The sequence below is a fragment of the Sceloporus occidentalis genome, unplaced genomic scaffold (assembly GCF_023333645.1).
Source record: "Sceloporus occidentalis isolate IW3139 unplaced genomic scaffold, rSceOcc1.0.p SCAF_3, whole genome shotgun sequence".
Classification (NCBI taxonomy): domain Eukaryota; kingdom Metazoa; phylum Chordata; class Lepidosauria; order Squamata; family Phrynosomatidae; genus Sceloporus; species Sceloporus occidentalis.
In genome coordinates, this window is record NW_028316983.1 from 200,611,587 (window position 1) to 200,683,675 (window position 72,089).

Sequence of the window (72,089 nt, forward strand, 5' to 3'; positions counted from 1 at the left end):
GGCTACGCGGCCATGTTCTGGAACAATTTATTCCTGATGTTTTGCCTGCATCTGTGGCTAGTATTTTTGGAGGGCGAGGTTCTCCAGAATACAGCCACATAGCCCAGAAAACCCACAGAAAAATACAATGTGAAATTAGCCATTTGTTCTTAAGGCCTCTCCAGGACCTCCCTTGTTTCCATAGCTTTGCAATGGACATGCATACCACATTCTACACCAAGGGTGGCATGACTTTTTTCAGACTGGAGACCTAAATGGCTTGGGACCTTGATACTTGAGGGAACATCTCTCTCAAAGCCTGAAATCTGTTGGGTGCCCTCTCTGTATCCCAACAATGTGGTGAATACATTGTGTTATGACATGAAGGAGGGCCTTCACAGTGGTGAAACCCAAATTATGGAATGCTCTCATCTTGGAAGCCAGATTGGCAACAGTTATGGTTTTATTTAAGCATCAAGGAAAAATATGGCTGTTTCCAAAAGCCTTTGATTTAAAACTGTTTTAAACTTTTAAACCTGTTTTAACTTGCTATTATTATTAATAACCTTTATTTATAAAGCGCTGTAAATTTACACAGCACTGTACATACACAGTCTTTTTAATTAGACGGTTCCCTGCCCTCAGGCTTACAATCTAAAAAGACACCACACAAAAGGAGAAGGGAGTAGTGGTGGGGAAGGGGATGAGGTCCAGCAGTTCCTCTCTACCTCCAAGGCCTGGACCAAGGCAGTTGGACTGGAGGGAGGGCTTGGCTTCATAATGGATGGTTAATCTTCATCCAGGGAGGCAAGCGACAATTAAGCAAGGCAATTAATGCTAAAGTGTTTATGGTGCTTTTAGTCTTTTTAAATTATTTTTACTATTTAAAATGGTTTTAACCTGTTTGTATTGATGTTACCTATACACTGACTTGAGATCTTTTGAACAGGGTGGGATAGAAATATTTAGAATGGATGAATGGATGAATTAATGAATGAAGCGTCCAGGCTAATCTGCTGAAGGCCAGAGAACAGCTTGCATTTGAACAGCATCAGAAGAAATCTTTCCTTAAAAGTTATAGTTAATATTTTATTCTGGACTGATCTCTAACATGGAAATATATAATTCATTGCACTCTCTGAGGTTAGGTGAAGCAAAGTCTGAGGATACAAGAACATTTTTTTAAAAATAACTTACTTTTGACTTGCAATCTGAAGAGAAGAATGGCATTAAGATTACCACTTGTCAATCCTTTCCACATTGATACACAATTACCTATTGATGCTAATTCATGCTTTATAGGCCTGGCTTCAACCTTTGAACATATCACATGCAAAGGTCTAGTTCTGTCTGTGTCACTACTGTTAGGAAGTAATAGTCACTATAGTCACTGGGATAGTTTTTTCTATGAAATAGGCTGCATAGATAAGATTTGAAGTTATCTAACATTTTATAAGAGAAAGCAATTTGAATAGGTGTAGGGACTTTTTAAAAAACAACAACAATGCTGTACATTGAGTCACAATGCTTTTCAGTCTGAAATAACATTTCTATTAGAAGAATATTACAGTGATAAAAAGTTTCCAGTTCCAATCCCAATGTACATGAAGACAGGTAATTCAAGACAAATTAATTTCTGGAAATCCCTACAGTATAGTTCCCTGCAACAAAAAAATGAGGAAGATTCTTGAGGTATCTCAAAGATTAATGCTTTAATGCTCTTTGGCATACTACAATTTGTCTAAGTTGAAAACGGCTTCTGTGTAGATTGATCATACTATCACTATGATTACATAACTAAAAATGATTTTTTAGTTTTAGAGAAAGTGAGTGCTTAGGCATAAGAAATTAATCTGCAATGCAAACTTTTTCTGCTTGTAAAATGACTCCATTAGAAAGTGCTAGGCTCTCCTTTATTGCAGAATTTTAATCAGAGGTGAGATAGCCACCTCTCAGAAATGCTTCATCTGTGGATTCCTACACTGGCAGGAATTTGGAGTAGATGGCACTTGGGACCCATTCCAGCTCTATGAGCCTATGAGTCAAAGTGGAACCATTAATGTCTCCAAGCCTTAAAGCAGGAATGGGCAACTGTGGAAGGCTAAAGTAGGGCACTTTATGCTGAGCACGTCATGCTGAGCCAATGCCTCATATTACCTTTAGCATGGGGGGGGGGGGAGGATTTCTGCCACATTTTTAGGACTCTCTGTGGCATTTTAGGCCCAGAAGATATCTTAACAACAGGAAGTCATTTCTTAATTGCTTCTTATTTTATAAAAGGTCTCTCTTAGGTCTAAAATGGCCCTTGTGGAGCCAAACATGGGGAAAATGTTTCCCATTCCCCAAAGGGTATTTGGGGGGCATTAATTTTATTATTCTTGGGGGCCCCTGGATGGTACAAAATTGCCCTGGTCACTGCATGGGTTATGGACCCCTTCTTTAAAGTGTTGAAACAAGCTGTAGAGTATGTACAGTACAGTACAAACAAAATACAGAAAAGGAACCTACTTTGTGGATGCTATTCCCACAAAGATGCCTCTCTGTCACAATGATGTAGCCCCTTTTCATTGTTTTTCCCCAACAAGAAAAGTAAAAATGGCTGCTGTAAATCACCTGTCTCCTACTCCTGTTCACTGAGCCATAAGTCCACCATCGGCTCAGTGAAACTTGGAGCTTGGATGTTTCCTAGGGTGACTGAAGTCAGGCAATTTGTTATAAAAGAAACTGGTATCCAAACAAAACAGAAACAAAAGTGATTAGTATAATATTAGTACAGGGCTACGTTCAGCATTATTTAGTTCAGAAGAGAGAGAGATATATGAGCACACCTTCAATTAAAAGCTCAATTTGTATCTCTTCAAAATGAAATGATTATAGCATGTCCATTTTCCTTCATAACTGCAGAGGAGTTTTTAAATGACTAATTCTGGATGGCCAGCAAAAACATGAGCCTTATTTATGTGGTGTGCATTACTGAGTGTACATACAAATGCTTAATTGTCTGTCAACATATCCAATTGCATGCCAAACCAAGTGCTCATCGTTATATCTCTGTGAAGATGCATTTTCCTAAATATGACACCTCATGTATAAGAGGATTACCTGAATTTTTTGCTTTCCATCATAGGTTCCTTACACTTTTGCCTGGCAAGGATGCCATATAAAGAAATGCTAAAGACTATGTACTCTCACAAGTTTTAACATCGTTTGGGGTTCTGTCATTACTTTGGCAACTGGGGAAAGAAGAGATGATGAGTAGGAAGAATTGTCACATTTATTTTTCTTTATTCACATTCCATAAACCATCATGCACTTGTTCCTTCACTCACCTTTTATATAAGCAGTTGTTTAAAGCATTCACTTATCATGTGGGATTATTCTGCAGTAAATGTAGATGGCAGCCTAAATGGATCATTCTAATCATGGAAGAATTTCGGTTTGCAAGAGTAAATGGTTTAAAAGCAACAAACTGTTCTGATATGCCTGTAAAATCTGGTAATTATGAATACAAAGCCTTAGAAATGCATTTCACTTCAGATAATGGACAATGGTATTTGGCATGGGCTAGAAAGATTTTGAAAGCCAGAAGTATGTTTGCAATCACAAAGATTTCAACAGAAATCTTCACAGAAAACAGCTGAATTAGTATTTTTAAAATACATCAAACGTTTTAGCATCTATTCCACCCTGCTATATAGCCCTATATCACTTGAGAAGGTCACTTGATGAATGGGTAAGGAAGTGTTGTTTTCCCTTCCCAGCCATCTATTCTTTCATTGGGGGAGGGGAAATATATGACCAGTTGTTGTTGGAGTATATCTCTCATCAGGATTATCAATGGTAAGCATTGTCAATGGTAAGGGATCATGTGGACTGCTGTCCATCTGGAGGGCTACACATTCCTCATCCCTGGATTAGTCAATAATGGATTGTTGTGCTGGATATCACGTTTTTCTGCTGCAAAAGAATTAATCACCAGGTGCTGGCACAGTCTGATGTGATAAGCATTTGATTTTATGAACCTGGGATCACAAATGGATTGATGCGTCTATATTGAGGCTGTGGTTGTGTGCCTTCAAGTCATTTCCAACTTATGGTGATCCTAAAGTGAACCCATCACATGGTTTCCTTGGCAAGATTTATTTGCCTTTGTGTTTTTCTGAGGCCGAGTGTGACTTGCTCATGATCACCCAGAGTGTTTCTGTGACTGAGCAGGAATTCAAACCTTGATCTCCCAGTGCCCTAGTCCAATATTCAAATCATTATACCATGCTGAGGTGTACACTGGGGTAATTGTGTGGGATGCATTTTATGAGCAAAGGCAGAACTCAGACTCTATATAACCACAGTTTTGTTCACCTTAAATATGGTGATCACTTGTTCTAATGAGATGATTCACAAGGTCCTCCCTCTCCCACACCTGAATTCATGCATAATAAATCAGGTCAACACAACTGGCCAGGCAGCAGCTGCTGGGTTTGGAAATATCCTTTGTATTATAGGGAGGCTAGACTGGTCTCCTGCATACTGTCTTTCTGTAGGCACAAGTCTGTTTTTATTTCAACAAGTTATGGAAACTGAATGCTTTTAAAGAAAGGGTTTTTAATAGGGTGTTGTAATGGTTTTAACTGTATAAAAACCTTATTATTTTTAATTCTATATTTTGAATTCTTGTTCATATTTCCAATAGTTTAATGACACTTTAATGCCAATCTTTTAGTATATTTTAATCATTTCTATTCATTGTATCTTGTAAGTTGCCTTAAATCCTCTTCTTGTGGAAAAGATTATGAATAAAACTAATAAAGTTTTCTCCTCCTCCTGCTACTGCTTCTGTTCTAATTCTACATGCTAGAAATGATTCTTATTATAATGCACTAACCCAGTCAGCATTGTCAGAATATTTATTATAACATGCTGATAGATCACAAGGATTGTTCATCATATAGAGAGACTCTTTCTTGATTAAAATAAAGTGGGACATTCAGGCATCTAGGTGTGGCAGCTGGTGGCTTTGAGGTCAATGGAATGGTGAATCTGATCTTGGCCTTAGACTGAACTTTAGAGGATCTACTCCTAAATAAGTTCAGCACCTTTGATATCTTCTTTAAGGTTCAAACTAAAACCCAGATTGGATTCACTTCTCCACTGTCATGGCAGCCATTAGCTACACTGGAATTTCTGACTGAAATTATAATTACCAATTATAAATCATAAAATGCTAGCAGGCATTTAGAGCCCTAGAAATGTTATCTTATTTTCCATAACAAAGCATGAATTAACCAATAATACTATCCTTTATAGTAACATGATGATTGACGTGGAATTCAGGTTAAGACTAGTTATTAAAATATGTTAGATAGATAATACAGGAAAAAGCAGATTCATTTGGATGCCTGCTCTGACATGTTATGAGTAATCAGTAGCAAGAAGATCAGTGAAATGAAAAGAATATTAGATCAATAAGCTAATGTCTGGTGCAAATAAGGATGTTTGTGTTATCCAAGCAAATGTATATTAGTCTATTTTACTAACAGTCCTCTTCAGGTACACAGGGATTGTTTTAATGGTTGCTAACCTTAAAAGATTACATCACAGTTTGGTTAAAGAATTTCTGCTTAAATAGTAGACATACCCATTAAATGTTTGTCAAATGATTCTAAACATTTTATGTGCCATTTTAACAATACAAAATGCAACAGCACATTTTCTGTGATGTAGGCAGAATAATTAAATCTGTCTCACTAATTACTGATTAGTGACTAGATATTGAACAAAATAAATACATAATTCTGAAGCAACTTGAAGAATGAACATCTCAGCCTTCCAATTCTTCTGTTTTCCACTGTGGGAGAAGTCAAGATGGTAAGCAAAGGGTAGTGCTAGATTACTATGAATTCTACTGAAATCTACTTTAAATGAGTCAATCCCTAAGCTGGTAGGGCTTCAGTTGTGGAAGTGATAGAAAAACCACTGTCAAAGTCACACTGGTCACTCACACCATGTGCTTAGTTGCTGTATCATAGGGAGCCCTCTGCTGTTTCTATTTTAACAATTTCTGTAAGCAAACAAAAATAATGACCGCAGAAGAAATGCATCAATCTAGACAACGAGGACATTGAAATAGTTAAAGAATTCCCATACCTAGGATCAAACAGTGACCAGAATGGAGACTGCAGTCAAGAAACAAGACCAGGAATGGAAAGGGCAGCTATGAAAGAACTGGAAAAGATACTGAAGAGCAAAGACATACAACTGAGCACTAAAGTTAGAATCATTCAAGCAATTGTATTCCCAATTACCATGTACGGAGCTGGACAGTGGAGGAAGTAGACAGAAAGAAAATCAACTCATTTGAAATGTAGTGCTAGAGAAGAGTACTTAGGATATCATGGACAGCCAAGGAAACAAACAAATGAGTTCTTGAACAGATCAGACCAGGACTCTCCTTGAAAGCTAAGATGATCAAGTTGAGACCATTGTACTTTGGCCACATAATAAGAAGGCACAGATCACTAGAAAAAAACAATAATGCTAGGTAGAGGGTAGAAGAAAGTGGCAGATGTAGTATATGAGGATAGCTGAATGATATTCTGAATTTTTGTGCCGCAAGGACCCAGGAATTGTTTTAAGGTCTGTGTGTGGATTAACATTGGTCGGCGAGTTGTCATTAATTTTACCTACTTGCAACTACTTGTAGGGAACAGGGCAAATTAGTTTCCCCCATCCATTAGCACTGAAAAATCTTTAAATATGAAGACTCTTACAATCACAATGCCTACAAAAGGCCAAAACAGACAGCCCTTTTGCACAGTCCTCCAGGTGTCTTGGGATGCTGCATCCTCCCAAGCTGATTGGAAGCTGGTTGGAAGCTGCCCAGAAGCCGCTTGGAAGCCACCTGGCCATTTAGACGAGTGCAGCTTCATAATGCTCTGTGATATGGCATTTTCACGCCACATAAGGCTGGAGCATCATGAAGTTGGATTCTGGCTTTTTGCCATCGGAAAAAAGGAGTAGTTTTTTGCCACTCCTCTTTTGGGCAGCTGCAAAGCAGATTTGGCTTTGGAAGGGGTGGCTTCTAGCTTTCTATTTCACCCGTTAGACATGACTTCCATGTGTACAGTGTAGCTTACTCCTGGGTAAATGTGCACATGATAAATTGCAGGCAGTCTTTATTATTCCTGAGAGGACTCAATGACAACAGCTGTCTTAATATTTCTTAGTGTTTGATTGTTTTGTGCATCTGGTCAATTATTCCTTAGGAGGCTCAACTACATGGAAGTTTTGGTCAACCAGTTTTGCAAGATCATTTTGGTGGGACTCAGCTCCCCTCAACCTAATTCCAGAGTTAATGGTGTGCTGTGATCATAGATATATGCAAAAAGGTAGGCAAGGCCATTATTGGTGAAGGACAGAAGTGCACAATGTTTTGTATTTTAATCTGTTGCTCTTCTCTGCCTTGGGGAGAAGCACATAAGAAAGAACATCACCACAAGAAGGCAAAGGGATGCATTCAGAAACACCACTGCTATAAGAGATAACCTACTCATTCTCCCTGGATATCTGTCTACCAAGGCCCTACGAAGCTGGTGTTTCCTGGCATATTGAACCCTGAATGTATATGAAACACGTTCATAAAAGACATTACACAGAAAGGTTTTTGGTATTTGATATACAGTATAAGTATGACCTCTTGCTGTGTGGAGTACTCTTACCCAGGATTCAAGATTGCATTGTATACCCCCTTTCTGGTTTTCTTCTTTCTCCTCCAATGATGTCAGTACTTTGGTGCACTGAATATATGTCATCTCCATTTGCTGTTTTCTGGGGAGTTCATATGTTGGTTTGTTTTTATGTAAACTCCTGGAAAACTTGAGATTTCTGCTAGTTTGGTGTTACCTCCTTCTTCTATGTGGATAGGTTTTTTTTTTTTTTTTTTTGGCTACATAAAGATTATTACTCAGATTGCTCTTTGAATATATGACCACGAGGAATCAAACAAAACTATGTGCATATATGTCTTTAGAGTTTTCCCTTTGTTGTTGTTAACTGTCCTCGTGTTGATCTTGACCTATGGTGACTCTTTGGATGAGACGTCTCCTCCACTGTTCTGTTTATTTTCTGAAAAATCATATCTATGACCTCCTTAACAGAGTCCATCCATCTAGCCTGCAGCCTTCATCTCTTTCTACTGCCCTCCACCATTCCTAGCATTATTGGGTTTTTTTTGAGTGAGTTGTGCCTTCTCGTGATCTGTTTGAATTACGACAGCCTCAGTTTGTCATCTTGGCTTCCGGGGAGGTTTCTGGCTTGATCTGCTCTAGGACCCATTTGTTTATCCTTTTGGCTGTCCATGGAATCCTCAGCACTCTTCTCCAGCACATCTCAAATGAATTGATTTTCCTCCTATCTTCTTTCTTAACTGTCCAGCTCTCACTTCCATAAATGGTAACAGGGTATACAATGGCTTGCATAATTCTGACGTTTGTGCTCAGTTGTATATCTTTGCATTTTAGGATCTTTTCCATTTTTTACCTCCTCCCAATTCTTAATAGTCTTCTGATTTCCTGGCTGCAATCCTCATTCCTATCAATGTTTGAGAACTTTTTTACTATTTCTATTTCTTCATTTTCCCACAAGTGGTGAAAGATGTTTCCCAACGTATGATTTTCCTCATCTATGTAACTTGCATTTACCATTTGATTGGTCACTGGAAAGTAAACATGGGTTTCATTTGCAAGTCTCTTTGCTGAGGCATGCATGTTTGAGAAAATCCCGTTATAGGATGGAAAATGTGTAAATGATAGGACATGTCCATTTCCTTTACATCTAGTTTGACTCAGATTCTTGTTACATTTTCATTCACAGAGGAAATAGTGGGAAACACTTCTTAAGTTTTCCAACATGCCTCTGACTATATGCTGTGATTGCTGAAATATCTGGCTTCTGTATATAGAATGGAGACTGGTGACATTTTATTCTTTGCTCCAGGAATTAAAATATTTTTAGTTGACCCTGGATAAGAATAAAAGAAAATAAATAAATTAGGCATGGTTATGATGTATATATTTTAAAGGTTATAACATCTTCCTTATTTGGGGATTCAACTCTAAAGTGACCATATGGCTGAGCAGACAATTCTCTATGGACAATACTGATACAGAAGAATTACTATATCTATACAGAATTATGCAACCAGAACTATGTTTTGCTAGTTTTTGACAGCCCCATCTCTTCTGTAAAGTAATTGATGGTTGCAACAGTGACAGTCATCCAGTGAATGCCTAGATAAGATTTACATCCACATTGAAGAGATATATCCAATGTTTAAACACAGCAAAAATGTCAGCATAACTCACAGAGGTACATAAATGAGAAAAGTAATAAGAGGATATGGATGCCAACCAAGGAATATAGTCCCTGCCCCCAAAAAAGCAAATCTTGAAAAGCTTATGCAAGCTGAGAAGATTAATGTTGTCACTCATGCAAGGTAAGAAAATGCATGTTGGAATTGTTCTTCAGATGTATTGAACTCTTCTAATTCTGGCAAAGAGTGTAATTTGGATACAGTAAGCAAAAGAAACTGCATGTTGGGCTCAGGATCCCAGAACTTTATTGCGACAAAGCCATTACTGTCCAAGCACAGTATGTCAAGACATGGAGGAATGCAAATCAATGTATATTTTGAATATTGCAACAGAATTGATTTGAGCAGGTTGGTAATTTATTACAAGCCAATAGTGTCAATGAATTTAAGAAATATCTACTGGTGATTTTACAAATTGAATTTTTAATGTGTTTTTAAAATGGAATCCATAGTCTGGGGAAATTTACTGTTTAGTTGGTTCAAATGTAAATCGTACAAATGATAATAAAAATAATCTACTCATCAATGTGCATTAAAGCAAGGTTGACTGTTAGCACATTGATGGTTGTATTCTCTGTATTTGTAAATTAAACATTTGTAGTAAATATTGTAGTTATTTTGATTTTAGAAGTTTCATTGAGTTGGAAGAAATATAAATATTACTGATATAGTAACTGAAAAAGAAAAATAGAAAAAAGAAAGACTGTTGTTTGGTAGACTGAATCCCACTTTGAGAGAAAGGCAGGATTTTAAATAAATAAATAAATAAATAAATAAATAAATAAATAAATACGTATAGCACATATTTCACATTTGCACAAATATTCCATTGTAGAACTTCTTTTTATATAATGCAGTGATTGCTGATGGAGAAAAAGTACGTCAGAATATATTATGCAGTTAAGATGAACAATTTATTGTATATACAGTTAAGCAATTGCACTGTTTTAAAGAAATGAGTATGGTAACTAAAACAGATTTAGCATGAATAGTACAACATATACAAACTAGACTTTTGTTAACTTAAAAGAGCACAGAACTTGAAATAACAGACAGATCACATTATTACCCAGGACAGTAAAAAACTGTACAGTACAAGCAACACATTACAATAAATTATGATCAATGAGGCAGTCTTTGATTTGAGACAAAAGGGAGGGTATTAAAATCTCATAAATCCACCATATCGCTTCTCCATCTCTGGGACCTCTTTGGAGTAACTTTCTCCATCTTCATCTGAAGGAAGAAAAGAATCAGCAAAGCGTTTAAGAAATCCACCATATCGTTTCTGGTAGTCTAGCCACCACTCTGGCCTTCCTACTCTTCTCATGAAGCCACCATATCTCTTTTGCAGCTCTTTGGCTTCATCTTCTGATTCTGGACTACGCTTGATGCTTCTCATAAAGCCTCCATATCTTTTGATGATTTCACCATCGTTATCATTCAGGTCTCGATAATGCCCTATTTCAGCATTTTCCTCTGTTCCAAGAAGCTCCTTCAGCAGGTCAGAGGAATTTGCCAAGGCATCGTCATCTGAGTCCTTCTTCATAAGCCCTGCATATCTTTTAGCAAGGATTTCTCCTCCATTATGCTCCTCCTCTGGTTCTATATGGTAGAGCTCATCCATCTTCTTCATGAACCCACCATACCGTTTCATGAACCCGCCATATTTTTTGGCTAGCAAATGACTTTCATCCTGTTTTGTGTTGTCTCCTATGGCACCATTGCCTTCCTGGGAAAGATCCAGTTTAGTTAGTTGAAGGAGTTCTTTGCAGGTTTCCCAGGCTTTGGCAGAAGGCAGCTTTCCTTCACATTCTAGTGTACATGCCTGAAAAATATTGTGATTTACACATGTGTGTTAAAATATAAAGAAATAGATATTTGATATGCCTTCTTATTTATTAAACACCTAGGGAAATACATAAGCCTATGTTTCAGAATATATATTAACTGATGATACATTATGCCCCCCTATTAAATTTTGTGATAGGAAAGGGAAAATCATCATGGTCCATGTTAATATCATTTTAAAAAAGTGCCCCAAGTGGATTTGAAACAATGCTAGACAAATGCACAACTGTAATTATTTTAGTTGCAATTGGAGATGCATCACACCTTGCAAATATAGATATTTATTTCTTAAATATTACATGTGCTGTTAGGCATAGAGCTAGAGATAACACTATAATACGTAATGTTGCTTGAAAACACAAAGGAAAGTGCATCAAATCAAAGGAAAGTAAATGTTCATCCAACTCCCCACTGAAAAAAATGGCTTCTCCACCCGCTTCATCTAATGCAAATGGAATTCTGCTAAGTGCTATTTTGAATCCAGTCCAGTGAGTCAAATCCAAACTTAGTCATGCTTACACTTCAGACTTACGGAGCACACTAGTCAGGATTCATTTAAGTCTCATTGATCTGAATGCATTTGCTCTAAGCATGACTAAGTCAGAATCCAACCATCTTTATAGTGTTTCCAGGTAAGTAATTTGTGCAAACTGATATTCAAACTGATTCTGGAAATAAATCAGAATTCCTTTTGCATTCTTATTATATTCCTGTTTCTTCCATCTGTTTGGCAGCTGCCTACAACTCAGCTCCCACAGAAGGGCAGCTGGAATTTACTATAGAACATTTGCATCCCTGCACATCTCCCATGTCTGCAATTCAGAAATCTTGCATGATTACGTTTTATAGTTGTAAGTATAAATCATGTTCCATTTACAGTTAATCTCAGCAGAGATGTGAGTAAGGCTCAGAGCATCACAACATATTTCAAAGTATTGAAATACTTAGCATCAGACTCCAGACAAGCAGTAGTGTCACCAGGGTTGGTGTTATCTGGCATGGTAACCCATGGTGCCACCCCCCACATTGTCCTCCTTCCGTACCAGCCCATACAGAATCCTTGGTAATGTTTTTTTCTGCTAATGTTACTCATAAATCATAATTCCTACATATCACTGAATGTTCTGTATGGCAATAGGTGTGACTTAAACAACTAGCAAAATTTATAATTTAAATTACAAAATCTACAAATACTGTATATAATCATGTATAAGTCTAGAAATTTTAGTCAAAAAATTGACCCAAAAAACCTGAGTCGACTTATCCATAGGTTAATGAAAGTACTGTACTTTAACTCTTACTTTTAAAAAAGCAAGCATCGCCTATTAAAAGCAAGCATCACATTGACTTCCCCTCTACTTTCTCATCCATCCAACTTTTAGGGAGAGTTATGCCTGCTGGAATTTTGTATGTTCTTTGACATTGTTTTCCTTTTCTTCATCCTTTACATCCTTTGTTACATGCCCCTAAGTCATATTAAAATCCATTATTCTTATACACGAGGTTGTCTTATAGTCAAGTATATATGGTAATCTAAATGTATTTACATGAACATAGTTTCATCTGGTGAAAGTGAAGATTTGGTATGATGTGATTTTAAAAAAGAAAATTACACACACACACACACACACACACATATATATCCTGGAAACCTCTCATTTCTTCCCCCAATGAATCTCGCCCCACTCACACCATCTCTTCCATTGAGTTCCAGCATTTTAAAGGGATGAGGTGAACACCACATCCTGTTTCTGCCAAAAGGAAGATGTTTAGGGAGCAGTGTTACCTCCCCACCCTTATGGTGTCACCTAGTGTGGTCAGCACCTTCCTAGTGATGCCCCTGCAGACAAGCTCACAAAGATCATGCCTAATGTCTTTCCTTTGTGTTGGAGGGGATGTGGCAACAGAAGTACCTTAAAACACTTCTGGCTTGAGTGCCCTAAAGTTAACACATTTTGAACAAGGCCATGTTGCTAATTATTAATATAACCCACCAGAATGTTATTTGGTGCTGTGCCCTATTCCTCTTATCCATCTTCCAAAGTGAAAACACACATTTGCACAACAGGGAGCTAATGTCATTTTTGCTTTTGGTACCATGTATGGAGATAGTCCAACACCGGAAGATGCTCGACAATGTCTATACATTCTTGGCTGGACAGAGTCTGGTCAATTGCTCTGGCTGGGAGGCTTACTTATAATTTAAAATAACTCGAGGTATAAAGATAAAAGATAATTTTGAACATGTATATCTTTACTGTATATGCCAACAAAGAGACTTCTCCATAGGGGTTTCCACCTTCCTGGATGAGATTTTGGAGAAATACTTTTTGAATGGGAACATACAGTACTTTGTTGTTCAAATGTGAGAATGGATTATGCTAGTTACTGTTTTCTGGGTTGTTATGATATTATTTCAAGGAGGACAATGTGGTAAGTGGCCACTTGGGTGGGGTGATTTTACTTATTATAATAAAACAGCTGAGTGCGGAGTTAATATGCTATTCTGAATTTACAGTCTTTTAAAATTATACAAAAAACATAGAGGCGTTACAAACCGCCGCTTTGCAGTGGTCTCCCGGCGCTGCTGTTTGCTCCGCAAGGGAGCCGCCGCAGCCAAACCGCTGCGTCCGTTACAGAGTCCGTAACAGGAATAGGGGCATCTGGAAGAGACGCCCCTTTTTTAAACTGGGACGTCCTGAGGATGTCCCAAGTGGCGGTTTGTAACCCGCCATAGATTCTTCAGATTTTGAAACTGACTAGATGTTAGAATACTTAAGAAAGGTGATTATAGCAAGTATTATGGCCTGAATCCTATTAGTATTCCCAACTAAAGTAGACTCAGGCCTGTTACAGACAGGCCAAAATAAAGCTGCTTCGAGTCACTTTGGAGATATGGTATTTCAATGATGCATGAGTCCTAGGAGTCCAAAAGCCGCACCAAAGCTGCACTCCAGTCCTTAGGACTGGAGCATGGCTTTGGTGCGGCTTTTGGACTCTTAGGACTCATGCATCATTGAAATACCATACCTCCAAAGTGACTCGAAGCAGCTTTATTTTGGCCTGTCTGTAACAGGCCTCATTTAGTAAATAACTGAATGATGAATCAACATTTATGTAACTCCTATTGAATCAATGGGTTCACTGTAGTCAGGACTACCAACAGGATTCAGGTTTAAAACAGTAGAATATATGTTTAAACCAGTTTCATTCTGCTTGAATTGCCTGTTCCAACATCAAGCCAAATTTTAAGTTCCAGCATGTAATCTGTGAATACCTTAAAATGGAATGTAATATAGAACATAGTGTTTAATTTTTGGTGTTTAATTATATCTTGCTAATTTATAGATATTGTATTCTCAAATACTATTTAAATTGCTTGCTAACAAGTATTTTAAAAAGGTAATCTAGGTAGCATTGTAGAGTGGTTTGAGCTATGTATCTGGAGACCAGGATTTGAATCCCTACTTGCCGTGGAAACTCACTGAGTGACCTTTGGTAAATCACATTCTTTCAGCCTCAGAGGAAGGCAAAGTCAAACCCTCTCTGAACAAATCTTACCAAGAAAACTCTGTGATAGCTTCACATTAGGGTAGTCATACATTGAAAATGTATTCAAGGTACACAATAACAACAGTGTCTGAACAGACTCTTTTTATAGGTCTTTACCATTTCAATTCTTCGATTCTGTGATGTGATTTCATGTATTTTTACTCAAAGTTTGCTCCCAAGTAAGTCAATTTAGAGTACACTTTTTGCTTCATTTAGATATTAATGAAATTCCTTATCCTTCAGCTTACAACAAGATAACGTTAAATGGTGCTTTTACTGGCATGAGTACCTTCTAGGCTGTATCAAGAACACTATGGTGATGCTTTCCAGCCTGTCTTTTCAATATTAAAAAAAAATGCCAATTTTTGCCTTTGCTACATGCTTATTTTCCGTGTTGTCAGTTCTTTGTAGTGACTGTTGCAGTTTTGTCACATTAGTCATGGCTACATAATATCCTTCTAGAATGTATAGTTACAAATAAAATAATGAAGAATAATATTTATTTATTTAACTTATCTCGACCATTCTTCCAGTATGACTCCCAAGGTGGCTCACAATGTAAGTTATATAAATACAATTGAACTATAGGGATAATAAAATGCTCAAGTGAAATAAATGGAATGTTCTTGAAGCTATAAAGAAATAAAAACTACCAATTTTCCATTTGAAATTGTATATGGAAATGAAGAAAGATGGTACTTCTTTAAAAATATAGCCTTTTGCATTTACTGTATTATTTAGTTAAAAATATAAGTTTACAACATCACACTCTCTAGCAACTTCAGTCAAAAATTGGGATGGGCAGTTCCTGGCTCCTGCAATGTGAGTATAATAATTAATGATGCTTCCAGATGATGTATTTATGATGCACTTGCACTGCCACATTCATAGGATTTTATGGAGGCCAGGCAATGTATTGAATTTGCAGCCTTTCTGTGCTGTACCATTGCTTCTCCCTTCCTTTTTTCCGAGCACAAGATAAGTTAATAGTAAAATATATAAAAATGATTTTTGATTGTGATAATGATAGAAACCAGCCATCTGGAAGCACTCCAAATAGCTAATGATTTTTTCTCTCTCATGTTACACAAGGCGTGAAGGCTCAGTGCACAGGCAAAGGTGTGTTTCTCTGTGGCTGTCATTCAGATCGCTTGCTGAAATATCAGTTGGAAGCCTAAGTGATTATTTTACGGAACTCATGAATTTTTACATAGTCTATTTCGTTACTTTCCTTCTTTGAACAATAGAGCTTTCTTCCTCCCATAACATTTAGAAGGTACTTTAAAAACCAATCTCAGTTTGTGTCAGACCGGAATGGGGAGATCCGAGTCAAGTACTTATTCTGCCATCATTGTATGGCAATGTCCCTTCTCTCAATCTAATTTAATTTAAATCATGTACATCCCACTGAGGTATTTGGAAGAGTTGTGAGATACAGTGTAATAAACACCTATAAGGTGTATTCCATAAAAAATACCCCACTAAAGACAAAACCCAGCCTAGGGTTTTGACCTAGTATTATCTAGGGGGACTGCTGCATGAACAACAGAAATTTAATTGTCTTGTGTACACATGGTCCTGGGCCATACTGTTTTAAGCAACCAAACACCAATTTAGTTTAGCCCCTGCCAAAAGGATCAACACTTCCATATATATTTTTGATTAAACCATATAATCCAAATCACAGATTATCTCAGTCAGACAACAGAGGAAGTTCCAAATTGTTCAACGAAGCCATGTTCAAGAAGAAAGGATAACCCTGCTCAGAAGAACCAAAGACCAGATTCAAATGGGCATTATATAATGTTAAATATATTTAAACTAAAAAGGGACAATTGGTCCTTTAGCTGTGCTTGCTGAACCTTTCTGAATCATGATCACCTTCTCATTTCTCACTTCAGATGACTAAAAGGCCCTTGACTCCTCTTGCTGAATCCTCTTGCCCAGTCCTTTCATCACAGTAGAACCTTCATTAGATCAAAAATTCTCTACAAAACCCCTAAAAACATCTCTGTTCTACCACTATAATGGGTTGAATGTAACACAGAAGACAATAATGATCCATGAGAATGAGGTTTTCATTGTTCTTGCCAGTCATGGGCACAGGTGTCATGACACCCATAGCCTTTATGCAATTTAAGGTTGCAAATGTTCCATCATACCCAGTACAAAAAGAATTCTTAGCCCTTCTGCTTCGTTCCCTGTCTCCCAGTCACCTAAAGATTGCGTAACTTGTCAAGCAGGGTCTAGTATTTAAACAATGACAAAGGCAGGAGTTCTCCATGGTTCTGAATTAATTGGTCAGTCTATGGAAAAGTAGAGGGATATAGTGTTCTCTGAAACAATAGATTTTAGGAATATTTATATTTAGGAATCTGGATATTTATTAATCAATCTTAGAATTAGGCAATTTAAATATTAGGCAATATCAATAATATATATTCTATATAACTAAAATAAAGTTTTGCTAAAGGGTGAAAGGTGCATGCTTAAGCATACTTGAGGAAAATGATATGTCTCTAAGGACATATGTTTAAAATCACATGTACTTTGTATTGTTAAACCAGAATAATTACCTCTTCCACACTCAGTTTCACTGACACAAATTAGAACCAACATATTACACATCAAGATATGTAGGCAATGCCATTGGAATATTATTCAACCACTCTTTAAGGATAACTAAAATGGCTAATCAGCATTAGTGATCTACACAATTTTGAGATTTGTAATTGTCTTATCTCAGCAAAGCTTTTTATACTAATAGATGCTTTTGTATACCTTGGTTTTGTAAGAGTTGAAATTTCCATAAAACAAAAGAGTTGATTCTGCTTACCAGGGGGTTGATATCAGCATGGTATGCAAATTGGTGAGTACAAGATGCACAGTCCTTGCTACATTCTGCCCGAACAGTAAGGATGAGGCATGTGCTAAAAGCCAAGAGGAAGAAATGACATCGCAGAAGCAATGTCATGGTCTGGGATGGGGGAAAAAAAGGAAAACAAAGTACTGAGAGGTTAATCCAGGCACAGTCATTTGATTTCGTGTTCCAAAAAACATATTGTGGTACAAATTCATATACTAAAGAACATTAGTCTGAAAGAGCTCTAACTATATATACAGCGACTACAGTCCTTACATAAGTTTGAACAAATTTGTTTACAGTCAGGTCCCATTGATTACAATGGCACAGACCTCCAAGGAAGGGCAACGAGGGTCACAGCATTAAAATCTGTGTGACACTTGTTTATTAATCAGTCATAGAATTGGGCAATTTAAATATTAAATATCCAGTATCAATAATATATAGTCAATATAACTAAAATAAGATTTCTGATAAAAGGTGAAAAGTGCATGCTTAAGCATATTTGAGGAAAATGGTGTGTCTCTGAGGATATATGCTTAAAATCACATGTACTCTATTGTTAGACTACAAAGTTAGAATTGTTTTTTGTTGCTCTGAAACACCAGAACATTAGCATTCAGTTTTTTGTTCACTAGGGCTGTGGAATCTTGCATTCCTTCGCTGCCTGTTTATGTGAAATACAAGTGAAATGGGCTTACAGATTTTTAACTATTATTTATCAGCTGTATTTATATCTCACAGCTCTTCTATGAGAATAAGATGGTGCACATGGTTCTCTTCCTTCCCACTTTATCCTGCCCACAACTCTGTGAGATTGATCGGCTTGAGAGAGAGAGAGAGAGAGAGAGAGAGAGAGAGAGAGAGAGAGACTGATCTAAAGCCATGCAGATAATTTTACAGGTCAGCCACATCATTGCAACATTACACCACACTAATACTATGAGGTGCAATAAGGCTTTGTTACTGTTGCACTGTAAAGCTTGACATGATATGTCTGCCCAGCACCTTTCTGGCTCCCGAACAAGGAATCTGGGTAGTTGGACTTTGATGGAATTAAAGACCCTAAGACCACATTACAGATGCATAGACTCAATCATTGAAGCCATGGTGCAAAAGCTGAGCAGAGCTGTCAATGGCCTGGGCTCATGGATGTCTCTCACTCTTAGAGTTGAAGCCCAAGAGATATCAAATAACAACAAAACAGCAAATGAGAACCAATTTTCTCCAAAACTACTGTTTCCAAGATTCTTTTGAATAAATCCTGAGAAAATGACTGCTAGCAGATTTCTGTCTGCAGCTGAGTTGTAGCTGAAATGTCTTTGCTGGGCAAAGTGGTTGAGAGCTGGCTATTCAACATTCCCTATAGGACTGTTTGCAAAGTACTCATCTGTAGAGACCAGATAGGACAAGGACAAAAGTATATAAAAACAGCATTCACAAGAATGCAGAAAAGAAACCCACTGGAAATTCTGTGGGACAATCTTCACAGCTTTTAAAACAATAACCAAACAGATGTGGTAGCAACCCTATGACAAAGGTCAGTCTAAGAGAGAGGGACTGGTCTGAGGACATCCAGGGCCAGCTTCATTATTTTCTTTCTTATCCCTCAGGAAATGCTGCTAGGACTTTTTTCCCCTCACTGCTGGTGGAGGACTGCACTTGAATGGCACACAAAGGTTGCATTTACACTGCAGAAATAATCCGATTTGACCCCACTATAACTGCCATGGCTCAATGCTATGGAATTCAGAGAACTGTTGTTTGTTGTGGCACCAGAGCAGAGCACAACAAAGGACAATTCCCAGAATTCCATAGCATTGTGCCGTGGCGGTCATAGTGGGGTCAAACTGGACTATTTCTGCAGTGTGGATACAGCCAAAAACCACTGCCATCAAAGACTGGTTCTTTATTTAATTTTTAAATTTTTTTTATTAAGTTTTATCAAATAACAAACTTATAAACAACAGAAATAACAGGCCTTGGGAATGAACAAAATGAAGGATAACTTAAGAAGAAACCTGCCATACATTGTGTGTGTGTGTTAATATTCTCACCTTTTAGTAAAGAAGATAGGTGTGAAAAGAGTTACTACTCAAACATTTTTTTTTGCCAGGAAGACAGCTTTTTTTTTGTTGCTCCAATACTAGAATGATGCTTTTAAAAACACAGCAACAATATCTAGTCCCTACAGTGGATGGAGAGGTTTCTCTTTATGATCTGCCATCGTCTCCATTTCACTTCTCATTCATACACACTGGAAGATTTTTAAGAAACATCTTCTTTGCCCCATTAAGACTGGCTAGTTGATACCATGAAATTCATACAAGTTTTATTTATTTGTCTTTTTTTTTTTTTTTTTTTTGCTGCAAAAAGCCAAATGCAAGTAAAAGGGAAAGTCCCTGAGAAATGTAACTTTTATTTGACAAAAGGAACCCTGAAGAAAGACCCACCTCCATCCACTCCTCAAAGGCTGCTGCCACGTTGCAGAGAAGGCCAAATAGCTCACAAAACAATAAATCCTAGAATCCCATAGCATTGTGCCTTGACAGTTAAAGTGGTGGAAAACTGCATTAATTCTGCAGTGCAGATGCAGCCAGAGTCTTTCTCTAAGAGTTATATCTGTTTTCCACTTTCAAGTCTTCCTCTGGAGTTTCAGAGAAGAGCTCTGGTTCCAGAACAAACTGCCATTCCCAGAATTCCATGGCAATAAGCCCTGACAGTTAAAGTGGGGCCAAACTGGATTATTTCTGCAGTGCAGATGTACTTTTTGTAAAATATGAAACTAGGACTGAAGGAGGATGGAGTGGATGGAAGGAAGGATAATGGTATCCAAACTGAGATGCCTGACAGAGGACTTTGGAAGAACGGCTACCGGCTACCTTTACTCCCATCTGCACTGTACAAATGATGCAGTCTGACACCATTTTAAGTGTTGCCGCTCCATCATATGGAACCCTTCATTGCAAAGAGTGCTGGTGCCTCACAAAATGATAAACCCCTGGATCCTGTAGGATGGAGCCATTGGCAGTTCAAGTGGTGTCAAACTGATGCATTATTCCTACAATGTAGACATACCCTTGGGCTTCTGAGGAAGAATGCCTCTGCACTGCAGAAATAATGCAGTTTGATATGGCTTTAACTGCCCTAGCTGGATGCTGTGGGATCTTAGGATTCGTCCTTTGTTGTGGCACCAGCACAGATCAAAAACTACAGATCCCAGAACTACTCAGCATGGAGCCGAGGCAGTTAAAGCGAGGTCAAACAGCATGATTTAGCCAGTGGAAAAGAGACCTTAAAAAGGGACAAAGAGAAAGCTAGGAAGGTAAACCCAGGATACATCTGCACTGTAGAAATGATGTGGTGTGACACTGCATGAAGTACCATGGCTCCATCCTATGGAATCCTGGGATTTGCAGTTTGCTGGCTGCTCTGACCGAGAAGGCTTAATAGCTCACCAAACCCTAAGAATTCCACAGCATTGAGCCATGGCAGTTAAAGTGGGATCCAACCACATTAAAACTGCAGTGTGGATCAGAAAAGAGAAAAGGAAAAGACAGAAAAGAACATGGGAAAAATCAGTTTGGAAAGAAGAAAAGGGAACGTTGGGGAGATCCTCCTTTTCCCAGGACTGGTCCTCCATTTCAGCATTGCAAAAGAAGCAGGCATTTACCATCACAGTATTATTATTATTATTATTATTATTATTTATATTGGATCATGCCCCACGTTTGTGTTGCAAGCCCTACCCGTTTTGGGATGCCGTGAGTCCTCCTTGGCGGTGAGGAGGACATCTGATCCCTCTGGGAGAGAGAAGATCTGGGCAGCTAATGGAGGGCACTTACCTTTCTTCTCCTTCGGGAGTCAGCTTAAGGTGAAGAGCAGTCCAAGGGGAGCCTCCGCTGCGGAGGGCCTGATTAGCGCTTGCTGAGCGAGCGGATGCCGCTTGAAGAGCTCCTCTGGGAAGAGAGGAAGAGGAGAGGATGAGCACGGGGAACAGATAGGCGAAAGGCGACGCAGGCTGCAAAGGGATCTTGGAGCATCTGTGAGACGAACTGAAAAGAGTTCATCTCAAAGGTGTCTCCAAGATCCCTTTGCAGCCTGCGTCCCCCCAAACTTTTAGATCTTGAAATCCTACAAAGTGCAAAGGCTTCATCAAACTCACCGAAGATGGGAAGGCGCCTCGGAGTTGCTGCGTCGTCCTCCCAGTTCTCCCGCACAATCCGAACCCAGAGCAGGGGGGCAGAGGCAGACTTTATAAACTAGTCCAAAGCGAGGATCGCGGCGCCTTCCCCAATCGCGTCCAGCCTCCCGGTGACGCAGCCCCTGCGACATCCAGCAGGAGGAGGGTTTTTTTTTTTTTTGGGGGGGGGGGTTGGACTCATCTGCCTGTGGCCACGATAGGGTTGCTCCCCTGAGAGTGTGTGGGTCGATGTGCTACTCCTCCCTTCCTCCCTCCCTCCCTCCCTCCTCCCTCTCTCAGATCTGACATGTTGCCTTTCCAAGGAAGCACTCTTCCATCTTTGTCCTCCATTTCAGCCTTGGGTCCAGGAGGGATGTCCAAAGGTCCTCCCTTGTGAGCAGGGTTGGGCATTTCTAGCTTCCAGTCTGGATGTGGCAGAGAGCTGGGGCTGTTTAGTCTGGAGAAGAGAAAGTTCAGAGGCGATAGGATAGCCCTGTGTCAGTATTTGAAGGGATGTCATATTCAGGAGGGAGCTAACTTGTTTTCTGCTCCTCCAGAGATAGGACCTGGAGCAATGGACACAAGCTCCAGGAAAAGAGATTCTACCTCAACATTAGGAGGAACTTCCTGACAGTAAAAGCTCAGAGTGTGGTACAGTCTCCTTCCTTTGAGGTCTTTAAACAGAGACTGGATGGCCATCTGTTGGGGATACTTTGATTGAGAGTTCCTGCATGGCAGGGGGTTGGACTGGATGACCCTTAGGGTTTCTTCCAAATCCATAATTCTATGACTCTATGTCCCTACATTTTTTTGAACATCCTACCTTTTGCAGTGCTTGGTCCTCTTCTGGGGTGAAGACATCTGGCCAGCCTGCATTTTGTGTATGTGTGTGTGTCTTTCCATGTTCTCATATAATCATACAATCATAGACCTGGAAGAGACCCCCAGCGCCATCCAGTCCAACCCGCTGCCATGCAGGAACTCACAATCAAAGCATCCTGACAGGTGGCCATCAACCTTTGTTTAAAGACCTCCAAAGAAGGAGACTCAGAAGGAGTGTGTTCCACTGCCAAACAGCTCTTACTGCCAGGAGGTTCCTCCTAATGTTGAGGTGGGATTTCTTTCCCTGTAGCTTGCATCCATTGTTCTGTGTTCTGGTTTCTGGAGCAGCAGAAAACAAGCTTGCTCCATCCTCAATGTGACACCTCTTCAAATACTTAAACAGGGCTATCATATCACCCCTTAACTTCACTTTTCCAGGTTAAACATACCCAGCTTCCTACGTCTTTCCTCATAAGGTATGGTTTCCAGGCCCTTCACCATTTTGGTGGCCCTCCGTTGGATACACTCCAGTTTGCCAACATCCTTTTTGAATTGTGGTGAAGTTTCTGGAAAGAAGAGGATATCCCGCATGGCTACAATAGGAGGGTGCGGGGAATGTGGACCATACCAGGTGACCCCCTAAGAAAGGGTGACACCACTGCTCCCCAAACATCTGCCTAAGGGCAGAAAGGAGTCCAGGATGTACACCAGCATCCCTTAAAAATGCTGAAGGGATGGGGTGAGTGGAGCAAGGCTCAGCGGGAGGAGAAAGGAGAGGCCCTTAAAAATTTTTTTTTGGAATTTTTTTTAAATCATTAAATTTTCTTTACCAAATCCCATCTGATCCAATTTCCCCTTTAACCACATGAAACTATGCACCACACATGTAAATCCAATCTGGCTGTCCATGTGACACTATAATTTCAATATGTAGCCATGTTTGGAATTTACTGTATATACTCATATGTAAGTCTGGAAATTTAGGTTAAAAAATTGATCCAAAAAACCCGAGTCGATTTATCCAGGGGTCAATGCAAGTACTGTATTTTAAGTCATATATGTATGTCAGTATGTACTTACAAAATCCCAGCAGGCATAACTATTTGTGCTCCTACTAAAGGCTGGATGAATGAGAGAATAGAAAGGGGTCAGTGCTTTCAGGGCAGATTAAACTCTGGTGAACATGGTGAAAGGCAAGAGTTTAATCTGCCCTGGAAGCACTGACCCCCTTCTGTTCTCTCTCATCCACCCAGCCTTTAGTAGGAGCACAAATAGTTATGCCTGCTGGGGTTTTGTAAATTCTTCGGCATTGTTTTCCTTTACATCCTTCATTACATGTCCCTAAGTTTTACCTTTGACTTATCCATGGGTCATATCAAAATCCATAATTATGGCCCCAAAACCTGCCCTCGATTTATATATGAGGTTGACTTATAGTTGAGTATATATGGTAAAGATATTTTAATTTTGCTAGCTGTATATGTCATGCCACCTTATTCAGCGATATACAGGAATTACGATTGGTGAGTAACATTAGTACCACCACCTCTCACAAACATTACTAAAGTGGGAGGAATAATCCAGGTTGACCCCACTTTAACCGCCATGGCTCAGTGCTATGGAATTCTGGGAACTGGGTTTGTTGTGGTACCAGAGTTCTCTGATAGAGAAGACTAAATGCACCCCCAAATTACTGTTTCTAGAATTCTATAGCACTGAGCCATGGAGGTTAATGTGGTGTCAAGTCAACCTGGATTAGTTCTGCAGTGTGGAGGCAGCCTAAAGATTGTATAGTGTGGGCTGGGGTGGCACCATGAGTTACCGCACTGGGTGATGCCCTAATGATGCCACTGAATAGATGTCAGAGAACAGATCATTTGTGACATGTAGCTTTGTGACATGTAGCTTGTATGTTGTGAACCGCTTTGATCTGGAGGAAAAGTGGTATACAAATAAAAAAAAATTATTATTATTATTATCATCTCCTTTCTGTACACTGTCATCCTGAACCCCAATCACTGGGAAGATGTTGAATTTGATAATGCCTTACATCCCAGCCTGTTTGGAAGGATGGGAAGCAAAACTTTATCTTATGCTTTCATAGGTTTGCCCAACAAGAAAGTCTCTGAATCACATAGACCTCTTCCCTTCCACATAAGCCCATACCCTAATGTGGGTTCAATCTCAAGGCACATAGATTATAAAATGGGCACTGGCTCTTGCCACCTGCATAAGGAGACACAGGTAGGTGAGGAGGGGTAGGCTACTGGAGGCTATTTATTTGCCTCTGGGACCTTTATGAACTGTTAATAATTAGGTGAACAAAAATTTAAAAATGTTAAGCCAAGGATGGCAATGACAAACCCTCTCTTGCCAAGAAAGCCCCATGACAGCATCCCCTTAGGGTTGCTATAAGTTGGAAATGACTTAAAGGCAGACAACACACAACAAAAGCAGAGCAAGAATTCCTGCAACTTGTTTAAAATGGGAATTTTGTCCCGTGTGGACAGGGTGATTTAATGTCATAACCACAAAGGAGAACAAGACACCACAAAATGTAGGGCATTCAAGAAAAAATGTAGCACATTACAAAATTTTAAAAAGCTAAAAACACTAATACAAATATAAATTCATGCTTCTCAAGATGGAAGACATTTTGAAATTCTTGCTGGACAGAAGGTTGAAATGTAGGAAATGTCCTGGAAAAGGAGGACATCTGGTCACTCTTCTCATGGAGGTTTCCAGGAGAGGTAATTTGCCCAGTTTTGGTTAGAAAAATAAAGAGCAGCTCAAGGAATCTGGACAAGTTAAGGGGTTCAGAACCTGGTTTGGGGAGCACTATGGCTCCAGGGCCACACTTTGTCCATCTTGGGCTTAAAATATCCACTTTTCGCCTGGATAGGTATTTCTCTTCCTGGAAGAGGAAAGATCTGAAAGGAGCCCTGCCACTACCGAGAGTTTCCAGAGTGAAAACTGGAGAGGGTTCCTTTACCTCTAGCAGCTGTGTAGAGGTTGGGATTTCAGCAGGTGTTGCTTGCCACACAACCAGCTTACACACAGCACAGAAGCCCTCTCCACTTTTAAGCTTGCCACTGTATTTCCTACATTGTGAAATAAAAAACATAAATACATTTTCATTTTTTAAAAAAAACGGATCAGAGGATTTTTGAGCTGCCAGAGCATTAATTCTACACACCTGATGCTCAGTACCAAGGGACTAGACCAAGGAAAGGCTGCTGCAATTCATGTTCTTTTCCTGTTTTGTTGTTTTAAAAACCTGTCTCACCTGGGCCTAAAATGGCCACAAAAATTATCTGTATTCTGCCCATTCCCCAGGACTAGACAGACACTTTTGCAGATCCCGGCTAGTCCAAACTGCAAAAATGAGACATGTGTAGGAGGCCTTAGCCTGCAATACATTTGCCTGTACTAGGTGGGGGCATGCAGTACTTTTGCCTGTAATTTTTATTTATTTTGGCAATATCCTTACCCCTATTTCTGGTTTAGCATCAAAACATGAAATAGACTGTGGATGAAAATGCTACCTGTACAAGTCCATGCATGCTTCTTGCATGGACTAGGCATCCATGGCTGTTTAGTTTCTTTCTTTGGAGTCTGAATGGCTTTCCATTCCCTGCAGGTATAACATAACCTGCTTCTGCCAAGGACACATATTATATCAGAACTGGGCTGAAGAACATGATGCCCTCAGATAATGGAGGGCATGTGGATGTTTTTGTGGTGATACCTGTGGGGTAGTATACTCTATCCAAGTGCCAGGGAGGTAGATGGCCAGTTTCCTATGTGAGTTGGCTGCAAATTATGAAATCTGTCAGGAAAAGCATGAAAGTTTCCAGCTGCAGGAACAAAAAAGAGGAGGCTTGACTTGGAGGCTTGTTGAACAGGAAAGCATCAGGATGGCTGTTAGCTCCCAGTGAAAAATCTGATGAGTTAATTAACAGTTAACAGTGTGCCAAGGTGCGGGAGGGTAGAAGAGATCTGTCTTGGTGTTCAGCTCCCTGTTTTCAACCAGCATCTTTCTCAGATTATCCCTTTTCAGTTTAATACACATTAACCAGATGGTTGTTCGTGATGAGCAGAGAACAGCAGTAAGTGAGTCGCACCAAGACAGAAGTGTTTGTTGGCAAGGAGTTGTTAATAAACAAATTTAACATGCATCATTTTTGTGCCATTCCAAAACAAGCTTTCTTGTTATTCATACAGACCCAGCAGCTTTGATTAAATCTCAGAAACAGCTACAGTCACTACTTTTTTAAAAAAAGGACTTTTTGATCAACAGAGAAATAAGCAAATCCTCAAATATCAATGGTTCAGAGGTATGAGGTGTGAACTGATTCCTGGACAGATTGAATATCGTTTCTTATTAGTCAGAGCACACACATAATATCTATATCTATATTTATCTATATCTATTTCTATGTATGTATGTATGTATTTATGCCATATATGTAAAAATGTAAGAACCAGAGACTGCCTTCAGTTTGAATGTTTCTGAGACGCACATAAACCCAGTGGTCAGACAGAAGCAGAATAACACTGGTTAGGAGAGTCTCTGTAATATTTCTAATCCACAATAAACATGATAACTATGGCAAGTGAACTTATTATTATTATTAACCTTTATTTATAAAGCGCTGTAAATTTACACAGCGCTGTATATACAATCCTTTTAATTGGACGGTTCCCTGCCCTCAGGCTTACAATCTAAAAAGACACGACAGAAAAGGAGAAGGGAAAGGTGGTGGGGAAGGGGCCTCTCTAGTAGGATAATACATAAAATACATAGCAATACAGGAAATGATTCAATAAAACAGACAACAAAAGAACAACAAAAAGCAAGTGACAATTATGCAATGCCTGGGAACACTTCTTTGAACAGGATGGTCTTCAGCTCCATTTTGAAGCTGGTTAAAGAAGAGATCGCTCTTGTTTGCGGGGGAAGAAGGTTCCAGGAGTGAGGGGCAGCGAGTGAAAAGGGGCGAATCCGAGATGGGGCAGAGGAAATCCTGGGCTGGGACAGCAGACCTTGACTACCAGAACGGAGGGCCCTAGTGGGAAGGTGAGAAGAAATAAGGACTGATAAGTAAGGAGGGGCCAGCCCATGGAGGGCTTTAAATGTGGACAGCAGGAGCTTATACTGAATACGAAAAGGTAGGGGGAGCCAGTGAAGGGATGCCAACACAGGAGAAATGTGGTCAGAGCGGTGGGCGGATGTGATAATGCATGCAGCTGAATGCTGGACAGAGATTAAAGGACAGAGGTGAGAAAGAGGAAGCCCAGCCAGGAGGACGTTACAGTAATCGAGTCGTGAGACCACTAGGGCATGGACCAGGATCTTGGCAGTAGAGGCAGAGAGATATGGTCGGATTTTGGCAATGTTGTATAAAAAGAATCTACAAGCCTTGGCTGTGGTCTGGATCTGAGGGGTACACGACAGAGAAGAATCAAAGATAAAAACAAGACTGCGGGCTTGCTGGACTGGTTGAATAGAAATGTTGTCCACAGAGACAGAAAAGGAGTGTTGAAGGGTGGGCTTAGGAGGAAAGACAAGAAGCTCCGTCTTGGACATGTTGAGCTTCAAACGCCGATGGCGCATCCACTGCGAGACAGCTGCGAGACAAGATGAAACTTGCTGTTCAAGCCTTGGAGAAAGGTCAGGGATGGAAAGATACAACTGGGTGTCATCGGCGTACAGATGGTAGAAAAAACCAAAAGAACTAATGAGTTTACCTAAGGACAGTGTGTAGAGAGAAAACAGAACACGTTTTAAAGCACACATTCTCATTGTTCTACAAGATTCTTCAAGTCCAAAATTCTAGCTTCCTCAATGATTTTATACACTGGGTGTCTATTTTAATAAGCAATCAAATGGATATATAAAAAACACGACCCCTTTTGTGTCTGTTGATGGACCTGTGCCTGAAAATGTGACTATGGGTCTAAAAAGGTATTTAGGAAGAGAGAAAATGATCAAATGCTTTTAAAGTATACTGATTTTGGAAATTTAACTTAGCATTTTAATACTGAGGTTTGGTCCTTTCCCTTCGTCCCCAGTGTTCCACTGAAATGTTTAGCCTTGCCTACTACTGGTTTTACATCCTCAAATCTAATTAGAATACTAGAACAAAGCTGTATTTATTTGTAGGGCCAGTTGATGTTCTCTGACTACTTCCATAGTGAATGGTCATTATGCGTACCTGGTATATGAACACTGAAGCGTTGTCTGAGGACTGCTCTGGTGGTCATGTGGCCATCATGACTGCAGTGAACGCTGTTACCTTCCCACTGAGAAGTGGTACCTATCTATCTACTTGCATTTGCATGCTTTTGAACTGCTAGGTTGGCAGAAGCTGGGGCTAGTGACAGGAGCTCACAGCATCATGCAGCACTCGGGCCTCAAACTGCTAACTTTCTGAACTTCTGATCATCAGAACTGGCGTCTTAACCACTAAGCCACTGCATCCCCTATAACATTACTATAACACACTATAACATTTCATGCATCTGAGTTTACATTATAACAAAAGTTTACATTATAACCAATTCATGAGTTTACACTATAACAAAAGTTTACATTATAACAAAGTCATGCCAGACACTGTGTAATTGCTATGCAGACCTTATATGAAAAGGGATATCCCCAAAGGACCCAAGTCACAGCTTCTGATGGCATTTATTCTTTATTAGAATTCATGTTCATGATACAATAGACAGATGGTTGATAAGCCCGCTCCAAACCTGAGGATAAAAGAAGTGAATGTCAAAGATACAGACATCTGTGCTGAAAACAAAAGAAAGAGAAGGAACAGGTTCACTGGGCCATTGTGTCATAGCCATAATTTAAGGAGGAAAAAGAGAAGGAAAGCAAGACTCTAGAAGACCCCATCCCAGCAAAGACCCAACACACTGCTAAAAATTAAAACATCTTAATAACAACTATGGAGAGCCCAATGTATTTGGTATGGTATGTATTTTCCTTAGAGGCAAAATCACATCATGTGTTATATTTCAGTAGGACATGTTGACAGTGTGCCCAGTTGAAGTATAGCAAGTTATATTCCTTTCCCCCAAGGGAAGGTATATATAACATAACACTGGGGATTTCATACCTGGTGTTTAACTGCCTTGCATCTTAGTGCTATTTTGAAGCTTTGCTCTCCTCATTTTGCCTTCTAGCTACAGTTTGAGGACACAAATGAAATGGAAAAGCCTGCAGTGTTTTGGTCTTAGCTGCCATGAGCGTTCTTTTGACTGCATATTATAAGTTGCTACCTGCCTTGTTTGCACCAGTCTACCCACAAGAGGGCACTCAACCCCTTACAGGAGATGTTAAGAACAAGCCTGTTCTTAAGGGCAAAGAGTGTTTATTCAGTCCAGTCCAGACAATGATTGGAAATGATATACTAGGGCTCAATGCTTGGGTCACTGCTCATAATATTTGGAAGCGTTAGTGCGTGAGTGTTCACATTTCAAGGAGACAAGCCATAGCTTAGTGGCAGAGAAGGTCTCCAATTCAGGTCAAAGATGGCAAGGTTCAGAAAGGCCCACACCTGAAACATTGGAGAACCACTGCTCTGAGATATTGGAGCATGTGAATAAGTGTTCTTGTGGGACTGGTATAGATGGAGCAATAAACGGCATCAAGCAGTGTCAAGTGTTCTGTAAAACAGGTATATGCACACATGGGCACACTCATATCTGTCTTCATATTGAGTTGAGAAAATGGCTTATACTAAGTCTGGATTTGTCTTCATCTAGTTCAGTGTTATATATTGTATATTCAGCAGTTATATGGTTTCTTTAATTTGCCCTCCCTATAGTTTCTGATCTGACTCCACCAGGTTTTGAACACTGTCAATTTTTCACTTACAAATTTACCAGCAGTGGACTGTGTAATCATATTCAAAAACACAATCCTTAAACTTATGTAAGTATGGAAAGATTGGTAGGATTCTGCAACAATACCCTTGTGACACCTATTTACCTGACTAACAAATCCAATGTCTAATTTATTATGAAGTCTTATGATTTTAAAAAAATATCCTTTTGTATGTACGTAAATGTTATCAATAAAATTGAATGAATGTAATATAAACTATGCAGAAAAGAGCATTTCATGAACTCCAGGTATCATTAAATGGGAGGAAACAGTCTCTATTTCTACTAGCCCAAACCACAACCATTAGTAAATCGTGCATCTTTTAAATAATGTTTCTTCTGTCTGTAAAGAAGTATGTTTTATTGCCATTTCACGCAGGCAATTACACAGAAAAATTAGTCTTGTACTTGCGTTTGCAAAATAATGATTGCTGGGGGAAAAAAGTGTTAACTAACACTCTAACCACTTCATGTATCTTTTCCTTGATAAAACAATGTTTGTCATTAAGATTAATTACACTGTGTGCTTAAAAGAATAGGTAGGCAATTAAATACAGTAAGCATATGGAGAAAAAAATGAACAATGCTTTAAGTTATCATGCCTTTTCAAGGCAAATGAAGTTATAGCTCATTATATTCTGCACTGATTGGGCCTTATCTGGAGTACTGTGTTCAGTTCTGGGCATTTCAGGAACAATATGACCTTGGGCAGGTCACACACTCTCAGCCTCCGAGGAGGGCAAAGGCAACCCTTCTCTGAACAAATTTTGCCAAGAGAACCACGTGATAGGTTTGACTTATGGTTGCCATAATTTGGAAATTACATGAAGGCACACAACAGCCATAGACAAGATGGAGCCAGTTCAGAGAAGGACAACAAGGATGATAAGAGATGGAGAACAAAACATGAAGAAAGGTTATGGGAGTTGGGCATGTTCAGCCTGATGAAGAGAAGACTGAGGAGACATGATTGTATTTTTTTAAACATCTAAGGGGCTGTCACAGAGAAATAGAGCAGATTTGTTCTCTGCTGCTACAGAGGGTAGGATCAGGTCTAATGGTTTTAAATTACAGGAGGGTGGATTTTGACTGTACGTTAGAAAAAAACCTTTTGATGATAAGAGCTGTTCAACAATGGAATCTATTACTGAGAGAAGTGTTAAGTGGTGGTAAGTTCTCTTTATCTTTGTCTGGACAGCTGCCTGCTGGGGATGCTGTAGCTGAATTTCCTGTATTGAACAGGGTGAATGGGTTTGGCCTTGGCCCATCTTTATGATTCCAGTCTAAATTTCTGTTCATCTTACAATTATATTAAACCCATACTCTTAGTATGGGCAGGGTAAAATAAAAATAAAACATCATTAAGCACATATTGAATTAGGTGCGATGGCAGGTCTAAATACCCAACTTGATCCAGTTATGTCCACGAAGTTTCTGAGTGCAGCAGCAGGCAAGATCTGATGGGTGAGGAGCTGTCGGTATGATCTATCATGAGCTCATTCTCCTATTGAGGTACCCTGCCCAACAATCACTAAGGTTTTGAATGTATACACCTGGAAATAGGGCAATAAAACACCTACTGCCCAACCGTTTCCCTTCCTGAACTGCTAGGAGGTGGTCTCAGATGGTGTTAATCCTCTTCTTACTTATTGTATTGGAAGATTTTAACATCTTGAGGCAACCTCACAATGGCTTCTATACAACCATAGACCTGCCTCAATATCAACCCTACACATGTAGCAGGCCACACTGCTGATTTGGTCAGGATGATGGTGATCTAGGAGGTAGAGGAGTTTGAAAGAATTCGATAGATGATTGAGTTCAGATTTGCTGGGACTTTGCTGAGAAAGAACTGATTTGCAGGAGTGGTGAGCCCATTAAAACTTTTGATTCAGGACTTAATCCACAATTTAAAAAGGATGTGGAGAAACTGGAGTGTGTCCAAAGGAGAGCGACTAACGTGGTGAAGGGTCTGGAAACCATGCCCTATGAGGAATGACTTAGGGAGCTGGGGATGTTCAGCCTGGAGAAGAGAAGGTTAAGAGGTGATATGATAGCCCTGTTTAAATATTTGAAGGCATGTCATATTGAGGATGGAGCAAGCTTGTTTTCTGCTGCTCCAGATACTAGGACCCAGAGCAATGGATGCAAGCTACAGCAAAAGAAATTCCACCTCAACATTAGGAGGAACTTCCTGACGGTAAGAGCTGTCCGACAGTGGAACACACTCCCTTGGAGTCCAGTGGAATCTCCCTCCTTGGAGGTCTTTAAACAGAGGCTGGATGGCCATCTGTCGGGGATGCTTTGATTTGCATTTCCTGCATGGCAGGGGGTTGGACTGGATGGCCCTTGTGGTCTCTTCCAACTCTTTGATTCTATGATTCTATGAGCATGCTGACCTGGCTCATATGAAGCTGGGGGGGGGGTACTCTTTCCCAGCTTTGTCCACCTGGGGGAGTAGGGATTTGGAGTTGCAGTGGTCTAATGAGGGCTCATCTGCCTAGATGCCCTGTCCCACAGTCTGCTGGATATGAGTGTGTCTACTTAAAGACTGGTGACCAGGACAGAATGGGGATCCTGTTGGTGTCTAAACCATCCCACTGCTCAACAGGTGGCCCTCCTTATCCACAGATTCTTTATACACAGATTCAAGCTTCCACAGTTTGAAAATATCCCAAAAAAGTATAAATTCCAAGTATCAAATCTTAATTTTCCCATTTTATATAAGGGACACCATTTTGATATTCCATTGTATTAATGAGACTTGAACATCCATGTATTTTGTTATTCACGGAGGGTCCTGGAACCAAGCCCCAGTGGATAACAAGGGCCCACTGCATTTATTTATTTATTTAACAGGTTTCTATCTACCATTATACCAAAAGGATTCAAGGTGGCTTACAATAATTTTAAAAGATAGAATTAAAACATTAATTATAAAAGTTAGAAAATAATTAAATAATACTAATATTAAAGCATGAATTAAAAACAGCACAGTTAAACCACTTTTATTTATTTATTTATATTTATTATTTATTGAAACCTTAAGACAGCAAACCACACTACCTAAATAAAATTCACCCACTAAAATCCTGCCTAAATAAAAATGTCTGGTGAAAAGAGAAGAAGGAGGGGCTGACCTGGAAGGGAGTCTGTGATCAGCCACGGAGTAGGCTCTCTCCTGAGTCCTCACTGGCTGTGCCTTCAAAGGTGGTGGGACTGAGACATAGCCCTCCCTTGCCAATCTTAGCACTCAGGCAGTTTTGTATAGGGAGATACGATCCTTCATATAGTCTGGATCCAAGCTGTTTAGAGTTTTAAAGGTCAAAACCAGCACCTTGAATTCTGCCCAGAAATGAGCTGGTAGCCAGTGCAGCTGTTTCAGCAGGGGAATCACATGATTCTTCAAGCCAGCCCCAGGCAATAACTTGGCCACAGCATTTTGGATCTGCTGAAGTTTCCAAACAATTTTCATGGGCAGCCCCACATAGAGTGCGTTACAGTAGTCCAAATGGGATGTAATCCATTTACATATGCTTGCTGTATTACACGGGTGAGAGAATGGATTAAATTAGAAAATAAAAGACTTTTACAACTTGAAGGTGTAGATATGAGATTAGGTTGGCACGCTTACAAATTTTACTGGAAAGTTTACTGGAAAGTTCCAGGATGGATTTCACCCCACGAAGCATATATTAAGTGATATGATGGGCCAAGAGAAATGGCCATTATACAGAAACATCTTACTTGAAGAAAATAATACACAGAGGTTGCAGGGAAGAATTTTTGAAGGAAAGAATTAGCTGTCAGTAATTTACTCATCAACAGTTATATGACAGAACAAAGTTGGCTCTAAAACTGGAAGGCGTAGAACCTAAGAACATGGAGCTGGATAAAATCCTGTTTTCAAATAATAATGACATGACAGTAAAATTGTATAACAGCACTTCAGTTTTAATGGTTAGAATATAGTTAGCACAGGTACATGTTAATTATTTCAAACCAGAACAGACTTAACCTTTAAAAATGAATGGTGGAGAATATACAAACAAACTAAAAGCTGTAATTTTGAAAAGGAACAGGATTAAAACCCATGTGATCTATGAAATGGATTATTTTGTATAATGCAGGAGCCAGATGATTAGCAGAAAATTAAGGATAAGAGTGTGGTTGCGGGGAAATGACCACAATTTGAAGTTCTGTTGATAAGCATTAGCAAAGGAATTACAGTGTCAGCTAGAATACTTACCTGTACAGAACTACCCAAAGTGAATTTCATGATCTGTTGGCTACAGCTATATCCAACACTATTGCTCCATTTCTTCCAGTTCCTTGATTCAGATCAAAGATTTTACAGCACCATACATAAAAAATGAAGGAGCAGATTGATTAATGGAATAAATAAATAAATAATATAAATAAGCCAAACAAACTGAAATTTTAAAAAAATAGCATCGGTAGTGATGAAAACTGAACAGCGAATATTATCATTTGGAAATCTTCAAATTAACAATCATACAAAACTAATAAAAATCAGGTCTTTATGGAAAGGTCTGTGTTGACTTGAGATATGTTATACTGATGAATAATTATTCATACAAAAGAATTAAATTATATTTGTCATTTAAAATTCATATTTACGAAATAGATGCATGTCTGTCAATCAATCAGTGTTATCCATCACTAGAAGCACTTTTCACTGTTGGCAAGCAGTACTGAGTCTTTACCCATATTATCTGGTTTTGGAATTGTGCAGCCCATGGGCCAGATATAGCCTGAGGGGAACCAGTGCAGCCCTTGGGATCCCCAAAGGCCCTGGCAGTCTCCCCCACCATTTCTTTTAAAAAAAGCAATTTTGATTGCTCCCCCAACATTTGGGGCCCCAGAGTATTTGTAGACATGGCACTATGCAGTGATGTGTTTCTACTATCTAAATCTGTGTCTGTCAAAGGAAGGGGGATGGAACAGCTCCCACAAACTAGGTTAGAAGCTCTGTGAAGGGTCGTAGCAGTGGAGAAGGAAGTCCCAATGTTATGCTAGTGCCAACTTGGATTTTGCTCACTGCTTCCATTTGTAGCCAGTCTGTATAGATGCAACTCCTACTGGGAGTGGATCACATTGCAGACTAAGTGATATCTATCAGACAACATGTTTTCAGAAAAGAAATTAAGGGCCCATACAGACAGGCCAAAATAAAGCTGCTTCAGGTTACTTTGGAGGTATGCTGTTTCAATGATGCATGCCTCCTAAGACACCAGAAGCTGCACCAAAGCCACGCTCCAGTCCTTAGGATAAATACCAAACTGGATGGCAGCTGTGGTTTATAATATAATAGAAGAAAGTACAGTGGGCCCTCCCCTTATGCGGGGGATCTGTTCTGGACCCCCCACGTAAGGGAAAATCCGTGTATGATCACGCCTCATAGGAAACAATCGAGCATGTGCGTGTGGCGGCGGTGCGGCACGCATGCCACAGGCACATGCACTATTGTTTATATTGTTGCGTGGCTTCAGCCTAAGCAGGAAGCCGCATATAGTGCACACGCATATGGCACAGGCGCACTGTATGTTCAGTTGAAATATAGCATGGAAAGCTAAATTATTGCATTACTGATAGCACAAGGCCTAGGGATAACTTTCCCGATTTCAATCTTTGAAAGAGAATGAGAGAAAAAAAGACAAAGGCTGGTCCAATGAACCAGTGGATCTTATGAAGGTATTGAGCTACAGTACCAGGTTTATGTTGATGTAGAAGTTGTTCTCTAATTTCAGCCATCAAATCTCATTCTTCTAAAGGACTCAGATCTTGAATAACTCAGTTAGAGTTAACCTGTTGTTGAATGGAACCAACCCCATTCTATTGGTTCAATGGATCACCTCTAGTTGGAATAGGCCTCAGTCAATTTCACAATTGATCCGGTGCTCCACTTAAATGCTGCCTGAGAATGATGTTGAATATACTCATGATGACATGGTACAGGAGTGTCATGCCCAACGTGGCTGAGGACTCAGAGGATGATGGGCTGAGCTAGAGTCCCAGTTTGAGATAGAGCCTCAAGCTGAGCCGGGTTCTAGCTCTGCCCTGCCAGCTCAAGCAGGGTCTATGGCCTCCAAGGAGGCTCAAGTAGTCTTGGTTTCCCAGGAGGCTCAGCAACCAAGCCTCCCAGCAGCAGAGCTTTCAGGCATGGAAGAGGATGAAGAGTACATACCTACCTTTAACCAGCAATTAGCTGAAAGGGTGTGCTTCCAGCGTTCAAGGAGGCTTTATGAAAAACGCTGAGCCATCAACAACAGCTGAGCTCCTGCAAGCTGGTAATATAAACAGGTACAGGACGCCAGGTCAGTTGTCAGAGATTATCTGGTAGAAGAATGGTTGTCTCTGGACTTTTCCACATGGGGACCTATGTGCGTCCATCCCCAAAATGGTTAAAGTGGTGGCATCCCAGAATAGCAAGCTCATTTGCTAATGGTTATCATACACAAGAGCACAACAAGGAGTTAAAGGCACATTACTTAGGATCAGATTGAATTTGGCTATCAAATGGGTGAGGAAACCCCCCATTGCTCTCTTAGAAATACTTTTTCTGCACATGCTCCAAATTGTCATTTCCACAAGTGCCCTCCCACATACCCTAAGAAGGGAAGGGAAACTGGGGAGGGGGGAACCTCTTTGCCCCCAAAGCCCCAGAAACTGTCAGAGGCAGGCAGAATAAGGCTTCCCTTTGAAAACTCCATAAAAACACAAACACATATACACATAAAAGAGAGAGAGGAAAAAAGGGGCTGGGTCTATAAGCCTGCCTGATTCCACAAAGGGCTGATACTCCCTGATTCCCTCCTTTTTCAGGGCATGTCCTCCATTTTTCTCCCCTGTCCAGGAGGACTTCCAAAATGTCCTCTTTCTTCCTTCTCCCAACAGCTGATTAGAACCTGCAAAGAGGAGGAAAAGCAGCCAGGTGAGGCTAAAGGAGCCTTGGTGGCACAGTGGTTAAATGCTTGTACTGCAGCCACTCACTCAAAACCACAAGGTTGTGAGTTCAAGACCAGCAAAAGGTCTCAAGCTTGACTCAGGCTTGCATCCTTCTGAGGTCGCTAAAATGAGTACCCAGATTGTTGGGGGCAAATTAGCTTACAGTTGTAAACCGCTTAGACACTGCTTAGGCGGTATGAAGCGGTAGATAAATGAAGCTTGTTTGTAAAGAGGGGAGTGTGTGTGTGTGTATCCCTTTAAGAAGAGAGCATTCTCCCTCTTTGGCACAGCAAGGCACCCTGGGAAATGAAGGTATCTGGAGACTTGCATTTTCGATGGCTGGCATTATGTGAAGGGAGTGAATTCACAAGCAAAATGGACATGTAAATCTGGTAGTTTTGCGAATTTGCTCATTTCTTGACTCACCTCACATTCTGCCTGGATTCTGTCCAGCTTGCATGCAGCATCATATGATAAGCAGCTGTGAAATTGTGCCTAATACTCTGGATAACCCTGCATTGGGGCCACTCTAAGCTTCCAATTTTCCTCTTGTGAAAAAGTCCTCTGACTCTTTCTTTGTCTTTTTGGCCTGAACCCTTGACACTCAGATTGCTTACTCATCTTGACTATCTGGAACCCTTGACTTTTGGACTGCTTTGTTAATCTGCCTCTTGGAATCCTAAACCTTGGACTGCTTGACTATTCTGTGGCTGGACTCTCAGTTTATACTATAGAACTTTGCTTTAATCCTATTTTGTTTGCAATGGACTTTGCTTTGCCTTAAAACTGCACCAGTCTCCATGAGCAGTTTCTCTTGTTTAGTGCAGCTATCAGCATTCTTGGCTGCTTTCCCGGACAAGGAGGCTGGTTTATTTTTTAACTTATAGGTTATATTTTGCTATGATGAACATCATTAGTCACTGCACCATATGACATTCTGACACTTCTTGTCCTGGCACTTATAACAAGATGAAGACGGGCTGTATCATAAGGATGAACTTACCACCAAATCCTCTTTATATAAAATTCTTTCATACTCATAAGAAAATACCAGGGGATTAATATTCTCAGGGTGACACTCAGGTAATAGAACATGAAAATAAATGATAACAGAAAAATCCCAAATTGTCACTGAAACTAGCTCTGGAAGAGTTAAAATAGATTACTTAATAATTGTGTGGTAAGTTTTATTGTGTTCATCAGCTTAGATATACTGGCTGTGAATCCGCAAGAAAGCAAAAGAAACTTTGCCACTGGCAACTGAAGGTCAGATGGTCCTTTTCAACACCTATGTAAGGACCAATTATTTCTTCTGGTTCAATGGAGTTTGAGAGAGTCTAACTCTTGGCAAGTGAGAAAACTTCATATTCTTATGATCTGCTGTAGCACAGCATGTACTCACCTATACAAAAAAAAAACAATGGCAATTACATTACTGAAATGAGATGAAGTGAGTCATTTGTGAGTTGGCAGCAGAGATAATTCTAGCTCTTCTTTCAAATTCCAAAGCCTGATATCCAGGAGGAAAAGTACAAAAGCAGCCTTACACAAACTAAGAAGCAGATTGCTCTGCTGTTTTAGTATGTCCTGGATTACAGTCAATCTGGTTGACTACAGGAATGATACAGTCAGAACACAGAAGAACTTCTAAAACCAGCTTGATAGGCAGGCAAGGAGGAATATTTTTCCTTTTGATTTGGATTTCTATGTAGGTATCTATATCAGGTATCAGGTATCTGCTTAATTTCCCTGAACCAGTTCAGATCTTGGTTTTTTATCCAACCAGAAGGATGGACAGTTCAGGGAAATTAGGCATAGATATTTATGCCTTATTAAAATTTGAACTAAATTTGGAATATCAAATGTGGATATGTAAATTCAATGTGACAATATGGATGTAAACAAAAATGGAATTTTATTTCAAATACTTCTTTTTATTGTGACGCTAAATATATATGCATATATATTATGCATTATGACATGTGGTTTATTCTGCATATGACTAATAATTACAGTGAAGATGGCAATAATACCAAAGACAATTTCAAAAAAGGATGAGTTCAGCAGACATTGAGATACTGGATCATGCCCACAGCAATGAGAATTACATTTTTCTTCTCTTTCTCTTCCTTCTTGAACCTACTGTTGGTGCAAATGGGAAATAGGGATTTTGTTGGAACCATGGCATGGGGGGAAAATGTTATCCCCCCCCCCCAGCATTGCATTTGCTTTGTGTTGATCCCCACCCCAGCCTTTAAAAATTCCAGACATGTTAAATGCATCCATAAATGCTTGGGTGTTAGGAAACATACTACTGTATTCTACATCTTATTTGGAAGTCAATTGAAAGGCTGGTAACACTGTTTCTGTTGCTGTGCTTGACCTTACCAAAGAGTATTGGCATGCTCCTGTAAAACCAGAATCCAAATATGCAGTATTTCAGACACCATCTGGTCTTTGTCCATTTATGGTTTGGGCTTTATATCAGTCTAGCAATTTTTCAAAGGTTAATGGGCTTAGTGAAGAAGAACTGTTAGGATTTTTGAACAGCTTGCCTAGATTATAAATTAGTATATAGTGCACTACACAAGTAACATACACTGGGCCAAATAATAATGTTTTTACTGATCCATTCAGTAAAGGAGAGCCTGAGGCACTGGCAAAATTCCAGATCTGTCATCCCTGTTGGATGACAGATCCTTGTTGGACATCCTGGCTGAAAGCATGTCCCTAAACCAATGCATATGGAGCAACATTTCCAGTTTAGGGAGGGGCATTTAGAATAGTTATCCGGAGAGATCTAGTGCCTCCATTATCTACAAATGTCAGGATCCCATAGAATATTGCTACTTCATTTCTGCAATTGGAGAATCATAGTATTATAACTGTGTAGTTTGAAAGGGCTCCTGGAATATGTTTGGGAGTGGGTTTAACAAAAGCCCAGTTTGAAATGATTAAGAAGGCCATCTAAATATGCCCCAAACCTTGAACTGCCCCTTTTGATTTCTCTCTCTGTATAGAATGATAAAGTTTTATACTGGATTTTTCAACAGTAACTTAATCTCTCCCAGAATTCTTTAAAAATGATGAGAATATTGATATTTTGTGTCAACACCTGATCTTACTTTGTCCTGATTTACTAAAGGATTCACTTCACATTTGTAATGTGTTGAGGGACAGTTTGTTACAATAACTTAATGGGAAGAATTACATGTTCTTTGCCAGGAAAGCCTTTCCATGGTTACACAAAACATGCTGTGATTGATGGAAATAGCCCTTTCACACAATAGAATGGGTCTTCAATTTAAAAAAGTCAAACATGCATGGCAGAGTTTGGCAGGCTCCAGTCCTCCCACTGTTTTGTTGAGCTTGAAATGTTACTTTAGCAAGAATACAACTACCAGAATCCCCCAGCCAGCATGGCCAATGGGGGATGGCTTGGGCATTCTGGGAATTGTAGTTTTCTCAACGTTCTAGGTGCAAATGTGTTTAATTGTATACCTGACATGTGCCTTGAATATGCAGTTATGGAAGACAGTTCTGTGACATGGTTTCCAGTGACACAGAACAGGGTCCATGCTATCAGTCAAGGACTACTGCTTCAGTGCTGTCTATTAGGTTCCCTGCAGTGCCTTCTGGTTCCGCCCTTGCCCCCACAACCTCTTTCCATGCAGGCTTCTCACCAGTGGTTAATATAGGCACGTTACAGATGGCCCAGAAGGGGCAGTCTCACGCCGCTGCTGGTTGCTGCATCCGGGAACCGCAACATCCAAACCGCGTGGTTCCCAGACGCAGCAAAGAAGGAGTGCAAAAATCGCGCTCCTTCCTGGTCCCCGGAAGAGATGCTGTGAGGCGATAGTCGCACACTCGCGGCGTCATTTCTGCTGCGCGATGTGCGGACGCAGAGTGTCCACTACGTCAAAATGGCGGCGCCCATCTGTATGCGGCGCCGCCATTTTGACGTAGTCATTACGCGTGAGGGGCAAGGCACGTTGGGACGTGCGTAATGACAGCGCGATGGCGGCACCTCATGGGCCCATCTGTAACGCGCCATAGTGAGTAGCAGCTACAAACTATATGCCATTTAATGTTCTCCATAATGTCAGGGCAATGTAGCATTGCTTTGGACCAAGGTGGCAATTGAAATAAGTGAATAGTAAGGAATTCGGCTGAAGAGAGCAGGCAGTCAGGATGTTCGATCCATAGGAATACCAGATAGGATTCTGGTATTCATACTGGCTGATTCTGGTCTTGATGTGAAGGGTTGTACATATACTTGTAAGAGGTACAAGACAGACATGATTTTAAATTCATGGAGGATGGAAGCCCATGGGAAGGGGGTGGTGGAGTCTGCTGTTTTCTATCACAGGTGTACAGTGGCCCTTGGTATCTGGTAAGGTTTGGTTCTAGGACCCCATGTGGATACCAAAATCTGTGGATGCTAAAGTCCCATTATATACAATGGCATAGTAAAATGGTGACCCTTATATAAAATGGCAAAATCAAGGTTTGCTTTTTTGTATTTAAAAAAAAAATTCAAACTGTGGATGGTTGAATCTGTGGAAGCAAAATCCATGGATATGGAGGCCGACTGTACTCATTTTACATATGGAAAAGCTGACCTTGGATTTGAAAAGGGCTGTTCTCTTACTATCAAGTCAGATACAGAAAATTTAAAATGCTACCATACCTATTCATCTATAAGTCTAAAAATATATGCCCCAAAATTGACCCAAAATCCCAAGTAGACTTATTTATGGGTCAGTATGATAATGTGATAGCAGCTCTTTCAGATTTCCCCATGTGATGGAAGATAGTTTCTTTTTCTCTTGAGCCAAGCAGAAAGAGTCTTGAGTGATTAATTGCTGTTAGACAAACAAACAGAGAACCAAGATTGTTTTTCTCTTGCACCAAACAGAAAGAGTCCTGAATGATTAAATGCTTTTAAATAAACAAACAGAGACCCTCCAGTCTGCACTGGCTGGCTGAAACCACAGTTGAAACAAACAGCCTCAGTTAGAGACTCTCTTGCTGTATGCACACATACACACACTGAAGGAGCCTCCAAGTTTTACCCTCGATTTATCCATGGCTCATGGAAAAATCCATAATTTTGGCCCCAAAACCTGCCCTCGACCTATAGTCAAGTATATACGGTATATGTGTTGCCATTTTAAAAAGCTCATAAAACATTTAAATTAATGCAACAAACAAAGAGTCAAATGTTTGTATTACTCATTTATGCCTTTATTGCAGCCTGATGACTTTACTATAACTCACAGACCAGGAAAATGACTATATTTTGGCTGGCCTCCTTTCTCAGTTCCAGAAGGCATTCCTGATGATATTTTAGTGAAAAATGAATGCATTGTTTTGACAGAATTCTGAAATGTACTTGCTAAAAATGATAGCATTTGCAATTTGTATGCCCTTATTTTGTGGTTTTCATATTGTATAATATAATGTGTTTAATGGATGTTATGCCTATTACATACTGGCACTTACTCTGGAAGGGTAGTTTATCTATTAAAGAGAGGGTTGAATTACATAGCACAGTAAAGTTAGCCCAATAATTCTTTGGGAGAGGAGCTTGTTAAAGTTCTGTCTATCTGGCAGTGTGTAGCTAGTGTGGTGTAGTACAGTGTGCCTGCGTTATACGCGGGCGCGCTATATGCGGCTTTGAGTATAAGAGCTCAAGCTGCGGGAAGCTCATGGGGTGCAAGGAGCCACGCATCCCATTCGAATGAATGGGGCACGCACCCATGGTGCGTGTGTACTGCTGTGCCGCCACACGCACAAGCCCCATTCATTTGAATGGGGCTCAAGCATAGGCGAAATTTGCCTTACGTGGGGTGTGTGTCTGGAATGGATTCCCCACGCAAGGCGAGGCTCAACTGTAGTTTGGTGTTGGACTATAACTCCGGAGACCTGGGTGAGATTTCCAGGTTGGCCATGATACCCACCAGGTGACCTTGGGTGAGTCACATTCAATCTCACAGGAAGGCAGTGGCAAACTTCCTCTGAACAAATCTTTCCAAGAAAACCCCACTATAGGTTAGCCTTGGGGTTGCCATAAGTCAGAAATGTCTTGAAGACAGAGAACCACAACCCTATCTGGCACAGTTACTCCATTGCAAGACTCTTTGTATATCTGCAAACTGTGATTTCCCCTGAGTTTATTTATGTCTGCCTATTGTATGTAATATTCCCCTTGTGCAATTTGATGGTTTACAGATATCTCCATCTTATAATGGGAATTCACTGTTATTAGTATAGGAGAGACAGGAATGACAACAGCATAAATTGTGGAAATAAAAAGGCAACAAATATATCACTGAGGTTTATATTTTATTAGATCTATGTACCTAGGCCTTTTGCTACTGTCTCGGTCATTTGTTCCTTTAAGGATGGTACATCCTCTTTGTCTTAGGAGGAGGGGCAGGTGGTGGTGGGGCTTGTGGGCTCCTGAAGGGGAAGTGTGTCCAGTTTTTGGTTTAAGAATGGAGACTTTTAAGCTTATTACATAGCCCCTTGGAATGCTCCCGGTGCTGAACGAAAGGGGGCGGGATGGGAACAGAATGAGAGCTAGCACCCATTTTATGGCATGCCGGAACACTGTCGATGCCACCAGAGGCTCCCATTCCATTCCTGATCCATCCCAGAAGAGGCAATTTTCAGGAATGCTTCTGAACAGTTCCTGAAAATTGCCTCCTCTGGGACGGATCAGGAACGGAATGAGAACTTCTGCTGGCATTGGCGGCATTTCAGCGCGCGATAAAATGGGTGATAGCTCTCATTCTGTTCCCATCCTGCCCCCTTTCGTTCCACAATAGGTGTGTCCCAAAGGGCTGTACAATAAGCTTCATAGTGAATTGAAGACAGCAGTTTACTTAATGATACAGTTGCAGTCCAGGTATCAACATTCAAGCTGGACAATTTGGCACTGAAGTAAATATGTGCCTTACAATTTATATCAGCTTTGGAAATCTGTCCGACAACAGCATAGAACAACATATAACAAATCATAGGATGATATGGAGAAATGTTAGCCAATCCAGAAACTAGATTAAGCCATAATGGAAAATTACCAAACAAACACCAAGTAAAACATTTCAGATAGTGATTATTTTTAATAGAAAGTGCAGGTTAGTCAATTGTAGGGTCAGAATGTTTTGGTAATGCTTAGTCTGCTTCTCCTTGAGATTCCTAAGAGCTTAATTTTTCTGCAGCTTCAAAATCTTTCCTTGATTCAATATACTTTCTGCTTTAGCATGTTTCTACCACATTTTGGCCTCATGGCCAATTTATGATCTTCCTTTTCAGTTTGTTCCCCAGTTATGGGTACTACCCCATCCCCTTGCATGGGAGCCAGATTTAGTGAGTCCTTTTTGAGACATTAAACATATGTTTATAATTGTTTCTGTCTTTACTATGAGGTTATATTGGCTAGCATATTACACTTTGCTGGCATAAATACCAGATATTCTTACATAATAAAAGATTGAGTGCTGAACAGAAGAAGAAAGGAAATTTTGGAAGAAAGCGAACAAAATATTTCTATGCCATTGCTTTTTCTCTTCTTATATTTGAATAAGTCTACAAGGGAAAGAGAAGGAAAAATGAAATGAATGGCTTTTCTTGGAGGAAGTAAGCAGAAAGGTGATTTTTCTAACAGTAGTCATGCTCATTTCCATTGCACATAGGTAATATTGTAAGACCTTTATGGTATGTACAGGCCTTATGATATGTGTATGTATGCGCCTTCAAACTGCCTGTCAGCATATGGTCACCTCATGAATTTCATAGGATTTTCTTAGGCAAGTAACATCCAGAGGTGGCTTTGTAGTTCCTTCCTCTAAAATATAACTTCTTAGGGCATCTTGTATTCATTTCTAATTTTGACCCTGTTTAGTTTTCAAAATCAGATGGGATCTGGTGACATTAGGATATTTAATACTCTGTGTTAATTATGGTTGTGTGCCTTCAAGTCATTTTCAGTTTATGGTGACCCTAAGGTGATCCTATCATGGGGTTTTCTTCGTAAGATTTGTTCAGAGGGAGTTTGGTTTTGCCTTTCTCTGAGGCTGAGAGAATGTAATTTGTTCAGATCAACTAGTGGATTTCCAATGCCAAATAAGAATTCAAACCTTGGTCTCTAGAATAAAATCAAATCCAACATTTTATTTTAATACCTGATTCCTGCCTTAAATCTAACACTTTAACACTTAGCCAGTAAACTGGGAAGCAGTTGTGTAATCATGCCCTTATACAAACAAAGCCATCCCAGCAGCTGCAGTGTTAGACTGAGCAGATGAACGCTTGGCAAAAGCGTCAATTCATACACCAAGAGGAAATAATCTAACAAGAATTCCCAAACTAAACTGTTAATTTGCCGAGTTGACAGGCCGTAGTGTGGAACCTTGTATTACAATTATTCAAATCAATTGTAATTCCATTTACTGCTCATTCACATTCAACAAATTGTGTCCTGACTCCTGGGAAATACGTTTATGCAACATGAGACTCAGCATCCACATGGCTCAATCTACCAGATAACACAAGAATCAGGAGGATAATTTATATCTTGTGCCTTTTCTGTTCTGCATTAATTATTACCAGAATGGGACTTTTGTAATCCAAATCAGATTTCCTAAGGTCACTGACTTTTTGAAATGTCTAAGTAGTTGCTCATGTCTATCTGCACTACAAGTATTCCATCTAGTCACTGCAAATCCATGACAGTACTGTGCTCCATCTGCTTAGTTATAGACCAGTAGTTGCCATCTGTGATCCTGGAGATGTGGGTGGTCCCTGCAGTATTTTCTTGTTGTCCTTGGAGACTTGCCGATTCATCTGGCTTCTCTTTAGTTCCAGTTGCCAAGTCCCATCTAAACATGAGCAGTGTACAAATTGAAACTTGCTCCAGGGATGTTACTTAGCATGACATAAGTACACTCTAGTTTTTATGGTTCAGGAAAAAAATACAGAGGAGTAACACAATTGCCAACAAGTGACCCCATTCTGAAAGTCAGATTTCAACTCAAGAACTTGAGGGGGAAAATAACAAACATTGTTTATTGCCTGCTATTCAACTGTTTCCCACTGAGCCACTGAATCAAGGGAGGGAAACTGCAGGCAATGAGATTGCCCTCTCCCCCAATTTCCCTTTGCTGCTCAGCTGATTCAGAAGGAAAAGTCAAAGAGCAAAGAAGAGGGGTCTTCTTTGCATCAGAACTTCACTTCCACACCTCCCTTTCCCTAGTGCTCAGCTGTCCTGCACTGAATAATAATAATAATAATAATAATAATAATAATAATAATAATTATTTTTATCCCCCCTCTTCCAAGGGTTGAGGTGGCATACAATAACAGACATACAGCATAATAAAATACATCCCATTACCCCAATTCATAAAATAAACCAGTTAATTATAATAAAACTATAAGTACAGTTAAAATCATTAACATTAAAACCATCATAACAGAAGCTGGACATCATGGGCAAACTTGGTTAATCTGGGAAGGCCTGTTGGAAGAGATCTGTCTTGACAGTCTTTTACATGAATGACTAGATGAGAAAGAGATTTGTGTAGGTGGAAAGATGTGAGAGAGAACGGTGAGGTGGCATGATTTGGAATGGAATTGTATGGTACAGTGAGGCAGAAAGGGACAAAGGAGGAGGGTAGATAATTTATGCCCATTTATGGCTTTTGCTGTTTCCAGACTGCTCTGGCTCCCTTATAGATGACTATTAATGGCTGCTGGCTTCCATGTCAATAGGGTAGTGAACTTTGAAGGAGCTATCCAAAGTCCCAATATTGCCAAGATTGGACAGGGTTTTCCATCTTTCATGGCTGAGTAGGGATCCAAACCCTGGTCTCCAGAGCTATAGTCCAGCACTCAAAACCACTACAGAACTCTGTCTTCAACAGTTAACCCACTGAAAAAAATCTTCTCATGAAAACCCCATGATAGGTTCACCTTAGGATTGCCATAAGTTGAAAAAGACTTGAAGACACATAACAACAACAACAACAATAACAACAGCAACAGGAACACTTGAAATATGACTTAAAATTTCAGTCTAAAATCAAGTGCAGATTCACTGACCCAATGACATGAAAACCACCAGCCACAACTACTCCCAGCCAACTACCTCTGGGGTAGTGCTTTCTCTTGAGGGAATGAATCCTTCACCTCAAGGTGGGCATGTCACCTTAGAATGCAGGGGAAAGGAGGGACATGGCTTCCCTGCTCTGACCATAAATCACTATCTGTTAAAAATATTTGCATCCCTTACATAAACAATAGAGTTCAATACCTCCGTTAGCGGAATACAGCTGTCATGAGGGGCCCTTTCACACTACTTACACACATAGGATGTTGCCATGGCAGTTAAAGTAGAATATAGTGATATAATTGTGTAATCGTATAAGAGGGAACTCGGGGTAAATCACCCATGAAGATGGGACCTCAGACACACATTTTGCTAGTCACTCATTTATGTACCTTTTTTTTTAGTGGGCCCTGTCACCAGGATCAGATACTTTCAGAATAGTAACTTTCAGGAAGTTATCACCATGGATTGTGGACTCCCATGAACTTCTGTAAAAGAGTAGCATACCCAATAAGTCATTTAAAAAGTATTCCACAAAGCTCTCTCAACAAGCATTCCATGGCAGATGTGAAACTGTTGTAAACTGCATTTTTAAAAAGATCCAGAAAGGAAAAATGTGCCCATTAACTGTTGCTAAATTATAATGGAACAAACTTTGCTTTCCAGCCCCATGAATACTAAGCAGGTTTATTATGATTAGAGCTACAGTATTACAATGAGTTCTAAATGTTATTCTTAATAATGGGTCACAATGGAAAGTGCTTATCACATTACTTTAACTGTAGATGGCAGCCATAATCAGATATGAATGTTTACATGGGAAGCCTTTTCCAGTGGTGAAAATAATAAAGCCCAGTAAAATTACAGGCAATGTTCTAGACCCAAATAACATGACATTTATATTCTTTAAGGGATTCTAACTTTTAAATGTTTTCCAGCAACTTTTGCTGATGCATTTGTGTTTTGCTTTCTAGTCACACTAGACAAGAAGTAGGAAAAATAAATACATTTTTAAACACTTCATTAAAAATACATAGCTGTTATGCTGGAGAAAGGACTGATAGGTTGTAGAAGGTTCTTCAAATAAAATTGGATAACAACTGGTTTGTTGTGAGCATGCAAATGGTGTTTTATCACTCACTAGTTTTGCAAGACAAATCTGATTTTCTGAATTGCTCCCTGGAGGATGTGTACCTCCATAAATTTGAAATGTAATCAAGCCAGAAAGAATGCCTAAAGGAAGCTAATTTCTTTAGGAGCTCAGGATATACTTCCTATTGTCCAGTTTCTATAGTGTGTTTCAAGTAGAAAATCAAAGGAAACAAACATTAAATAAATGTATTATGCAGGCATCAGAGAGCAGGATGCATAGTGAGGAAGAAGTGTGTGTGGAAGGTGTCATACCTTTCCCCTTTACTTTTGAGATTCCCCATATTTTAATATTTGCTACTTGGACCCTATACTTTTTGAATCTTTTTTCTAAAAGCAGATTTAAAGCAAGCACACTGGCTTAAGGAGCAGTGTAGTTGTGCCAAGTTTCATTGGATTAGAGACATGTGACTTTCTGATTAGCAGAAATTACTACACCATTTTATACACACACAAACACACCAGCTTCCCTGTTTTTCACTGAACTGAGCCACAATCCTCACATTAGTTGTGTGTAGGTGAAGTGAATTCATGCAGCAAAATTATGTTGTTAGGAGCAACTCCTTTCACGTTGAAAAGTATTTAGGGTGGGTGCTTGGCCTTGAATTGGCAATTATGACTATCAGCTTTACAAAAACAGCTGTTCTCCTGGTGAAGATGAACATGGCTAGATCTGGTTTGTTGATATTGGTCAACACAGATGTCTGCACTTTTAGATTCAGCTTACAGGTATGGTTAAGGGGGCTGTCATAATGAGCACACACAGTTCAGAATTACCACCTACTGCTAGGTGTACCACTACACTGCTGAGCCAGTGTGGGATAGTAGTTTCAGCACTGGACTAGAATGCTTGAGACCAGGGCTCAATTCCTCACTCAACCATGAAACCCACTGGGTGACCTTGGGCAAGTCACACTCAGCCTCAGGGGAAAGCAATGGTAAACCTCCTCTGAACAAACCTTTCCAAGAAACCTCCACGATAAATTCAACTTAAGGTTACCATAAATCAGAAATGAATTGAAGGCACTCAACAAGCTATGTATAAAGTTTAAAAAGGGATTACAATTTGGTTTTATTTTGTACTGTTCATTCAGAGGCTGGAATGACACAAGACCCACAAGCTGTTGTTTTACTGGAAATGCTTCTCATCTCTGTTCCATGGAGGCCTGACCCTATTTTTCAGAAGCTATAATTTATTCAATCCTCATTTCTTTGCAAATTATGCAGTCACATGTCTTTGTTTTCTTGTGGTTTATTTTCAGCTGCTGTGTACTACTCACTCTACCACACCTTGTGAACTTCCACATTGTAAAAGCATGTTAGCACAATATTAATTTTAAAAGTTTGATGGACCAGAGGGCATTGCCACTCCCCACAGACAACACTAATCTCTCATCTAGCAGCAACAGAAACAGCATGAGCTGTGTGTTTTGCACCATCGAGCAATTCCTGAAATTGATACAATGTTGGCATATATAAATAATTGCTAGTACTGTTTTTCTTTCTCAACCAATAAATCATTCTAATATTTCTATAGGCCCTACAATTACTGTCTAGCATTTGATTCAGGTCAGCAGCATGCTAAGCACTAGGACCATGTCTTGAAAGGTTACAGCTCTGATGCAAATTATACATTATTCATGAGTGCCTGCTATAACATTGTATGCTATTGCAATGTATTTCCCAAATCATATTGCATCATTGCTTTTGGCATCCTAGAGTATTACTTTCATCCAAATTTCTAGTGGTATTTTAAGTTATGGGTGTTTTATTCTCTTTCAGCATGAAAAAATACAAAGGCATCTTGTAGCACCTTTGAGACAGAAAAACACATTTCTAGGATAAGCTGTCATGGACTCCTGTTCACATCTGATGAGCTGGACTAGAATGCCTAAAACCTTATGCAGGAAATTTCTTTTTCTGTCTCAAAGGCACTATAGGAAAGCTCTTAAATATCTTTAATATATGAGTATTGTGCTGTTATCACTGCCCAAATACTACAACATGTCATGTCATCACAGACCCATGGCTTTATAAGCCCCTTCTCCTGAATTTGTTGCTTACCCATGCATGTTTGTCACTCTGTGATCTGAATGTAAATCATTGTATTGGGTAAATCATTGATCACTAATCACTGATAGTACTTCTATATCAGCATAATGTGTCAGAATGAAGTGGTGTGAAGGCACATGAAGAGAGAAAAAGCTGCAGTTGGCTTACTATTCAGTATGCGACACCACACTGAACGCATACTTTACACATATAGTTTAATTCCCCTCCCTTTGCCTTGCACACAGGAGGAGCACTTGTGTGACAAAATTACTGTTTTCAGCACTCCTATTAACTATATCAGAAAAAAAGGGTGGGAGGCCCTGTAGCTCCTTTTTAATGGGGCTATACATGAAGGCAAGTTATTAAAAATAGATGAATCTGATAGCCTTGAGTAATTCCCATTTCTCACCACACACAATACCATTTAGGCTGCTTCCTCAAGCTTTTACTTTCTGGGCAAGTGGATGCAGGAACACAAGGCAAGATGACATTTGTAGTGTAGGTTGGAAAGAAATGAAAGTGCATGAACTGGAGGCTGAGATCCTGCAGTGGGGCACAGCTACAATAGTGATAGAGGTGACAAGTGGGAGACTGAAGGGTGATGAGACAAACCCACCAGTGACTAAGTGCAATGAAGAGCTGCAACAGGTTCCCACAGAGGTCCCTGTGTATGTTCCTAGGAACATTGCCAATTGGCCTTTAAGATGGAATGGTAACATGATTGTAAATGTGGCTAGGATATAGTTACAAAGTTGTAAGTCTATCTTGAAACTTTATAGCTGGCTAGCAGGACGCCACTTGGAGTGCAATGGCACATCTTGGAACAGGTATCTATCTCACCAGCTATCGTCACTTGTGTCCAACCTATTAAAAAGTATATGCAATTCTGCACATGCCTACTCAAAAATACTTCTCACTGAGCTCAATTTGACTTACTTTCAGAAAAATGTGGATAACATTGTTGCCTAAATTTCCTATTGGTAAGATTTCAAGAAATTCCTGAAATGACAGATATTCTCTGAAAGTTAAAAGAGAGCAGGGGCAGGGGAAATGGCAGTGCTCACAAAATAATTAGATCAGTGGAGGATATTGAATAGTCATAATGATTCTGAAGCCAGTGTAATTTTAGCTGACCTCTTAAGTGCATTTTAGCAGCTGGAGAATAATGGTAAACCCATTTCAATGTAAGCAATCAACCTCCCTTGGCTGACCACCAGCATGCATTCCTCAAAGCCATAGATTGTTTTGGCTGGTACTTCAGATACATAGATTTGCAATTATAATACCTACCAGTCTGGGGAAGGGCCATAAGTCAGTATTATAACACATGCTTTGTATGTAAAATGTATCTGAATTCAGTCCCTGCCATCTTCAGATATGAGGAAATGGTTTTAGCCTGTGGAAAGCTGCTCCCGGTCATTGTAGGACATTTTAGCCTTTGGTCTGGATTTCAGCTCCCAGAAACTGCAGCTACATCAGAAGACATTTATGATATAGATGGATATATAGTGCAAATGTAGATGTATTGAACTGATTTTTGATCAGCAATACAGTGTATAACATACAATTAACTTCTACACTCCAATATGGGGTAAAATTTCAATGGAACCCATACTACAGATTGAGTCTCCTTTACCCAGAATTCTGAATTCTGAAATCCTCCAAAATCTAAAATTTTCCACACAGAAACCTTCTGATGGTTTAGTGTACACAACTTTTGTTTCATACACAAAATTATTAAAAAAATAATATGTGTAAAATTACCTTCAGGCTATGTGTATAAGGTGTATATGAAACATAAATGAATTTCATGTTTAGACTTGGATTCCATCTCTAAGATATCTTATTGTGTTTATGCAAATATTCCAAAATCTCAACAAATCCAAAATCTGAAACACTTCTGTTCCCAAGAATTTCAGATAAGAGTGACTCAACCTGTACTATATTTAGTATTCCTTCATATCTCTCCGCCTCTACTGCCAAGATCCTGGTCCATGCCCTAGTGATCTCACAACTTGATTACTGTAACATCCTCCTGGCTGGGCTTCCTCTTTCTCACCTCCGTCCTTTAATCTCTGTCCAGCATTCAGCTGCACGCATTATCACTTCCACCCACCGCTCTGACCACATCTCTCCTGTGTTGGCATCCCTTCACTGGCTCCCCCTCCCTTTCCGCATTCAGTATAAGCTCCTGCTGTCGACATTTAAAGCCCTCCATGGACTGGCCCCTCCTTACTTATCAGACCTTCTTTCTCCTCACCTTCCCACTCGGGCCCTCCGTTCTGGTAGTCAAGGTCTGCTGTCTCAGCCCAGGATTTCCTCTGCCCCATCCTGGATTCGCCCCTTTTCACTTGCTGCCCCTCACTCCTGGAACCTTCTTCCCCCACAAGCAAGAGCCATCACTTCTTTAACCAGCTTCAAAACAGAGTTGAAAACCATCCTGTTCAGAGAAGCCTTTCCAGGCATTGCATAACTGTCGCTTATTATTTGATGTTCTTTTGGTGCCTGTTTATCAAACCATTTCCTGTATTGCTATGTACTGTATATGTATTATCCTACTTGAGAATATGTATTTTTCCTGGAAGAAGATTAACCATCCATTATGAAGCCAAGCCCTCCCTCCAGTCCATCTGCCTTGGTCCAGGCCTTGGAGGTAGAGAGGAACTGCTGGACCTCTTACCCTTTCCCTCCACCACTCCTTTCTCCTTCTGTGTCATGTCTTTTTAGATTGTAAGCCCGAGGGCAGGGAATCGTCTAACTAAAAAGATTGTATGTACAGCGCTGTGTAAATTTACAGCGCTTCATAAATAAAGGTTAATAATAATAATAATAATAATAATAATAATAATAATAATATAGAACAGTCATGGGTGGGAAAAAAACGTAGGCAGGAATGATTTGGAGAAGTCATTGTCGAGGGGGGGGGAGAGTTTTTTCCCCTTACAATTTCTGCTCTTCCTAGATTAGCTTTTCACAAAGAAAGAGAGAAAGAAAGAAAGAAAGAAAGAAAGAAAGAAAGAAGTGAAGGTGTTCTGCTAAACATATTTGCATGCACATCTCACTTGAAAAATAAATAAGATAAGGTCATTAAAATAAGTTTAACTCAATTGTACTTCTTGCTTTTCTGAGGGTTGCTGATAAAGCCATATTTGTTTGGCCCAGAGCTCTGATGCCACAATATCACCTGGTGTGTGTTCATTGATATTTATCACAGATCCTCTTCAGGGCTAGTTCTGCCACTAGTCAGAGTGAGGGAGGTGCTCCAGGCAGCAGACACAGGATGCAATGAAAGCACAGCAAACTGCTGATTTTTTTTAACTGTCAGGGTGAGGTTAAGTTCTTGTAAAGTTTTTTTCCTGGCTATGGGCAATATGTACCTTGACTGAGGTGTGTGGGTGCCACCATTTGCTGTTGTTCCTTAGGCAGTAAAATGTCTTCAATCAGTCCTGGTCCTCCTCTACTAATTCAGCACATTAATATCCCCTACATGCACCAATTACTATATGTGTGCTAATGGGTCTATGGTGTCTGGGCCTATGATTATATGCCATTCATGTGACATCTTCTCTTCAGAACCGTTATATTTTTGTTTATTGCAAATGCTTTTATCACACTGGGGTCCTCTCCTGGTAAATAGCACTGTTTTGATATCAAGTGGGACTGCTACTTCTTCCCTATCACACATTCAGAATCCTCCCAGCTTTTTAGTTTTCATTCATACTAAAAAATTCCACACAGCATTTGGTACTGTCCACCAGGTACTGCCCCTTTACACATAGATCCCAGTGGCACCACTGTTTTATTTTATTTTATTTATATCCCGCTCTTTTCTTTCTTTTCTTTTCTTTTCATATACCACTAGGGTATATGGCGTGTGTGGATGGTACCAGGTGACACCCACTGCTCCTGAAACATTAGCCTTTTGGCAGAAACAGGCTGTGGTATTCACCTGTGTCCCATTAAAATGCTGAAGAGATGGTGTGAATGGAGTGAGGCTCAGTGGGAGGAGAAAGGAGAGGCCTTAGTTTTTTTTTAAAAATAATTAAAATTTCAAATTTCAAAAATATTTTTTACCTTTTTGAAAAAATATTTTAAAATATATTTTATTTTTTTTAAAAAAACGTCACATTTTATCAGTTTTTCCCTTTAAGCACATGAAACTATGTATATGTAAATATATTTATTCTGTGTGTATGCTATTGTAATTTAAAAGTATTTATTTAATCTTGCTAGTTATTTATGTCACAACTATTACCATCACATTCAATGATATATGGGAATTACGATTTTATGAATAACATGAGTACAAAAAAACATTACTAAGAATTCTGTATGGTGTGGTAGACAGAAGATCAATGTGGGGTTGACACCATGTGTTACTGCACTGGGTGACACCAACCCTAGTGATTCCACTGACAGATGCCCCATGAAATATAAATCATAAGCAGTCTTACCTTAAAAGGTCTTCCTCACTTCTCTGTGTGTGTGTGTGTGTCCTCCCCCCGCAAACAGAAGATCACATCTCATTAATCAATGGTAGATGAAGGTCAGCAGCTACTGATCTACCTATTTGACCTATCCCCATGCAGCAATTAATATGTCTGAAACAGCCAGAGACAAAGTAAAATGTCTGAGACAGCCAAAGAGAAGAAAGGAAAATAAATTATTTCATTAAACTGTAAGATTGTTTTGACTTTTGCTTATAGTGTGTTTGTGTGTATGTGAGACAGAGATGAGGGTGCCATAGCATTCCAGCATTCTAGCAACAAAATGGAACTGGAGAAGGAGGCATGGGGCATAGTAAGTAAAGTTTCAGCTTCTAACAAGTGACATTTGGCAAAGAATTTCTTTCTATTACAAAGGAAATCAAACTGAACTGTCCACCTGCCTTTTTCTTTTCCTCCCTAACCACATTTCCTCCCACACAGTGCATCCAATACCCCCCAAATTGTCATTGAAGTGAAATTAATTTTCACGCTGCAATAAAAACAGGATAGTTGTGTGAAAAGTGGTAATAAACAAATTTTTCGGAGCAAATAAAAATGCTTTCAAGGTAGTCTCAGATAGGACAATAACAAGACATCAATGATGTCGGTGGGGAGGCAGAGGCACTAGCAGCACTGATCCATCACTATGATGCCATAGAGTCATGGTGTGATAAGGTCCTGAGTCATGTGGTCAAAAGAACAGCATTGTTTAACAGTTCAAAGAACTCTGGTAGAGAATATGTATATTTAATTTAATTTATATCCCACCTTTTCTCCAATACAGAGGCTCAAGGTGGCTAACAGCAAATTCAAAACAATGCAAATTACAAATAATACAAAAAACATTAAATATAACATTTAAAATTATATAAATATGACATAAAATCATTAAACATTAAAATAGTAAAATGTATTTAAAAACCATATACAAACCTTACAATCTGAATTGCACAGCATTTAAAATCCCAACCCTTCAGTCTGAGAAAGTTTGATGACATAAAAATGTTTTTACCAGCTGCTGAAAGGAGAGCAGGGATGGGACCATCCTGGCCTCTAAGGAGGGAATTCCAAAGTTTGGGAGCACCCTACTTCCAGAACTGCTCCTCGAGGTTCTTTTGGGATCCAGTAGTTTGAAAAAATGGCTGCTGGAGTCCTCCTGGAAGTGGGGATGGGCCCAGGATGTATTTGGGCAGCAAAATTGGAGCCAACAACGTTGCAATAATATCAGGATGCCACCTGAATTAAGGATTAAACCAGATTGAGATAAACTGATTTAAATATCCATGTGATAAACTCCTGTATCAACTCAGGCATCAATTTGGAGCAGCTGTTGCTCTGGCAAATAAAATCTGAACATGTAAGAACCGTCCACCTAATCAAGCATCTTGCTTTCAACAGTGGAATTCCCAGTTCTTGGAAAAGGTAGTATTTTGAACTACACATCCCCCAACCATACTGTCTGGGGAATTCTGAGTTTTGTAGTAAAAAAAAGGAACTTCCCTTTTTTGCTTCTACACTGGAATACCATTAGATGCACCTCCCAGAGCTGGTGAGGTCTGGATAAAATATAAGGAAATCTGTTTAATGTGGATCTGATATTTTTACATAAACTTCTGTATTTTTGGATATTCAGTAGACAATGTTAATACCTTTGGATTGCTAGACCAAACCAAACAGCCCTCATTGTATCAAGGAGATAGGCAAAGAGGTACAGAGAATGGAAGCAAGCCATATGTCTTAGAAAGAAACAGAAAAGGAACGAAACCTGGAAGTCTTTTCATTATAACAATGTCTTACCTGCTGAGGAGTTAATAATCTGTTCCCTCTATTTGCTCCATCTGAACATCCATTATTTTTCTATGAGCAGAGCAGGAAATAAATTCTTTGTATCTGCTGTTGTGAAAAGCAAAGAAACAAATTGATCTGCTCATAGAAAAAAAAATTGCAGTCTTGAAACAGTACACATTTTTCAAGGATCAAACCTTTATCATGCCACACATAATGAACTGTGATGATTTGAAGCACGTCTAATTCTACTTCTAAACAACTTTTCTGAGTCATGATAAAATGCAGGAGTTCAAGTAGTGCTCTTATTTAGGTTTCCAAACTTTGAAATATTTGACAGGGATTGGTCACTACCACCAGCATTTATCATATCATATAATCATATCATATCATATATATTAGTTCAGCCACTATTAGAATCTCTGAACTGTGCAATTTTTCTCATGTAATATTACTTGAGGAAATTAAGCTAAAGTAATAATGTGTTTGTCCAAGCAAATAAATGCTCAAGTGAGATTTGTGAATTCAGAAAGGCTGGCATTTCAGTGCCAATTTCAAATGCTAGTAAAAATATAATGTTGGAATAACAATATTGTTATTAAAAAGAAGCAAAAAATATATGCAATTTTTTGGCTAGGATTAGATAGGATGCACAAAATTGGTCTAAACTAGGAATCAAGAAATAGTGTCCCACGTGCCACAAACACCCCTAACCCTTCTTTGCAAAAATAAACAAGCAAGCAAACAAAAAACTATGAAACAAAAACCCATCCACCCCAAAAGGTCTCCAGGAGTGATAGATCCCTGTAAAGATTGTTCATAAGTGCCAAACTGAGAAGTCACAACTGACATTAACTTTGTTTGTGATTAACTTTGGCTTCTGATTTCCCCTTGGTTTCCCCTCTCTGAAGGGTGGTGCCTTCAGAGTTCAGCATAGCTTTCATGGAGTGGCGGGGGTGGAGTGGCTTCAGGGTCTGGAATGGCTGTTCTCCCAGCCGCTACACCAAAATGTTAAGGCCCTGGAGTGGGGCAACACTGCCTTCCCAGTGTCCAGTGTGACTGCTGAGAGAGCAGCACCTGAACTGGGGTGCTCTGGAGGCCGTAGAGCCCCCCCCCCCCGGAATGGTCTGGGCAGCTGGAGGAGAGGAGGGCAGGGAAGTTTGGCCCCTGCACTGGGTGACACCAACCACGACGACACCACTCGGTACAGTACCAATCTTGGAACCATACTGTAAACTGTGGGTGGTGGTGAGATATGCAGGCCATAGTTCATATGAAGAACACAAAGTGCTTTTTTTGCTGGCTCTGCCACCATGAGCCCTTTCAGACTACACTATTATAGAATGATGATTCTGTTTTATCTGTCATGGGAACATCTGGTGGAGAAAGCTGTTGTATGCCTTCAAGGGTTCAAGGAAACAGTGCTAGGACCTGGCTGAGCTTCACCCCCTGGGGCTAGGAGTTCAGGGCTGGGGTCTGGCAGGCCAGGATTAGGACCTGGTATCGCCTCCATCTCCTCTTGCATTTGAGGAGCCACAACCTCCTCCTCGTCCTCCTCGTCCTGCTCTTGGCTGGCCATGACATTGTGGAAGTGAAGGATATGCTCTGTCCTGCAGAGTTGCAGGCATTTCTGATGCATTAAGGTTCTCTGGCACTATCCAGTGCCAGAAAAAATTGTTGTGGTTGCTGCTGAATTTCAGCAGGAATTGTGATCATGTCATGGATATATGTAAAGATCAAGTGGCAATGTGGATGGTGATTTCTAATTTAAGTTGAAGTAAACTCTACAAAATCTTATTGAAATGTAGTTACTTTCCTCATATCTCCTAAGAATCAGCACTATTCTTGCTCTTTGCTTGACTTTGGCAGGTATATGTATGTTAATACATGTTGTGGCCCTGTCTCCAGGCCTGAGGAGGCCGGGAATGTTCCTCATGCCAGTATCTATAGTAAATAGTCACAGTGAACCTTTATTGCATGCTAGCAACAAGTGCACTTTTACTGAGTTTCACAGAATATTTCGGGGGGGGGGGGGTTCCAACTTTAATAATAACCTAAAGCTAATGAAAATACGTAAGAACTTCATCTCATTCTTCCATAGACTTCATATTCTGCACCCTCTTTGCTTGCCTTACCAATCCTTTCATTGGACATTTTCACATGGGAGGTAAGCATAATTCAAATTTGATTAAAATGTTGTAATAGTGCGATCGGAGGAAAGATTATTACACCTCTGCACACTTCTCCCATTGGTGTCCCATGAATAAACTGTAATGGACATGCCATTGGATAATAATGGAAACTTCCGTTATTACCCAAATATGCATCCATTAGTTTACGTACAGTTAGTTTACGTGACTTGCCCAAGGTCAGCCAGTATATTTCTATGTGTGACTTGCCCAAAGTCAGCCAGTGAGTTTCTATGGCTGAGTGGGGTACTGAATCCTGAACTTCAGCATCATAGTCCAATGCTTAAACCACTCCAGCATCCTGACTATCCCTGGGAGCATACAATATAGCATTTCTTTCAGTAATTGTTAGCTATTATTTACAGTAGAGCTGCCTTAAGCAACAGCATGGTGAAATAAAGCCTTGGTGAAGTCAAATAACTCCTGAACAGATGGCTATAAAAGTTATTCAAATGTCTCTGTATGAAAATCTGCTTTGCAATTTCATTAGAAGCTGATTATTATAACTATTAGTCCTCTTGTCAGAGGAACAGAGGGTATAAATATATAAAAATGTAATGTAATAGTATGAGGAAATTGGAAAAGTATATGGATTCCAGAAGTAACTGATATACAGTGAAATACATCACCATTAAAAGCAGTTGTTGGCAGTACCCAACTGCCTGTTTACAGAATTCTAATTTCTTATTAGTGCAAATGCTCATGAAGTTGCAAAATGAAATGGTGCTGTAACTCTGCTAGCTAAAGAAGTCTTGCTATCCATATTTAATTATTCAGTAAGAAATGTACATTTTTGAGAGTGTGACACATTACATTAGGGCTGATGTTAGAATTCCCTTTTCAGCAGCAAATTCTTCTAGAAATAGATTAACATCCTACTACCACTTATATGAAGTTGTGTATGACAACTGGGAGACCCTCTGTTAAGAGCAGTACACTGGCTTTGCTGGTATTGGGTCAAAAGCTCTTCAGTGTACTAATTCTCTACAGGAGCCTACAAGCTGAAGACTTTAAAAATGGACAGTTAACCAAAATGACTCCAAATAAAAATGGCTCTGACTAAAAGCTTAAGGAACTACAGGGTAAAACACATATATAGATTTTATCCCTCTCTGACCCAAAAAAGATGACTGGAGACTAGAGCAGGGAAGCAGGCCTCAGAGAGAGAGGGAAGCAGGTCTAAGAGAAAGACTCTCTCTGTTTCAGTATTTAAAGTCTTCCTAAGAGTGAAGGAAATACCTCTGGGTGGGGCAAAACATGACATTAATGTTATTTAAAAACACACACACAAAGAACACCCACATGTACTTGCAAAGGGCAGAGGTGAACGTGCCCTTCAGGTTCCGATAATGGCTCTTAAGTGGTCTGGGCAGTATCAAACAATGGGGTTGCAAACACAGGACAAACCTAATCAGTATAGATATTTACCCTGTCTCAAATTTCGTAATATTAATAGCTTCTTCTGTACACATGCCCTCAGTTTTTCAGTCTGTATCTACTGGAGCCAGAGTGGTGTAGTTACCATAAAGAAAGTTGCAGTGGTGAAGCTTTTGGGAAACTTAAATTACCGCACAAAGATCTTCCTCATTAGAATGGTTTAACTCACAACTGTCAAGTTCCACTTGTCAAATGGTCAGTCTAAAAGACACACTTCTTTCTACAATTTTATGACCTTTTTCAGTGATTGTAAAAGCTGAAGGGATCAGTAACTGAAAAGTTAAAGTTTTTGACTCTGCCTAGTATGGCATTCTCTGTTGGACCTCTAAACTTCCTATTTGTCTTCATGAAGGTTAGTTGCCCAGAATTGGGGGGGGGGGGGAGAGAATAAAACTGGGTATTTAGTTAACAGCATCTTGTCTTGTCCTGAACTATTAGAGGAAAGGGCTCAAACCTTTAAAAATTTCCTTTTGGGTCCCCTCCACAAATGTTCTCCAACTCTCGACAACACTCTCTAAATTCACAGCTCTAATAATTACACTGTAACTAAAATATTCTAAACCCTTGGTGAGCTAATTAAAACAAATTGGTGATACATTCATTTGGTAATAATGGATTATGATGCTTTGCATTCATTTAGTAATTTAATGAGGACGAGTCCTATCAAAACACAAATGATGCCACAAATTAGCTCCTGGGCACAGACTAACTGTTTCAAACATATTTGTTTCTGTAGTAATCCCAATAGCTGATCCTGAAGGTATGAATCACAGTCACGTTCCATCAATCTGCTGGACATGGTTGCTGTTACCATTTACAAGCTGCTGGAGAGTGCATTTGTAACATCTGTTTATTAATTCCCTGAGCAATCAATATTATAACGCATCAAGTGGGACTTGTAATAAAATATTATAGTAAATCTCATCTTATGCTTCTGAAAGCTCCTTCATATAGATTCAAATAGGGCACTGTATACTTCTCCAGTCCACTGAGATGTGAGAAACAGATGCAAAGAAACTCTCAGTCACCATTTAGTTGCATTTTTTTACAAATTCTGTCTGCATTTTTGTCCCATCCTTTGCTCATAATAGAGTACAAGACTTTGATTTCTTTTTTAAGGTAAAGGTAAAGGTATTCTCTGTTGACAAGGCTGTCAAGTCGTGCCTGACCAAAGCGGATGGCACTCATCTCCATCACTAAGCCAAAAAGCCAGCATTGTCAGAGACTACTCTGTGATCATGTGACCAGCATGATTGCATAGAATGCTGTTTATCTTCCCATCACAGTGATACCTATTTATCTACTTGCATTTGCATGCCTTCAAACTGCTAGGTTGGCAGAAACTGGAACTAGTGATGGGCGCTCAACCCATCATGCAACACCTGGGCCTTGAACTGATCTTGCAATCAACAGAGTCAGTGTCTTAATCACTTGAGCCACCACATATCTCTCTCTCTGAGGCCGGTTACAGACCGGCACTTTAGTGCGTGACGAGCACGCATTAGGGTTACAAAAGTGCGTGCTCGTCACGCACTAAACGGCAGCGGCCCTTCCATACGGCCGCCGCCGTGAGGACGTCACGGCCGCGCCACCTCTAGATGGGGCGGCGCGGACGTGACGTCCTTGCTCCGCACCAGGGCGCTTAGTGCGCCCTGAACACGGAGCAGGAAGGAGCTCCGTTTCGGAGCTCCTTCCTGGTTTAGTCCGCTGGGTGCAGCCTTCAGACAGCTGCGCCTAGCGGACTAAAAGAAAAAGGGGCCAAGCGGCCCCTTTCTCTTCTCCCCACCGCCGCGGGGTGTCCTTGGGGCTTGAAGCCCCAAGGACACCCCTTTTCAGGCTGCGGGGAAGCGGCATTTTGCTGCTTCCCCGCAGCCTGAAAGGGGTGGATCGGGGCCTCAGGGGCTGCCGTTCTGGCCACTGAGGCCCCGATACTCCGGGGAAAGGGGCGGATCCAGACCGCCCCAAATGGGCGGTCTATAACCCGCCTAAGTATTTTTAGCTATATAAAGGTGAGCAGTTACAGAGACAGGAAAGGTATTCCACTAATCTTTCTCTATGTTTCTTATGAGCTGTCAAGAACCTGAGAAGGTCATCCCCACCCCTGCTCCCCTGGACTCTTTCATGTTTCACAGTTATAGTTATATTATTACATTTTAACTGCCATCCTATGGATTGCTGGTTTGTAGTTTCCAGAGACAATAGAGCTCTTTGGCTGAAAATTCTGAATAGCCCTCCCTAAAGTGCAAATATCAGGGTTCCATAGGAGATTGCTATAGCAGTTAAAATGGAATTAAGCTGCTATAATTGTGTAGTGTGAAAGCTTTTTTCCCTCCCTCCCTCCCTTGCTCTTTTGCCCTGCCCTGTTCTCTATTCCCCTTTATTTCCTCTCCACTATGCTTGTTGTTGTGTGCCTTCAAATCATTTCTGACCCACGACAACCCTAAATTAACTCTATGATGGGATTTTCTTGGCATGTTTCTTCTGAGGGATTTTGTCTTTGCCATTGTCATCCTCTGTGGCTTAGAGAGTGTTACTTGTCTAGAGTCACTGAGTGGGGTTACATGGCTGAGCCAAGATTCAAGCCCTGGTTTCCAGAATCATAGTCCAATGCGCTAACCACTCCAGATTTAGAAGACTATCAATCTACTGGCTTTTTCCATCCTGGGCACAAACTGAGACTGGGCAGGTACCGTGTTTTATCACACAGCTCCATGCCCAGATCGTTATCATCCTGTCTTTCTCCCACCCCTGGCCAAAAATGCTTTTTTTTCCATCAATGGGAGGCATTCCAATCAAGGACGGGATGGTAACAATCTGGGCATGGAGCTGTGTGATAGCACATGTTCCCTGCCCGATATCAGCCCATACCCAGATTGGCAAAAAGGGAATGTGATAGATATATTTGGTTCTCACTTGGGAGTAGGACTTCCAGGTCAGGATTGTCCTAGGTGCTGAGATTTCAGGGTAAAAACCTAAGACCTAGGATGACCCCTTGTGATGACACATGAGGTGGGATTTGGTGACCAAAGAAAAGACTGGGACTCTTCCTCCATCATCCAGATTAGCCCGCTATCTCAGAAAGGTATTTATTTATTTAAATATCAACATCCTACTCTGCATCATAAGATTACAGAGATATGTGCAGTACAATCACTTTAGAATAATATTAAAAAGTAAAGAGCAATTTAAACAATTTAAAACACCCCAAACAATTTAAAACAATTTAGAATAGTTTAAAACCCTGTTGTTGTTGCATTTCTTCATGTGATTTCTGATTTATGATGATCCTAATGCAAACCTATCATGGGGTTTTGTTGGTAAGATTTATTCAGAGGGGATTTTGCCTTTTCTTTCCTCTGAGGCTGAGAGAGTATCACTTGCTCAAGGTCACCCAGTGGGTTTCATTTTCCATGGTCAAGTGGCAATTTGAATCCTGGTCTCTGGAATCATAGTCCAACATTCAAACCATTACACCATGCTGGCTCTCTAAAACCATGTGCCAATAGAAATTTGCATCCTTTGACCCCAAAGGATTTGACAAAAAGCAACAGTCTTGTTGCTCTAATTAGTAGGATTAGTTGGGAGCAGATATGTGTTGTGTGTATCTCTATCTCTATATGTGGGATGAAAATGTAAATGGAGAGCTGCATGGCGGAAGTGGGGTGGCCTTGCCCACTTTGGGCTGTGGCTTCATCTACAGCTGGTATAAGTGTCTTGACATTCTTGTTTACAGCAAGGCCTCAGGCTAAAATAGGTTCTCCACACTAAATTAGCTTCCAGCTTCTGTAATGGGCAGCTACAAGGAGCAGTGAATTTATAGGTTCCTGTCAAGGGAATTCCAAGTCTTTACAAAAAATATAGCTGTATTTTAATCCAACAATCCACTTATTTTCATCAGAACATTGCCAGACAATAGAAGTCATCATTACAGTAGGCCTATGGTATCCACTGTGGTTTGGTTCCAGGATCTCCTGTGGATATCAAAATCTGAAGATGCTCAAGTACCATTAAATATACATTCCTCCCTCCACATTCACTGGGGTTAGGGACCCAGGACCACCATGAATGTGGGGGAAAACGCAAATAACAAAAACACTATGTATTTCCTGAGAAAACACTTCCCTAGGAATCCTTAGGTCCTCCAGTGCAACTCTGTGGTCAACATCTGTCAGACATTGACCATAGAATTGCACTGAAGCAGCTACAAATGCCTAGTGGAGTGTTCTCTCTAGAAATCTCTAGGTCCTTCAGTGTGACCTTTAGTTAAAGTTGACCATAAAGTTGCACTGGAGGACCTAGATATTCCTGGAGAGAACATATTAATAAAATCCATGAATAATGAAATCTACAAAAGTCAAAGCAAATGTGGAGAGATGAGTATAATGGTGTACAAAAATGGTGTCCCTCATATAAAATGACAAAATGGTTGCTTTTTGGAATTTATATATTTTTAAATATTTTCAAGTCATAGATGGTTTAATCCATGGATACAGAAAGCCAACTGTACTAACATTTTGACTATTTTGTGATAGCTATACATACATACATACACACACACACACACACACACACACACACACACATCTATATATATATATATATATAAAGCTCCAACTGCCTGCCCGTAAGAAGAAAAGCCCTCCCTTCAGCCACCATCTTGAGGGGAGAGAGGCAGGCAAGCTCCAACTGCCTGCCTGTAAGAAGAAAAGCCCTCCTTCCGACCACCATCTTGGGGAGAGAGAGGCCTGGCCTGAAAGACTAAGAGCCCTCCTTCCGACCACCATCTTGAGGGGGAGAGAGGCCTGGCCTGAAAGACTAAGAGCCGTCTTCTGACCACCATCTTGAGGGGGAGAGAGGCCTGTTATGTTTGTTTGTTTGTTTGTTTACTTTGTATTGTACTTCCTGTTGTACACCGCTTTGATCTAATTTGGAAAAGCGGTATATAAATAAACATTATTATTATTATTATTATTATTATTATTATTATTATTACATACATTCTAAATGGGAACTAGCAACATTAATGACTTATTTTGTTTTACAAAGTTGTAAAGAAAAAGCTAAATATAATAATTATTGCTTTTTCATTGTTATATGAAGGAGGAAGACAAGTTGGAAAGTGTTAAAAGGAGGGTGACCAAGATATTAAAATGTCTGGAAACCAAACCTAATGAGCAATAGTTCAAGGAACTAGTTGTGTTGAGTTTGGAGAACAGAAGATGGAGAAGTCTTATGATAGCCATATTTAAATACCTGAAGGGATGTCATGTAGAAGATGGAGTAAGCTTCTTTTCAGCTCCTTGAAAGACTAGAAAATGAACCAATGGATTCAATTTTTTTTAAAAAAGATTATCTATAAGCATTAGGAAGGAAGAGTTGTTTGACAGAAGAATACATTGCCACAGATGGTGATGGAATCTTCTTCATTGAAAATCTTTAAACAGATACTTGACAGCTGTCTTTTGGGAGTGCTTATGGCACAAAACAGATGGCCCAGTAAATGTGCTATTTTACATTTGCCATACAGGAAGCCCTCAGCTTCTTGTAGACCTCCTCCTCAAGCCAATTGCTTAATCTGTTTGCTGTTCTCCACTGAGGAAAGTGGCCCATGGTGTGGGGGTGAGTTTTGCCTGCAGCTCCTAGGAAAAGTTTTAGAAGGTTCCACTGATGTGTAGTGGGGACAGGCTGCTGAGTTGACCTCATTTTTCTAATATGAAATCTTGATAAATTGCCTATGATAATTTAATTTTTAAAAACCTATCTTTGTGTACATCTTCTTGATTTTCTAGTAATTGAAACTCCACTCCATCTCATTTTTTCTGTTAGAATTGCTTCTCAGACCCAAGACCCCACTTGTGACTTGCCTTGAAAGTATCTTGCAAGGGACTTGAAACTCAACTTCACTTGCGTCTTAGTAAAAGACTTGAATACATCACTACCATATCCCATACATCCAGAGAGAGCTGCTAAATTCAAGATCACCACAAAGTGGAAGAGGCCTAAATAAATACAGTATGTATTTAACCAGGTAGATTAGATAGGGTGCTACTTCAGCATCTGGCACTTGGCTAACACCTCCCTCCCCTCTTAACTTATTGACTGCTTCTTCCCAGGCCTGCAAAAATGCAAAAGAAGCCAAGAAGAAGATGCCTCAACAATGCTAGAAGATGGCAGTTCTTTGAAGCCTCCATCAGTGTCACAACCTTCAATCTATTCCCCTTCCCCTGTAAGTCTGAGGAGGCCCTGTAAAGTATATGAAGGATTTTGTAAGATGTACCTGTAAAAAGTATGTAGGACTCTTTGTTCTATCTTTATACTCTGTAGTATAAAGAATCAAAATATCAAGGAAGCTCAAATACATATTATTTTGCTAGAGGTTGTTGCACTAATGATCTAGTTAACTTTCTGCCTGTTATTATTGTGTTAGTCAAAGGGTAAAAACAACTTTGTTCCTTTTAGTATTATCAAGATGTCAAATTCCAAGCCTGATTACAAAACCAAAGCCAAAAACAACATGTTCTAAATGCTTGGGGACAAAAAAAGAAATGTACAATGAGTTAAGCTTCTCTATTGCAGCAAAAGTTCCAAATTCATGAGAGGTCAACTATGCTTTAAAGATGCATTTTAATAAAATATGACATTATTACAATTCTTACTTATAAAATGGAACTTAAAGTTAACCAAAGACTTTTCTAACTGGACTTGGATACAAAACTGATCAAAGTGTCATCACACCCAGAAACCCCCACTCATCCATTTTTAATTTCCTCCTTCATCAAATATATTATAAGTATAAAAGAATAATGTATGTACCACTAATCATCTGGAACATGTTTGATCTTTAATCACACTGTCAGAAGTCTTCCTAGGTCTGTTAGCTTGATTACATAATCATACTCTGGCAAAGAAAGAATAAAAAGCTGGGTCTTTTGAAATTTAGTTCCCCATTTTATCAAGTGGACTGACTGATATCTTTAGGAATGAATTTTTCTAACTGAAGAATTACTATTACTTTTTCTCAATTCTACTGCCTTACATCCATATCTCCCCCTTTTTGGCAGTTTGTTCTCTCCCTAGGATATTCTCTTGGAAATGAAGAATACAAATGGATGTGAATGAGTGGAATCCCTCACTTTACCATCCTGAATACTGTTTGCTATGTGTTAATATTACTTAAGATTATGGACAGTCCACACAAAGGATGTGGCTCCTCTTTTTTTAAAATAAGAACCAAAGGTACTATCTGCACTGATTAGAATACACCATGGGCAGCACAAAATATCCTGGCCCTGGAACTGCCATAACCTCCTTTCATTACCTTGACCCTCCACTCCAATGCTGGGTGGCTGTTCATATGTATGTCCTGCTCTGCTATGTGGTGCAGTGGTGGTGAGTTGCTTACTTCAGAGGTCAGAACAAGGTGCCCAGCCATGTGATTGAGGCTGGGTGCTTTGTTCTGACTTCAGAGTGAGTGAATCACCATGGCAGGGTCTGCACTGGGTGGCACAGTAGGATGTACATGTGAAGTTCTATCCCACATCAGAACGAAGGGCTTCAGAACTTTTAGAAAGATCCACAGCAAATAGTGAGATAATTTAGTTCATTATAAGGTTCCGATGATGTACGGGCTAGACATTGACTGGAATGTTTGCACCAGAACCCAGGGTTGAGCTATGCATCATCTGGACTTCTTGCCAAGAGGATGAGGGGAGGATGTTTGATTTGGCCCATGCAGACAGGGCCAAACAGTTTACTTAGCTGAAGAAAGAGGAATGTAAAACAGTGTCTCAAGAAGGCAGACATGGATTTGCAGATCAAGATGCCTCTGGGCACATGCTTAGTCCAGGAGTTTGTTTTCACAACTAGAAATGGAAGGATCACCTACCAACACATTTCAGTCTTTCTTCTACCTGCCCCTGGAATTAAACATAACAGACAGAGATATGAGAAATACAAATGGACAAACTGAATAGAAAGAAATACCAGTATTGACTAACTACAAGTGGCTGGTTTAGTGCAATCTGACCACTGGAGAAGGAAATGGCTCACTTTGCTCCCCAAGGATCTGCTGTTGCTATCTATATTGCTGCCTGACTGCTACCAATGTGCAGTGCATATAGCTAAATAATGCAAATGTTACAAATGCACCAAAGATTTTTTTATTCAAGGGAAACAAAGTCTACTAGCATTGCCCTTTGAACTTTACACAGATCAGAAGGGGGCAAGTATGTGTAATCTGTGGAATTTAATGGCATTTGTAGACAAATGGCTAATTTCAGACTCTTTTTTTCATTGTTTGTACATTTGCCATAATCCAAAATCCCATGCAAAACTTCTACTCATGATCTCGGACTTTTTCATTTATGTAATTACCAGGGAAGGTTAATGTGGAACATTTGATAAAATATGGTGATTTTAATCCACAGGGAAGTGGAAGCCCTGTCAATGGCGCTTTATAGACAGGCCCATAGAGGCGCCGTCATCACGTGCGAGGGGCAGCGCTTTTAGACGCCCCTCGCCCTTCGCACATGACGAGGGCATCAAAATGGCGGTGCCCTATACACATGGGTGCTGCCATTTTGATGTGATGGACACCGAGCGTCCGTACATCTCGGCACCCTTGTGACGTCGCAAAGGCACCATTGGTGCCTTGCGGCGTCACAACTGCACTGGAAAAAGAAGCTGCTTTTTGCGGCTTCTTTTTGCTGTGCGGGGAGCTGCGCAGTTTGTCCGCTGCGGCTCCCTCGCGCAGCAAACAAGGGCGGCGGCAGACCGCCCTTTTGGGTGGTCTGTAAAGCACCCTTGTTATTTAAAGCCAAATTGTATACTATTGTATTTGCCTGATTTTACAAGTTTTCAGAAATCTATAGAGCAGTAATTGGGACCTGGGCTAAACAGTATCATGACAGTAGGATGGATGGAGAAGGAGATTTTAATTCTTTCTGCCATTTGTGTTCCTGATGTCATTTACCAACATAGTCCATAGAAATCTGTTCCATTTAAAAAAAAAAAATAGAAGGAGCAGATTCATCTGACATGTCTGTAAAAATTATGAAGCCAATAACCTAGACTCCGTGGGTTTCTGTTTCATCTATCATTCAAGCCAAGTGTAAATCTTTTAAAATCCTTGTTGTTGTTGTTCCAAGGCTCTCATTTCCACATAGAGATTTTATGAAATATCAGAAACCTACTATATTGAAATATTAGAAACATTCTGCTACACTGGTGTGTGTTTTGACCTTCATGTTCCACCTTTACTGTATTATCTTTCATGCTAGTCCTATTGAATGCACACATTGGCTATTCACTTTGGGGATTTAGCTGCTTGAGGGAATGAAACTTCTTTTAAAACAAAAACAATAACAAAAATGCAGGAGACATAACTTTTAGTTACAAACATGAAGTGCTGGAAATACATGCGGATATGCAGAGGAAAATTTCAGAGCCACGAGACAGCTATCATCACTTGTCAATAGAAAGAAGTAAAAATAGCACATTTCCAAAGTTAACAAAGTGCATCCTGACTTCTACATTTATATTGAATCAGACTGATTCAATATAAATGGAAAAATGAGAATATAACCAAAGGGGAATTCAAACAAATAGCTAGTCTGTGTAGAGGTAAAGTCAGAAAAGTTAAAGCGCAGAATGAACTCAGGCTTGCTAGAGAGGTTAAGAACAATAAAAAGGGCTTTTTTGGATATGTTCACAGCAAAAGGAAGGAGAAGGAAATGATAGGGCCACTGCGTGGAGAAGATGCCAAAACAGGGGACAGAGAAAAGGCAGAATTACTCAACACCTTCTTTGCCTCAGTCTTCTCAGAAAAGGCAACGGGTGCTCAACCTGATAATAATGGAGCAGAGGACAGAATAGGGGAATTTCAGCACAGAATAAGCAAAGAGATAGTACAGGAATACCTTGTTAAGCTAAATGAATATAAGTCTCCAGGACTAGATGAACTACATCCAAGGGTATTAAAAGAACTGGCAAATATAATATCAGAACCATTGGCAATAATCTTTGAGAACTCCTGGAGAACAGGAGAAGTCCCAGTAGACTGGAGAAAGGCAAATGTTGTCCCCATCTTCAAAAAGGGAAAAAAAAGAGGATCCCAACAATTATCGTCCAGTTAGTCTGACATCTATACCAGGAAAGATTTTGGAGCAGATAATTAAACAGAGAGTCTGTGAACATCTAGAAGGCAATTACATAATCACAAAAAGTCAAATGGATTTCAAAGAAACAAGCCATGCCAGACTAATCTGATCTCTCTTTTTAATAAGATTACCAGCTTGATAGATGAAGGGAACACCATAGATATAGTATATCTTGATTTCAGTAAGGTTTTTGTTAAGGTTCCCCATGACATTCTTGCAAACAAGTTTGTAAAATGTGGGCTAGACAAAGTAACTGTTACATGGATTTGTAATTGGTTGACTGGCTGAACCCAAAGGGTGCTCAACAATGGCTCCTTTTTATCCTGGAGAGAAGTGACCAGTGGGGTCCCATAGGGCTCTGTCCTGGGCCCAGTGCTATTCCACATCTTTATCAGTAACTTGGATGACAGAACTGGGGGCATACTCATCAAATTTGCAGATGACACCAGATTAGGAGAATAGCTAATATTCCAGAGGACAGGATCAAAATTTAAAATGACCTGAATAGACTAGAAAGCTGGGCCAAAGCTAATGAAATTCAACATGGAGAAATGTAAGGTACTGCACTTAGAGCAGAAAAAATGAAATGCACAGATATAGGATGGGGGACACCTGGCTGAATGAGATGACATATGAAAGGGATCTAGGAGTCCAAGTAGACCACAAGTTGAACACGAGTCAACAGTGCGACGTGGCAGCTAAAAAGGCCAATGTAATTTTAGGCTGCATCAATAAAAGTATAGTGTCTAGATCAAGAAAAGTAATAGTACCACTGTATTCTGCTTTGGTCAGGCCCCACCTGGAATATTGTGTCCAGTTCTGGGCACCACAATTAAAAATGACATTGAAAACTGGAATGTGTCCAAAGGAGGGCGACTAAAATGGTGAAGGGTCTGGAAACTATGTCCTATGAGGAAGGACTCAGGGAGCTGGGGATGTTTAGCCTGGAAAAGAGAAGGTTAAGAGGTGATATGATAGACCTGTTTAAATATTTGAAGGGATGTCATATTGAGGAGGGAGCAAGCTTGTTTTCTGCTGCTCCAGAGAACAGGACCCGGAACAATGGATGCAAGCTACAGGAAAAGAGATTCCACCTCAACATTAGGAGGAACTTTCTGACAGTAAGGGCTGTTCGACAGTGGAACAAACCCCCTCGGAATGTAGTGGAGTCTCCTTCCTTAGCGATCTTTAAACAGAGGCTGGATGGCCATTTGTCAGGGATACCTTTATT

At 39.9% G+C, this 72,089-nt stretch overlaps 1 protein-coding gene across 2 annotated transcripts; it reads right to left on the reverse strand.

Moving 5' to 3' along the window:
* Positions 1–9,569: 9,569 nt before the first annotated feature.
* PENK (proenkephalin) lies at positions 9,570–21,905 on the reverse strand. Of its 2 annotated transcripts, XM_089517352.1 has the most exons (4): positions 21,778–21,905; positions 21,458–21,571; positions 17,586–17,726; positions 9,570–11,174 (listed from the first exon to the last, which is right to left on the reverse strand). In XM_089517352.1, the coding sequence occupies exons 3-4, from the start codon at positions 17,721–17,723 to the stop codon at positions 10,509–10,511; spliced, it is 804 nt and encodes a 267-aa protein (XP_089373478.1). In that variant the 5' UTR covers positions 17,724–17,726; positions 21,458–21,571; positions 21,778–21,905; the 3' UTR covers positions 9,570–10,508. The 2 variants fall into 2 exon arrangements, with proteins under 2 accessions (XP_089373478.1, XP_089373477.1); XM_089517351.1 differs by lacking the exons at positions 21,458–21,571; positions 21,778–21,905 and adding an exon at positions 21,362–21,449.
* Positions 21,906–72,089: the final 50,184 nt, after the last annotated feature.

Coding starts and splice junctions, on each gene's coding strand:
- PENK (XM_089517351.1), bottom strand. CDS start 21,406: ATGTCCTCCTCACCGCCAAGGAGGACTCACGGCATCCCAAAACGG. Junction 17,727..21,361: donor CTCACGGCATCCCAAAACGG/GTAGGGCTTGCA, acceptor CCCCCATCCCAG/ACCATGACATTGCTTCTGCG. Junction 11,175..17,585: donor ATGCTGATATCAACCCCCTG/GTAAGCAGAATC, acceptor AATATTTTTCAG/GCATGTACACTAGAATGTGA.